Source organism: Nicotiana tabacum, chromosome 2, assembly GCF_000715075.1.
Source record: "Nicotiana tabacum cultivar K326 chromosome 2, ASM71507v2, whole genome shotgun sequence".
Taxonomy (NCBI): Eukaryota; Viridiplantae; Streptophyta; class Magnoliopsida; order Solanales; family Solanaceae; genus Nicotiana; species Nicotiana tabacum.
This window is the reverse complement of record NC_134081.1, coordinates 58438715-58510803: the sequence shown is the minus strand read 5'-3', so window position 1 is coordinate 58510803 and position 72089 is coordinate 58438715. Positions and strand designations below refer to the sequence as shown.

General features: G+C 38.9%; 2 protein-coding genes across 3 annotated transcripts; one reads left to right on the top strand and one right to left on the bottom strand.

Moving 5' to 3' along the window:
* The first annotated feature begins 27974 nt into the window (after window positions 1–27974).
* On the top strand, window positions 27975–30009 carry LOC107786443 (protein NODULATION SIGNALING PATHWAY 2-like). The gene has a single exon (XM_016607949.2). The coding sequence runs from the start codon at window positions 28088–28090 to the stop codon at window positions 29618–29620; it is 1533 nt and encodes a 510-aa protein (XP_016463435.1). The 5' UTR covers window positions 27975–28087; the 3' UTR covers window positions 29621–30009.
* Window positions 30010–31481: 1472 nt separating this feature from the next.
* LOC107786522 (ubiquitin-activating enzyme E1 1-like) lies at window positions 31482–37857 on the bottom strand. Of its 2 annotated transcripts, XM_016608039.2 has the most exons (7): window positions 37671–37857; window positions 37194–37537; window positions 36251–36468; window positions 34448–35242; window positions 33158–34026; window positions 32636–33068; window positions 31482–32343 (listed from the first exon to the last, which is right to left on the bottom strand). In XM_016608039.2, exons 2-7 carry the CDS (start codon window positions 37522–37524, stop codon window positions 31747–31749), a joined length of 3243 nt encoding a protein of 1080 aa, XP_016463525.2. In that variant the 5' UTR covers window positions 37525–37537; window positions 37671–37857; the 3' UTR covers window positions 31482–31746.
* Window positions 37858–72089: the final 34232 nt, after the last annotated feature.

The following is a 72089-nucleotide window of genomic DNA, read 5'->3' as shown; positions in this document are numbered from 1 at the left end:
GAATTTTGGACAGAATGGTCAATTTCAGATAATTAGATGAATGTTATAACTGCTCGGTAATCCCAGAGAAGGATGCGCATTTCAAAAGGCGCATTGTGTTTTGACTTACGGATGTTTATTGGTATTGCAGTACTCACCTGGTTGATAGACTGCTGATATTCAAATTATTGCTATATGGCACGGAAGAATTATGAAAGTATTCCTTATGGGAAGATCATGAATGGAAGATGTGCTAGTCATTTTAGTGCTGGAGTTGGGATCAGTTACGGTGATTCATGTGTTTGATGAATTTGGAGACTAAGAGTTCTCAGAAGTATATTGTTTCGGGTTGCAGCCTGTTTGAGGTGAGTATTTTATTTTAACTCAGTGGAGGCACTAGTTGCATTAATTATTTGTGATAGTTGCGCACTATAAGTGTGCATATATGTGAGGTTGGAGCCCATGTGCGGGCATTAGAGCAAGTATTCATACTCGGAAGAATGCTTAGGCTATTATATGCCTAGAGTCGACTGTTAAGCATAAAGTTATAATGTTTCCCGTATTCGTACCTTTGTTGAGAACTATCTGGGCTATACTTGAGGTTACAAAGAAGATGATTCCCTAAATAAACGGGGTAGTTACTAATTCTGCGTAAAATTACCGATTTGAAGTGTGATAGCAGACTTTGCACATGCTTGCACTATGGCGTGCTATTTATACCAATCCAGGAGCATGAGAATTTTATTTCATTATCATATACAAGTGTACTTGTTTAATTTCTCTTGTATAATATGCTGGGACTGGAGGCATGTGACCATGCCGGGCGATTCATATTATTGGCACGTGAGTTGTCCGTGTCGTGTGTGGAAATTTTGTTTCTATGATAATTTATCTGATTCATTAATTTTCTTCCTCTACAATTATGCACATGCGCCTGCGGTTATCCTCTTCATGAAATTTGAGGAGTTGGTTGTAACATTGTGGTTGTGGTGGTGCTTGTTGAACTTGCAATATGGTTCCCTTTCTTGAGACATCTCCTATATTTGGGTACACGGATTGCGTAGTGGTGTCTGGAGTTATATTGATGTGGCGTGTCTGTGGGATAGTCGTATTTAATAATATAAGGTCATTGGACCTAGAATGGGTACTATCAGGTTTGATTACGGTATGTTCAGAATGATAATATTGAAAGTCGGCTCAGAAAACAATTATGGTTCTGGTCGGGGCGAAACAGCTCTGTGACTTGTTGATTTTGTAAGAGGTCATGAAATTTCGCGTGTTTCTTTTATTATCAACGGGGTACGAAATTTTCGGGAGGAGGTTTGGTTCGATATGGGTTGATATTAGTATTTGGTTGGTTTTGGAGTAGTCACTGTGGTCAGAAATGGTGCTACAAGCATGTGAGTTGTGTAATATGTTAGGTGATTATGTCTGTGGTTATGGTTATGGCTTGATACAGCTCGTTCAAACTCATACAGTGTGTAAATGTAAGATTTGTGTCTTGAAAGAAATTCTAAAGGTTGGAAATTAAACTCTAAGGTTTATGGGCTAAGGTTAAATTAATGATTTTCAGTTGTATTGTGTAGTCAAGCCTATGTGGAATAGGGTGATATGGGTTCACCCCCGGGTACGTGGGTGGTAAGATGAAACAGTGATTTGATGGCTTGGTAACAACTCTTGGCACGTTCGAGAACGAACGTATGTTTAAGTGGGGGGAATGTAACGACCCGACCGGTCGTTTTGAGTATTACACCATGTTTCCTCATTTACTACTCAAATTGTATTTTACAGTTGTTGCTTGAATTGCCGAGGTAATTGGTTCGGGTCCAGTGAGGTTTTGGAATGAATTGGAACACTTAGCTCCAAGGTATAAAGCTTAAGTTAAAATAGTGACCGGATGTCGACTTATGTATAAACGGCCTCGGAATGGAGTTTTGATAATTCCAATAGCTCCGTATGGTAATTTTGGACTTAGGAGCCTGTCCGAAAAATTATTTGGAGGTACGTAGTGGAATTTGGCTTGAAATGCCAAAAGTTAAATTTTTGGGAAGTTTGACCGGGGGTTGACTTTTTGATATCAGGTTCGGAATCCGATTTTGGAAATTTGAATAGGTCCGTAATGTGAAATGTGACTTGTGTGCAAAATTTAAAGTCATTCCGGATTGATTTGATGTGTTTCGGCACAAGATATAAAATTTGAAGTTTCAAAGTTCAATGAATTTGAATTGAGGTGTGATTCGTCGTTTCGATGTTATGTGTGTTTTGAGGCCTCGAATAGGTCTGTGTTATGTTATGGAACGTGTTGGTATATTTGGTTGAGGTCCCGAGGGGTTTGGGTGTATTTTTGGATCATTGGTTGAGAGATTTATAAAGTTAAGAAATTTGGGAGTTTGGCCATGGTCAATATCAGGTCAAGACGACCTCTTTTCAGTGTTTTGAGTGCGCGAGCGGGTCTGTAGCGTGTTTTATGATTGAAATTCATATATGGTTTGTGTCCAGGAGGTTCCGGATGAGTTTCGGGGTGAGTTTTGAGCGAGACCGGGCATTTCAGCACTCTAATATTGTTTTGGCACTTTCGGGGACGCGGACCGTGCATTTTTGGATGCTGGGGCGAAGGAGGAACGCGGCCGCGCTTGGAATTTCGTGGACCGCGGCAAATTTTCGAGGACTGCGGCAAAATTTCGCGGACCGCGGTTGGAAGTTCTGCAGATCCACTGGTCCGACTTCATAAGCCTATATCTTTTGATCTACAAGGAATTTTGAGATGATTCAAAAATAAAAATTGTAGCTCTTTGTGTCTAGTTTCCAGAAAAATAAAGAACTCATTGTTTAGACATCCGTAGAGAAGATTATGGCCAAAATACTAAAGCCTGGCAGTACATCCCCAAGATTTTCGCGGACCGCACCAATTTTTCGCGTCCGCGGGACCTGGGGTGCGGGCGCGCTTGGAATTTTGCTGACCGCGAAATTGGAGATCAGCAATGTACTATATATCTGAGGTTTAGGGTATTATTTCATATTTTGGACCTAGGGAGCTCTGTTTGTGGCGATTCTTCGTGGGTTTTTCAACATATTCATCGGGGTAAGTGATTCTAACTCGAATTTGTTAATATACATGAATATATCAATGATTTCATCATCTAATTAGTACTTTGAAGTGGAAATTTGGTGAAGATTGTAGAAACTTCATAAAATGAATTTTCGAGATTTGAGCACCGATTCGGAGTCGGATTTGAGTGAAATTAGTATGGTTGAACTCATAATTGGATGGGTTGTCGGATTTTGTAAGTTTCGTTGGATTCCGAGACGTGGGCCCCACAGGTGATTTTTGGGGCGTAATTTCGAATTTTGTGAAAATATTAGTATTTTGATATGGAATTAATTCCTATAAATTTTGTGGGCTGAAACAAATTAATTATGACTAGATTCTAGCCATTTGGAAGTTGATACACGCAGAGTGGAATTTGCCAGAGCATTGCTTAGCTTGCTCGACATTGGATTTGGCTTGTTCGAGGTAAGTAACTCTTCTAATCTTGGAGTTGAGGGTATGAACCCTGAATATATGTATTTCATGAATTGTTGGGAGGTGACGCACATGCTAGGTGACGGGCGTGTGGGCGTGCACTATAGAAATTATGACATAATTGTTTCTGTGAAATTTTGTACTTAAATGATCTTGGCATTTTCCATGCAGTTTTATGAGTTAAAGAAATTGAGCTGAAAAGCATATTAAAAATTATGTTGAGGCTATGTGCCAGTATTATTGGGACCCACAGAGGTCATATTACTGTGAATTATTTGTTTTAAATTGAAACTTCATACTTAGTCATATTCATTTCATTGCATATCATATCTCAGTCTCTGTTGTTATTTATTGATACATCATATCATCATTTTGGGCAGATGTTCATGACATTGTGAGCCCGAGATACAGGAGATATTGATGACTGAGTGAGGCCGAGGGCCTGATTGTGAGGATAATTTTGGAATCGGGTTGCACGCCGCAGCAGGCCATGTTGGCTTTATATATTTTATTACTATTATATGGATCGGGGCTGCCCGCCTGCAGTAGGCCTTATTGGCTTATTATGGCACGTGAGTTATCCGTGCAGATTAAAGCGCTTGGGCTGAAGGAGCCCCTCCGGAGTCTGTACACACACCCAGTGAGCGCAGGTAACTACCGAGTGCCGAGTACCGAGTGTTGAGTGACTGGAAGGTATGAGTGATTGTGAGATATGCCCGAGTGGCAAGAGTGATTGTGAAGTATGCCCGAGTGGCACGACTGACTGTGAGGTTTGCCCGAGGGGCTGTATATGAGTGATGTTCTGCCCGAGGGGCTGTTTATGATTTTATCACTGAGTTGCATCGCATTGGCATGCACATATGACATACATGCATAGAGATGTATTTTCCTCATGTTGTACAACATCACATCATTCATAATTTCTCACACATTTTGACATATGGGCATAGTGATGCATTTGTTTTTACACTGGTTATCCGGAAGGAAAATGAAACATCTTATTTATTATTGAAAAGATTTTGGGAGAAATTTATTGTTTTCAAACTATTCATATTTTTGGCAACTTCGGCAAACGATTTGGGTTTTCACTGATGTATTTGAAAGGAAGAACTATTATTTTTGAAATCATGATTTGGCTAAGCATTTTATCTCTGAGTTACTTCTGGTATTATTTGCTTTATGTTGTTATGAACTATTGTGGACTAATGGTTTTGGACCCGGCCTTCGTTGAAGCTTGTCACTACTTTCAACCTAAGGCTAGGTTTGTTACTTACTTAGTACATGGGGTCGGTTGTACCGATACTACACTTCTGCACATTGTGTGCAGATGTTGGTTGTTGTTGTTATTGTGCTCGATGGTTGCGGGATTTGAAGATGTACCTGCGTTCCTGTTGTAGCTGCCTCTTCTTCAAGGTAGCCTTAGATTTATAAAAACTCTGTTTATGTATTATTCAAACAGACTATGTATTTATTTCATTTTCGCTTTGTATACTATATTCTTAGAAGCTCATAATTTGTACTACCAGTTCTTGGGGAAATGTATTCATTTTCGATATTTCTTTTAATTAATTTCATTGGAATTGGATAGTTGGTAATTGGCTTACCTAACGGGTTGGGTTAGGTGCCATCACGACAAGTTGGATTTTTGGTCGTGCCAGAATTGTTCTCCCAATTTAATCCTGAATCGTCCGAAAACAAGACTCAACCACACACGCAAGTCATAATACGTATTACGAGGTTGCTCGAGATCTTAAGTCGTTGAACGGGACGCTAATTCTCTTAATGACAAGTCGGGTCGTTACATCCTCCACCTCTTAAACAAATGTTCGTCCTCGAACGTGCTAAGAATTATTCTGAGGTTATCAAATTGCTGATTTTACTCTTACACCGGGTGATACCACGTCACCACAACCGACATAGGTTTGACAACACAATCTCAATTGAGATTAATTTTCCTATCCACACTTATAAACCTTAAAACCAATTTTCTTACACTTCAATCATTTTCAAAAGGGTTCGATTTTCATATCAATACACGGTATTAGTCTCAACCGGCTGGAACAACGCGTGCCTACGCTCGCACGGCACAACCGCATAATGTATCGCAATATGCATATGCCCATAACCACATCTCTGGTCCTAATAGTTATTCATAACCAATTACAACATCGTCGCTTAACTTCATGTTAACAAAAATCGCGTTTCAAACCTTCACTGACAACGAGGCATGAAGGCCTCATAATTATTTACTTGAATTAATGAGTCACATTTAACGTCACCTGGGCACTCACCTCGTAGGCTAAAATTCAATAATTACGACACGTACATGGCTAATTATGCACAGAGGAACACATATAAGAATTATCTAATAAACCTAATAGGAATGACTCTCTATCAGTACTATATTACAAATTTAATTTCACAAAGGAGAATTTAAACACATAAATTTTCATCACAAGGATCTCATCCTGATATAAATTCCACTGTGGCACGTAGCCCGGTTTAAACATATCAAATCATATTAAAATGCGAGGATTTCGTCCTCAGCTCTGAATCACAAGTAATATGCACATCGTGCCAATCGAAATCTTTCATTTTCTTCTTTAAAATAATTTATGTTAAACACAATCACGACACATAACGAACTCCCATACCGGTAGGGCATATAATTCATAAAATTGTAATCAATTATCCCAAAACTACATCAAAACCCACTGTAGTGAGTAACAGAAAGTCACTTTTGGACTCATAGCCCTCAATAGTGTACAAAACATAATGATAGACACGGGCTAACACCATCAAATCTCCAAATAGGGATAATCACGGGAGTAGATTACAAATTCACAAACTCACCATATAAGGAGCATGAAAGGAGATCTCACCTCGATAATCGGAATCGAATCAAAATAAGAATAGTGCTCCTTTATTATGAATTAAATCATACCAGTAACGACACCATCTGGTGTAATGGCCTCAGCCAATTCATAGCAATTATATCAACAGGTCGGGCCTCCACCTCTAGGATGCCCTCTAACTGCTTGTCCTTCACCCCTAACTAAATATGTAGGTAGAGTAGCAACTGAAATGGAGAATGTGGCTTGAGGGATCTAATGTAATATGTCTCTCTCAAGTCTGGGACAATCTCTCATGATGTTCCTAGTATCATCATACTCATAACAACTCCTCTGCGGGTTCTGCTGCTCATACTGAGTATGTGCCGGATAACTGGAATAACCATTATAGGAATCTCGTGTTGGTGGTGCAGTAAAAAACCTTACTGGTGCACCCCGATTAATTTGATGCGCGAACTGAGCTGACCGACTGTTCAAGTCTCTGCCATATTGAGTTAGAGCTGCAGAGTAGCATCCACTGAATTCTTCAGACCTCGAGACCTCTTGGTCTCCCTAGTTTCCTTTTCCTCACCTCAAACACGTTCTAACATCTTGGCAATTTCCACCACTTGCTGAAATGAAGTATCATCTTGTATCCCCCGTGTCATACAGAATCTAAGATCATAACTGAGTCCTTTAATGAATCTGTGGACTCGCTCTCTAGATATAGGAACCAAAGTAAAAGTATGACGGGCTAACTCTTTGAACCTGATGGCATATTCTGACACCGTCATAGTGTCCTAATGTAGCCATTCAAACTCTGTGTGCCACGCATTCCGTAGAGTTTGGAGAACAAACTCCCTCAAAAACATCTTTGAAACCTGAGCCCAAGTAGGTGGTGTTGCTTTGGCTGGTCTGCCCTCTTCATAGACTTGCCATAAACTGGAGAATAATCTCTCAAAAGGCCAATTTCTTCCTTTGCTATGCTGACCCAGCACCGCCGAGCTGACCATTTCTTCACATATCCCTCGATTCTTCCTTGAGGTAATATTCCCCCTATTTGTACATGACGATCCTAAAAGTAAAGATCCGTACAGAAAAATCTTGGCATGAACCACATAGCCCATAAGCTCATCAACCACCGTACTTCCTCTGAAGCACCCCATACTGCCGCAACCGAGACGTCCAGGTTGAATAGACCTTATGTAAATTTGAAGTTATTTCTCTAACTTCTTTGATACTGAAATATAGAATTATTAAGGACGCAGTCATACCGCAAGTCCCAACATTATCACCTGCAAAATCTCAAGCCTTAAATATTTGCAAAATTTGGGAAACCTTTCAATACCACATATGTACATCTCATGCCAGAATAGATATAACACATGACCCTGTAATATGTTCGTCTATAGTGGACTCCCCCACTTGGCGTGAAGCCATAGGACACAACGTTCGATGATCCACAATACTAACCTTCACAGCTCGTACACAACAACTATATACCAGAATCCGATTCACCCCCACGTAAATCACTGAGTGACCCTTCAATACATCTGCATCTTCAGTCGTAACCACATGTTGAGATGATGTTTGAGCATCCCTGGCTCCCTCGTAGTCTATCTGCGACATCACGAACCGTCGGCGCATAGCTCATACCGAGTGCGCAATGTCATACATGAGTGGATGTGAATGAATATAAGATATGTGCTTCAAGCTGAATCAATATCGCACAATAAGCAAAAAAGTGTAATTTCCTAATAGTTTTTGTAGCCTCTCGAAGATAAGTACAAACGTCTCCGTACCGATCCCCAAGACTCTACTAAACCTTCTTATGACTTGTAGTACCCATGAACCTAGAGGTTTGATACCAACTTGTCATGACCCAAATTTCCCTCCGTAGGAGGTCGTGATGGAACCTAATTTTAGGGATTAGGTAAGCCTAACACTTACTGAATTAGAGGTGACTCAACCAACAAGTATTAATTATGAAATAGAAATTTCCTACAATCCCAAAACCAGTAGTACAAGTCATAAGCTCTACATAGTTTGTTAGAAAATCTGTAAGTACAGTAGTTCCAGAATATAATCAAACAGTGCAAAGAAAATATTAGAAGGTGACTCTGAGGCCTGCGAAAGTTACAGCAGGTGTACCTTGAGTCTCCAAAGAGATGCAAGGTCAGATAACAGGAATATCAACAACTCTGAGGTACCTAGATTTGCATAAAAATATGCAGAAGAGTAGCATGAGTACACCACAGCGGTACCCAGTAAGTATCAAGCCTAACCTCGATATAGTAGTGACGAGGTCAGGTCAAGACACCTACCGGACATATAAACCTGTACAAAATATTACATAAAGCTAACAAGGAAAGAATATCAATGTAAGGCCAATAACAGAAGAATTTCCAATTCAAATCAATAATGAGAACAATGAGAACGCGGATGGCAACGAGAAAACAATCAAGAAATTAAGCAACAACATAGTCAGAGTACAAATGACATATGAATGGGTTCAAGTAAGGAATCATATGACAAATCGATTAATTAAATTATTTATAATGCATGTATTTCGATATAAATTACCCGAGGTATCACTCCTCGAAATCTCAATTCATGATTCACAACTTCCAATTCTTACACATGTGGCATCTTGTGCCCACATCTTCCGAATCACTTTTGCACGGCAAAATCCTCGTGCTACCATGTGTATAATTTCTGTATCAATATCAACCAAGATGACCAATGAATAATTTAAACACAATCCAAATGGGTCATTAAGCCAATTTAGGATTTAAATAAGGTAAAATAGTGGAGGGGTTGTACAAATAGAATATCAGTTGAGTTTAGTTTAGAAGTATATGAGATCCGATAAAATATTGTATTTATACAAAAAAAGACATTCAATCAAGTTTTAACGAGATAAATATGGGATTTATTAAAAGAAAATAAAATAATAATATTTCACGCAAATTACACTACAATAAGATAATGAGAAGGTTAAGATATCAATTAGAGTAAAAATATAATCACCATTTAAATTAGGAAATCTCCGAATAAGATATGAGTTTTATTTTTGAAACATACAAGGGGAACAGATTGAAAATTCTTTCATTTACCTCTGCTAAATTCTCAGCAACTTAACATATCACATAGGATGCATGACTCACGCAAGAAGTCCATATTGTTCCATTTTTAATATATTGACGGTTAATTAATTATGATCAAAATAAAATGAAGTGATTTAAGAAACCACAGTAACCGTCCTAGCATGAAATGCATTATGAGAATCACAATCGGAATTAACCTTAATATCACAATAATTTCATATTTGTATATTTGTTGCGGCGTGCAACCCGATCCCACACAACATTAATCATATCTGTTGCGACTGCAATCCGATCCCACACAATAATAATCATATATATTACGGCGTGCAACCCATTCCCATACAATATTAATCATATCTATTGTGGCATGTAACCCGATCCCACATAATAATAATCATATTTGTTGCAGCGTGCAATCAGATCCCATACAATATTAATCATATTTGTTGCGGCTTGCAACCCGACCCCACACAATAATAATCATATCTGTTGTGACGTGCAACCCGATCCCTCATAATAATAAATCATATCTGTTGCGGCATGCAACCCGATCCCTCACAATAATAAATTATATTTGTTGCGGCGTGCAACCTGATCCCTCACAATAATAAATCATATATGTTGCGGTGTGCAACCCGATCCCTCACAATAATAAATCATATGTGTTGCGGCATGCAACCCGATCCCTCACAATAATAAATCATATATGTTGCGGCGTGCAATCCGATCCCTCACAATAATAAATCATATCTATTGCGGCGTGCAACCCGATCCCTCAAGCAACACAAATTAAGCAACCAATTTACAACCAACTACAGTATACCACAAAATAAAAAGGAATAACTAGGCTACACAAAGAAGTCACAACTAATGAAAAAGGTTACACGATAGCTCACGAAATCAAATAGCAAGGAAATGACAATCCATAAGCCAAGGCACAATTTATGAGCATCAATTGATAATTAAGGCATGTAGCAGGTAAAGCATGTATTCAACGAGTGGTTACAATCAACAATTGGCATATAAGATGATCTTAACAATAAAGATGGAACATGTGCTAACAATTTCAAGTAAAGCACGAACAAACAATTCTAACATAAAAGATGTAGTCATGAAACGATAGTTACAATTAGTTACATTAAGGGAGCCTAACAGTCTGAAACGGTCAAATACCACATATAGGTCGTGTACCCACTCATCACCTCGCGTACACGACCTTCACATAACACGAATGACACAATCATCTAAAATCTTAAGGGATGGTTTCCCCTACACAAAGTTAGGCAAGACACTTACCTCGACGAAACTAAACAAATAATTTAAATGATCTTCGCGAGTGAAGCCACCTCCGGACGGCTCAAATCCCGATGATTTCCTTGAAAATCCCTCGAAAATAAGATCGCCACAAATTGAGCTTCCTTAATTCAGCTCTTTAGTGATATTAAAGCCTCCCACTACTCTTACAACTTCAATCTACATCAACATAATCCAATCGGACCAATATTAGTAAATAAATTTCTAGATTTTTGGTCATTTAGGCATTTTATCAAATACCTAGTGTATATAGCACTTTACTACCTCTAGTAATGGTGTTTCTTCATCCAAAAATCCCTCCTTCCCACCAACAAGAAATACTAAACCATCCTTCTTCTACAAAAAGCCTTTTTTATCACCATTAAAATCATCAATGAACTCACATCCACCCAATTGTTACTAATTAATTCAGTATAAAATCTCTACAACACCCAATAATCTAGTTTAAGTATTTATGGCTTTCAAGCACCATCCAATATGTGCTAATACTTATTTCTTGCTTACATACTCATAATAAATCCATGCATATATGTCTAAGGGTGTAGGATTACCTTTTGGATGAAATCTTGCCAAAATCCTCTTTTGAATTCTTGAAGAAATTTCTTGAAGATCTAAGGATTTCATGGTGGATTGAGTTTGTTCTAGAGTAAAAATGATAGAATGAAACACCAAATTAATAGCGATTACTCACCTTGGAGATCGGGGGAGTTGGAGGTCTTGAGAGAGTAAAGGAAACCCCCAAATTTCGGCCAAGAGGAATGGGGAACAACGAACCCCGAAGTGAGCAAATAAATATTTCGAGTGCCACAGGTGGCGTGGAGCACAACACATGGCCCTGTTTCCATAACCTTAAAAATCCCAGCGCCAGGGCTAGCGCCCCATGCTACCCTGGGCGCTGGTGACGGGAAATCTTTTCTATTTCGCCCGGGTCAAGGTTATTTCGGCAACCACCAATTTCACAAAAGATATATCCAAGAATTTTTCCGAGGTACCAAACCTCAAAATCACAAATCATGCATCAATTCAAGCCTAAGAAACTTATGAACTTCCGAATTCCAAATTCTACATTCGATGCTGAAACCTATCAAATCAAGTCCGATTGACCTCAAATTTTGCACACAAGTCATAAATGACACCACTGACTTATTCCAATTTCAAAAATCGAAATCTGACCCCGTTATCATCAAATCAACCTTCGGCCAAACTTACAAATATTTAAAACTTCAACTTTTCTAATTTTTGCCAAAATGCGTTGAATTGTCCTACGGACTTCCAAATTCAAATTCGGGCATACGCCGAAGTTCGAAATCACCATAAGAAGAAATTGGAATCATAAAAATTCCATTCCGGAGTTGTTTCTCAAAAGTTGATTCTCCGGTCAACTCTTTTCTTTTAAGCTTCTTAAATTAGAATTGTTCTCCGAATTTGATCCCGAATCGTCCGAAAACCAAACTCAACCACACACGCAAGTCATATACATATTACGAGATTTCTCAAGATCTTAAGCTGCTGAATGGGACACTAATTCTCAAAATAACAAGTCAGGTCGTTATACGGGAATGGTTAATTCGGGTTTGGAAGGGTTTGGATTGAAATCAGAACACTTAGTTTCTTATTATTGGCTTAAAAGGGATAAGTTTCACTTTGGTCAACATTTGTAGTAACAATATCAGAATCGGGATTTGATGGTCCCAATAGGTTTGTATGATGATTTTGGACTTGGACGTATGTTCGGATCGGGTTTTGGATGAACCGGGAACGTTTTGGCGCTTAATATTGAAAGTTGGCACATTGAAGGTTTTTCAAGTTCTTTAAATTTGGTTTGAAGTTTATTTTGGTGTTATCAAGTTCTGTTTGGGATTTCGAGCCTGGTAATAGTTCTATATGGTGATTTAAGTCTTGCACGCAAAGTTTGGTGTCATTCCGAGTAGTTTAAGTATGATTCGGCGCGTTCGGAGCAAGTTGAAAAAACTTAAAATCATAAGTCGATTCGATTTGGTTTGGAGTGTGATTCTTAGTTTTGGTGTTTTTTCCGTGTTTCGAGAGGTTGAGCATGTCCGTTTTGTAATTACGAACTTGTTGGTATGTTTGGACGAGGCCTCGGGAGCCTCGGATGCCATTCGAACGATGCGCAGAACTTTTTTGGACTTAGAAGAAGTTGCTAAAGCATCAGGCTTCTGGTGCGTTCGCACTTGCGTAGGATTGGCCGCAGGTACAGCACCACAGAAGCGGTTGTTTAGCCACAGGTGCAAAATTGGGCTACGTGGGATGAGTCCACAGGTGCGTACATGGGGGCGCAGATGCGTGACCACAGAAGCGGTCAGTGTTCCGCAGGAACGACCTTGATCTGGAGGGGCAGGGGCGCAGGGGCGAAGGCTCAACCATATCTGCGAGCCCGCAGATGCGAAGAGGGCGCCGCAGAAGCGGAAGGAGGCCATCTGGAGAGGGCCGGATCTATGATGCATTTTCCATAGATGCGGAGCCGCAGAAGCGACCAATTCTCCGCAGAAGCGGAACCACTGGGAGGCACTGAGGTTCATTTAATACGGGACTTAGGCCATTTAGGTTCATTTATTTCACTTCTTGGGCGATATTTGGAGCTTCTTAGAGAGGGGTTTCCACCTAGCTATTGAAGGTAAGTAATTCCTACCTAATGTAAGTTTAATACATAGATTATGGGTAGATTTTAACATGTAAAATTGTGAATATTATGGGTTTAGTTGAAAAAACTAGGTTTTAATAAAAATGAGATTTAACCACGATAATGATTATGGAATTGGGTGAAAATAATATATTTGAGGTCGTGAGGTTATGCGTAATAATTATCTTCGAAAATTTCTAGAATCCGGGCATGTGGGCCCGGGGGTGTATCTTAGGAATCTTTCAATTAGGGGTGGGTAATTACCCTGATAGTTAAATTATGAACCTTTGAGTATATATTGACTTATTTATATAATATTTGGCTAGTTCGGGTTGTTTGGCACCAAGTTGAGGATTTAGAGTGTATTTGTGGACTGGAAGTGAGCTTGAGAACGAGGTAAGTCTCTTGCCTAACCTTGCAAGAGGGAACTCCTCCCCTTAAGTGTATTTTTGTTGTGAATTACTTTTGTGGAGAGCTATGTACGCATTAGGTGGAGAGAGTCCGTGCGTAGCTATATTCCATGAAATGTCTGGGTAGTCTTAGGTTTACACCATGCTTTAATTACACTGTCATGTTTGTTATGCACATTAATTATCCTTAATAGAGCTGGGACTAGAGATTTTAAAGTTGAAAACTTCCAAGTTAGATTTCTTATATTGGAGAAAGAATTGAAGAATATTTAATAACTCTGAGAAATCCATGTCCTCTCGCGTCGCAAGTACTTCCGCGAGCGAGGTAAACTTCTCTATTCTTATGAGATCGGGTCGTTCGCCTCGATAGTTTAATAGATGCATCTATGGCTCGTGTCGTTCGACCCTCAGCAGTGCACACAGTATATTTTTGGATCGGGTCGTACGACCTCGGCATAAATCGTGCGTGATAATACTCGGAGCCTGATTACACTTGATATTAGTTTATGGCTTGAGATGTTATAATTTATTTAATGACAGAAATTGATTTGGGATTAGTAGAGATTTTGGAATTTTTTATGAGTTAAGGAACCATTATTCGCTGCTTGTTATTGTGTTATTATTATTATTTCCATGTTCCATACATGTTTAGAATTTCTGCATTTTATTATTCGCCTATAGTAAGTGTCGATGTCGACCCCTCATCACTACTTCTTTGAGGTTAAACTGGATACTTACTGGGTACATGTTATTTATGTACTCATACTACACTTCTGCACTAATCGTGCAGGATATGAGGGGGGTGCATCTGGTAGTCATCCTGGTGCGTACACCTGATACTCCGAGACTTAGTGGTGAGCTGCTTTCCGAGTCCGTTCTGCAGCACCCGAAATCTCTCTTTTGTATTTACTTTCTGTCTACTCCATTTCAGACAGTAGTTTAGTGTTTTGTATATTCTACTAGTAGCTCATACACTTGTGACACCATGTCTTGGAATCTAAGTAGACATGTGATGGCTTTTGAGAATTTATTTCACCACACATATTCCTATATTTGTTTACACTTTATTTTATTAAATTTTTCACCTCTTACTTACGTAATAAATAAAAATCAACTATTTTAAAATTGTTAAAAAGAATAAATACATGGCCAGTTCACGATTGGCTTGCCTAGTGGCGACATTGGGTGCCATCACGGCCTATATGGGAAATTGGGTTGTGACAACATGGTATCAGAGCACTAGGTTCATGTAGGTCTCACAAGTTATGAGCAAGCCTAATAGAGTCTTGCGGAGACATCCGTATTTATCTTCGAGAGGCTATAGGGTGTTAGGAAACTACTCTTTCTTCATCTCCTATCGAGCAGTTGATGTTTTGCTAAGTATCTTTCTCTTATTCTCTCACAAATGGTGAGAACGCGTGCGGCGGATGTACCCGACCATGGAGGAGCTTCTCCCCCTGTTGCTAGAGGCTGAGGCATAGACCGAGGAAAAGCTCCGGCTCATGGTAGGGGATGAGGGCGTCCTAGAGTTGCTCCAGTTGTGCCACTAGTGGGTCCTATGGAGGATCCTACTATTGAGGAGTAGGGCGAGGTGCCTGCAGCTGAGTCAGCCCCAGCGGATTTCATTCCCGCACTAGGATTCCAGGAGGTCATGGGTCGTATGTTGCGGTTCATGGATTCTATGACTTAGGCTGGTTTATTTCCAGCAGACCCAGCCACATCTCAGGCGGGAAGGGGAGCACAGACCCCTACCGCTCAGGCTCCTAGGCATGCAGTTGTCGTATATCATACCCCGGACGCACTACCCATGGGCGGAGCCCAGCCAGTTACAGCAGCTATACCTGAGCCCAGATCAGCTGCTATCAGCAAGCCGCAAAAGCTATTGGACAGATGGACTAGGCTACACCCTCTTGTCTTTGGAGGTGAGCGACATGAGTACCCCCAGGACTTTATTGATCGTTGCAGGGACAGACTTCATAACATGAGGATATTGGAGTCCCACGGGGTGGACTTTACCACCTTTCAGCTAGAGGGCAGGGCCCGAAGATGGTGGCAGTCATATCTTCTCGGTAGACCAGCAGGTTCTCCTCCCTTTACTTGGGTCCAGTTCACACGTATCTTTATGGATAGGTATATTCCACCCTCTAAGAGGGAAAAGTTGTTGTTTCAGTTCGAGCAGCTCTAGAAGGGTCAGATGTCAGTGACCGACTATGAGGCGATATTCTCTGAGTTGTCTTGCCATGCACTTATGATACTTCCCACCGATGCAGAGAGAGTGCGGAGGTTTGTTGCGGGGTTGCACTATGGTATCCAGGCCACTATGGCCTGAGAGGTTGAGATGGAGACTTCTTACGAGCTAGTCCTGGAGATAGCTCGGAGGATCAAGGTGTTCGTCAGTAGAGCCGAGAGCAGGTGCCGAGGGACAAGTGGTTTCGTTATTCCGGAGGGTTCAGTGGTGCTACGTCTTGGGCCAGAGGTCAGTTTGGGAGAGGTAAGTCTAGCAGGCCCGCATATCTAGCACCGCCGCCTTCTCGAGGTGCTCCAGTGCGGCCCTATTTAAGCGCCATGCCAGAGAGTTTCTACCGCCCACCAGCTATTCAGGGTTCCACCAGTGGGTATTCAGGCCATTAGGGTCAGACTTCAGGTCAGCAGTCTACCATTTATAGGGGTTGTTATGAGTGCGGGGATCTTGTCCACATGAAGAGGTTTTGTCCCAGACTTCGGGGCAAGTCAGTACAGTAGGGTCATCAGCCTATGATTATAGCACCAGTTGTCGTACCAGCCGTCTAACCGCCCAGAGGCGGAGGGCAGGTGGGTAGGGGTCGTCCTAGAGGTGGAGGTCAGGCAGGTGGAGGCCAGGCAGGTGGCACTCCAACTAGGTTCCATGCTTTTCCAGCCAGACCAGATGCAGTGGCCTCAGATGTCGTGGTCACAGGTATTATTTCTGTTTTTGGTAGGGATGCTTCAGTACTATTTGATCCAGGGTCTACCTATTCATATGTTTGATCTTTGTTTGCTCATTTCCTAGGTGTTCCTCGTGAGTCCTTGGGTACTCCTGTATATGTGTCCACGCCAGTGGGCAATTCTGTTGTGGTGGATCGGATATATTGATCATGTATCGTGACTTTCTATAGTTATGAGACTAGGACGGATCTTCTATTGCTTGATATGACCGACTTTGAGGTCATCCTGAGCATGCATTGGTTGTCTCTATATCATACCATCCTTGATTGCCATGCCAAGACGGTTACACTGGCGATGCCAGATCTTCCTAGATTATAGTGGAAAGGTTCGTCTGTCAGTGCATCTAGTCAGGTTATCTCTTTTTTGAAGGATCGACACATGGTCGAGAAGGGTTGTTTGTCTTATCAAGCTTATGTTCAGGATACTACTACGGAGACCCCGATGATTGATTCAGTGCCCGTGGTTCGAAAGTTCTCCGATGTGTTTCCTTCTGATCTTCCATGCATACCACCACATTGTGATATCGATTTCTGTCTTGATTTGGCTCCAAGTACCTAGCCTATCTCTATTCCACCATACTACATGGCTCCAAAAGAGTTGAAGGAGTTGAAAGAATAGCTTGAGGAGTTGCTAGCAAAGGGGCTCATCAGACCGAGTGTGTCGCCTTGGGGTGCACCGGTGTTATTCGTGAAGAAGAAAGATGGTACTATGCAGATGTACATTGATTACCGCTAGTTGAACAAAGTTACCATTAAGAACAAGTACTCGTTGTCACATATTGATGATTTATTTGACCAGTTACAGGGTGCCAAGGTGTTCTCTAAGATTGACTTGATATCAGGGTACCATCAGTTGAAGATTCGTGATTCAGATGTTCCGAAGATGGCTTTCCGGACTAGATATAGACACTATAAGTTTCTAGTGATGTCCTTTGGTTTGACTAACGCCCCTGCGGCGTTTATGGATTTTATGAACTGGGTGTTCAGGCCGTATATTGACTCGTTTGTCATTGTCTTCATTGATGACATTTTGATCTACTCGCGTAGCATGGAGGAGCACGAGCAGCATTTGAGAGTAGTGCTTTAGACCTTGCGGGAACAGAAGCTATATGCTAAGTTCTCCAAGTGTGAGTTTTGGTTAGATTCTATGACATTCTTGGGGCATGTTGTATCAGGCCGGGGTATTAAGGTTGATCCCAAGAAGATCGAGGCAGTTCATAGTTGGCCTCGTCCTACCACAGTGATCCAGATCAGGAGCTTCTTGGGGTTAGCAGATTATTATCGTCGGTTGGTGGAGGGTTTCTCATCTATTGCAGCACCTTTGACTAGATTGACCCAGAAGGGTGCTCCATTCCGATGGTCCGACGATTGCGATGCAATCTTCCAGAAGCTCAAGATCACCTTGACTTCAGCACTGGTGTTAGTGTTGCCTTCCGGTTCAAGAATATATATTGTGTATTGCAACGCTTCACGCGTTAGCCTGGGTTGTTTATTGATGTAGGAAGGGTGATTTATTGCATATGCTTCATGTCAGCTGAAACCCCACGAGAAGAATTACCCCGTGTGCAATTTGTAGTTAACTGCGATAGTTCATGCTCTTAAGATCTGGAGGCATTATCTTTATGGGGTGTCCTGTGAGGTTTACACCGATCAATGTAGCTTGCAGCATTTGTTCAAGCAGAGGGATCTCAATTTGAGGCAGCACAGGTGGCTTAAGTTACTAAAAGATTATGATATTACCATCCTTTATCATTCGGGCAAGGCGAATGTGGTTGCGTATGCCTTGAGTAGAAAGGCGGAGAGTATGGGTAGTTTGGCATTCATTTCAGCAGAGGAGAGGCCATTAGCTTTGGACATTCAGTCCTTAGCTAACAGACTTGTGAGGTTGGATATTTCAGAGCCCAGCCGAGTTCTTACATGCATCATCGCCCAGTCTTCACTATTCGAGCAGATCAAGGCTCGCCAATACGATTATCCACACTTATTGGTCCTTAGGGAGACGGTACTACAGGGTGGTGCCAAAGAGGTCACTATCGGTGAGGATGGTGTTCTGCGACTCTAGGGTCGCCTATGTGTTCCTAATATTGATGGCTTGAGGGAGAAAATCTTAGAGGAGGCACACAGTTCTCGGTATTCCATTCATCCAGGTGCGACCAAGATGTATCGCGACCTAAGGCAGCATTATTGGTGGCAGCAGATGAAGAAGGATGTAGTTGAGTATATAGCAAGATGCCTAAATTGCCAGCAGGTTGAGTATGAGCATCAGAGGCCAGGTGACCTACTCCAGCAGATGACTATACCTGAGTGGAAATGGGAGCACATTACTATGGACTTCGTAGTTGGGTTGTTGCGGACCTTGCGGAAGTTTGATGCAGTTTGGGTCATTATCGACAGGTTGACCAAGTCGGCACACTTCATTCCGGTCGTGACCACGTATTCTTCAGAGAGATTAACCCAGATTTACATTCAGGATATTGTTCGGTTGCACGGTGTTCCTGTTTCCATTATATCAGATAGAGGCCCCCAGTTTACTTCGCATTTCTGGAGGGCAGTACAGAGTGAGTTGGGGACCCAGGTAGAGCTCAGCACAGCCTTTCATCCGTAGACCGATGGGCAGTCAAAGCGGACGGTTCAAATCTTGGAGGATATGCTCATAGCATGTGTGATTGACTTCGGATGGTAGTGGGATTGATTCTTGCCTTTGGACGAGTTTACATACAACAACTCTTATCAGTCCAACATCGAGATGGCTCCATTGAGGCTTTATATGGTCGGCGATATCGTACGCCCATCGGATGGTTTGAGCCCGGCGAGGCTAAGTTATATAGCACTGATTTGGTGAAGGATGCCTTGGAAAAGGTAAAGTTGATTCAGGAGCGACTTCGCACAGCACAGTCAAGACATAAGAGTTATGCGGATCAAAAGGCGCGTGATTTATCATTTATTGTAGGCAAGAAGGTTCTCTTGAAGGTCTCGCCAATGAAGGGAATCATGAGGTTCGGGAAGAAGGGCAAGTTGAGCCCAAGGTTTATAGGTCCATTTGAGGTGTTGAGACGAGTTGGAGAGGTTGCTTATGAGCTTGCTTTGCCTCCCAGTCTATCAAGAGTTCATCCAGTATTTTATGTGTCTATGCTCCGGAGGTATCATTCCGACAGGTCGCATGTGATAGACTACAACACGGTTCAGCTAGATGAGAGTCTGGGCTATGAGAAGGAGCTAGTTGCCATTGTTGACATGCAGGTTCGCCAGTTGACTTCCAAGAAGATTTTTGCGATAAAAGCTCAGTGGAGGGGTCAACCAGTCAAGGAGGCGACTTGGGAGACCGAGGAGGATATGTGGAGCAGATATCCACACTTATTCGATGCTCCAGGTATGATTCTAGACCCCTTCGAGGACGAATATTTGTTTAAGAGGTGGAGAATGTAATTACCAGACTGGTCGTTTTTCTTTCTAGAACCCTGTTCTCCTAAATAAGACTCCCCTTATATTCTTTTACTATTTTATGACTTGCGGGGATGGTTAGTTCGGGTTTGGAATGGTTCGGATTGAAATCGGAACACTTAGTTCCTTATTATTAGCTTAAAAGGGGTAAGTTTGACTTGGGTCAACATTTGTAGTAAACAACCTCGGAACCGGGATTTGATGGTCTCAACATGTTTGTATGATAATTTTGGACTTGGCCGTATGTTCGGATCGGGTTTTGGATGACCCGGGAGCATTTCGGCGCTTAATACTGAAAATTGGCACATTGAAGGTTTTTCAAGTTCTTTAAATTTGTTTTGAAATTGGTTTTGGTGTTATCGAGGTACGTTTGGCATTCCGATCCTAGGAATAGTTCTGTATGGTGATTTAAGACTTGCACGCAAAATTTGGTGTCATTCCGAGTAGTTTAAGTATGATTCGGCGCGTTCAGAGCAAGTTGGAAGAACTTGAAGTTCATAAGTCGATTCGATTTGGTTTTGGAGTGTGATTCCTAGTTTTGGTATTTTTTTCCGTGTTTCGAGAGGTCAAGCAGGTCCGTTTTATGATTTCGAACTTGTAGGTATGTTTGGACGAGCCTCGGGGGCCTCGGATGCCATTCGGATGATGCGCGAAACTCGTTTGGACTTGGAAGAAGTTGTTGAAGCAACAGGGCTTCTGATGCATTCTCACCTGCGAAGGATTGGCCGCAGGTGCGAAATTAGGCTGCGTGGGCTGAGTCCACAGGTGTGGACATGGGGGCGCAGATGCGCGACCGCAGAAGCGGTCAGTGGTCAGCAGAAGCGGCCTTGAGCTGGAGGGGCAGGGGCGAAAGCTCGACTGCATCTACGAGGCCGCAGATGCGAAAAGGGCGCCGCAGAAGTGGAAGGAGTCCAGCTGGGGAGGCCGCATCTGCGATGCATTTTTCGCAGATGCGGAGCCGCAGAAGCGGCCAATTCTCCGCAAAAGCGGAACCATTGGGAGGCAGTGAGGTTCATTTAACACAGGACTTAGGCCATTTTGGTTCATTTATTTCACTTCTTGGGCGATTTTAGGAGCTTCTTAGAGAGAGGTTTCCACCTAGCTGTTGAATGTATGTAATTCCAACCCAATGTAAGTTTAATACATAGATTATGGGTAGATTTTAATATGTAAAATTATAAAAAATATGGGATTAGTTAAAAAAAAATAGGTTTTGATTTTAAAAAAAAAAGGGATTTAACCACGAAAATGATTATGGAATTGGGTGAAAATGATATATTTGAGTTTGTAAGGTTATAGGTAATAATTATCTTCGAAATTTTCCAGAAATCGGGCACGTGGGCCCGGGGTGAATTTTAGGAATCTTCTAATTAGGGGTGGGTAATTACCCTGATAGTTAAATTATGAAGTTTTGAGTATATATTGACTTATTTATATAATATTTGGCTAGTTCGGGTTATTTGGCACCAAGTTGAGGATTTAGAGCGTATTTGTGGACCGGAAGTGAGCTTGAGAACGAGGTAAGTCTCTTGCCTAACCTTGCAAGAGAGAACTCCTCCCCTTAAGTGTATTTTTGTTATGAATTACTTTTGTGGAGAGCTATGTACGCACTAGGTGGAGAGAGTCTGTGCGTAGCTATATTCCATGAGATGTCTGGGTAGTCTTAGGTTTACACCATGCTTTAATTGCATTGTCATGTTTGTTATGCACATTAATTATCCTTAATAGAGTTGGGACTAGAGATTTTAAAGTTGAAAACTTCAAAGTTAGATTTCTTATATTGGAGAAAGAATTGAAGAATATTTAATAACTCTGAGAAATCCATGTCCTCTCGCGTCGCAAGTACTTCCGCGAGCGAGGTAAACTTCTCTATTCTTATGAGATCGGGTCGTTCGCCTCGATGGTTTAATAGATGCATCTATGGCTCGTGTCGTTCGACCCTCGGCAGTGCACACAATATATTTTTGGATCGGGTCGTACGACCTCGGCATAAATCGTGCGTGATAATACTCGGAGCCTGATTACACTTGATATTAGTTTCTGGCTTGAGATGTTATAATTTATTTAATGACAGAAATTGATTTGGGATTAGTAGTGTCTGCTAGGGATTTTGGAATTTATTATCAGTTAAGGAACCATTTATTCACTGCTTGTTATTGTGTTATTATTATTATTTCCATATTCCATACATGTTTAGAATTTCTGTATTTTATTATTGGCCCACACTAAGTGTCGATGTCGACCCATCGTCACCACTTCTTCGAGGTTAGACTGGATACTTACTGGGTACATGTTGTTTATATACTCACGCTACGCTTATGCACTAATCGTGCAGGATCTAAGGCAGGTGCATCTGGCAGTCATCCCGGCGCGCACCCCTGATATTCTGAGACTTAGTGGTGAGCTGCTTTCCGAGTCCTTTCTGCAGCACTCGAAGTCTCTCTTTTGTATTTACTTTCTGTCTACTCCATTTCAGAAAGTAGTTTAGTGTTCTGTATATTCTACTAGTAGCTCAGACACTTGTGACACCAGGTCTTGGAATTATGCTAAGTAGACATTTGATGGCTTTTTGAGAATTTATTTCACAACACATGTTCCAATATTTGTTTACACTTTATTTTATTAAATTTTTCACCTCTTACTTACTTAATAAAAAAAATCAACTATTTCAAAATTGTTAAAAAGAATAAATGCATAGTTAGTTCATTGTTGCCTTGCCTAACGGAGACATTAGGCGCCATCACGGCCTATAGAGAAAATTGGGTCGTGATACATTGTGCCACGACGTTAAATAAAGCGCTTCTTGGGAAATACCCCAAGTTTCTAACCTTTCTAATGGTTGTTAATTTTTCTAGGAAAAAAAATTAGGAACCATAGTTTTAGTTTTAGCTTATATATATGAAGAAAAAAAAAGTTAAGAAAAAGTACTATTTTTTTATGATTTATAATATTAGTAGTGAAAGTTACAGGAGCAGCAGAGTTAGAGCGCTCGTTGACCTCGCGACGCAGGGTTTCACCCCTACTGTAATTTCTCACTCCTAATCGCATGTCCCTCGTTATTCTATGCTAAGATGTGATCGATGCTACCACTTTTGTTGCTACTGCTTCTCTTGGAAACATTGCTACTGGCTCGAGGCTAGAGGATGTAGCCACTACTGATGTGACAGTTTAGGAAAGTTTTCTACACCCTACTTGTTTTATTTATGTGCATTGGGGACAATGCAAGATCATAAGTGTGGGGTGGGAGTCTGTTATATTTGTGAAATATTTATTTTTATTTTAATTTATTATTTTTCTTGGATTTTCTTTGTCATGGTTCTTTTCCAAGAAGCCTTTTTTTTAACCGGGCATTTTTAATTTAAAAAAACAAGAAAAAGAGTTTTGAAAGAAAGTTCAGAGACTTGATGCAGCCTTTTCTGAGAGTCACCGGGTATGCTTGAATTTTCTTTTTGAGTTCATGCTTTCGTATTGAAGGTTGAAATTGAGTGAACTATGAATTCCATGTACATAGAGTGGTGAGTTCTAATTGAGCATTTTTCATGTTCACATTTCAGTCTAGAACTTTCACGATTTGTTGTTTAAGGCGAAATCTGAGGATGTTCTCAAGTTAGGAAATGATTGTAGGCCATCTTTGTCTAGCCACACGAGCCTAAATTGACCTACCTATAATTATAAACTATCCCTAGATAACCCCTTTGTGCCTAATGACATGTTCACCTTCTTTTTTTGATAGCCTAATGATGCCCCTTAGCCCGTGAAGTTAATTGCATAAATTCTTACTCTATTACCTAATGGCACACGTCATTTGAATATTGTGAAAGTACTTAATACGTGAAGAAAGTAGTGTAAGAAACAAAAGAAAAGGGTTGTCAATCGTTCTTTTTAGTGCAAAATAGAAGCAGTGTTAATAACAGATCTTTCGTTGTTGATGTGTAACTAAAGTGTGAATTTTATGAACATGCCTAGAAAATTATTGAAGATATGCACATCCTTAAGAGATATGTATGCAAGGTAAGGGGTGCATCAAGGAGGCATTGTTAGTTTTGAAGTTATTATACAAAGATGGTTATATTTGGACTACTATTATCAATAGCTTGACAATATATGGTGATGTTGGGAGGTTCTTGGCTTTGGTGTATAATTTAGAAAGGGAGAATGATATACAAAAAACAAAACGAAGAAGAAGAGGAAATGTACTTAAGTATCATGTGATGGTAGTGCCATAGGTAGTTGAGTCATTGTTGCCCATATTATCCTACATGTCCTTGAGCCTACATCACAACCATAGAAAAGTCCTACTTAATTTTTACTTGAGATGCGTACATTAGTGGATAGCGACAAAATGGGCAAGCTTATGGTACTGTTTCATGTGCATGTGAAACTTATTGCTGAGTGTGAGAGCTGTTGATTGCTAATTGCCCCATTATTATGTGATTAATTACATGGTGTATGAGTTTTTGGGCACTTCTTTGCTTGTGAGGTACAATGAAATTTATGTGATCACGAGGTTTTGATTTTCAATGTGTGAGTATGAGTAAAAGAAAGGATCTCTAAATTTCATGGTTGATCTCATCGGAATCCGCTTGTTGAGAAGTTTTGAATTGGTTTTGATTGCTTATGTGTTATGATTGAACCATTTCTCTTCTTTGCTTAGAGGACGAGCAAAAACGTAAGTGTGGGGTAGTGATATTTGGCATAATTCTCTATATTTTGATAGTAGTTTAACCTCATTCTCAAGTGTTCTTGAATAGTTTAGTGGTTAAAACTCACCAAAAATGTGCCTAATTGATGCTCTTTGGTTGATAGGGAGTTGAAAGAAGAATTGAAGGAATTTTGAATTTTTTGGACGAAAATATGCTCAAATTGGAGAAAATGACAAAGTGCAAAAACATCGCATTTTTCCTCTAATATGCGCTCAGTGTGTGCTCATCTGGATAAGGTTAAATGTCGAGCGGAAATTATAAGGATATTTTGGTCTTTAGAGCAAATTTTACACGATATAAAAGCTTTTTTCGCCTCCCCAACCACTATCTCGACCTAGAAAGAAGAGAACATTACTTTCGAAGCAAGTAGGCTTGGAAAAGTCCAAAAACCATCCTAATCGAAGATTTGAAGAGTTTCTCTCAACTTTTCTTATTTTTCGTTTCTTATGGAGATTGTTTTGAGAATAGTCATTATATTTTTTTAGTATAAACATGAGTAGCTAAATTCTCTATCTAGGGTATTGATGAACCCGTTGTTGGGTGGTTTTGAATAAATATTCCAGAATCGTTGATACTTATTCTATTTGTTTGTCTGCGGTTTTAATGAATTCAATTGTTTGAGCTCGCAATTGTTGATGACCTATATTTTGTTATTCTTGGGAAAGGTTGACAAGGTTGGGTCAGTCAATCAACAGTACTTCGGGCTGAATTAAGAAATTACTTAACCCGATTTAGAATTGTTATGGGGACATCATGATTCGACTGTGACCTAGAATTGGACGAGTTTATTATCTTAATTATTTTGGGAAAAATATTTCAAGAATGGTATCGTTGGTAGTTGGGAAACTCTAGCGAACAACTTTAGGTCCAAGGTTGATAGAATAATGCCAAATAAAGTTTCAGGATTTCACTCAATATTAGCCCGGCAATTGGGGGATTCTCTACCTTAGGCTTTTTATCATCTACAAATTTCTTAAGTTATTCTCGACTTCTAGTTTAGTTTGTTGTTAGTTAGTCGAATCTAATTCATTAGTTAATATCCACAAAATTCAAGTATATTTGTCCTTTTTGTTCAACTTAGATTATTTAGTGATTGAGTCGACTAGAACGCTTCATAGCTCCCTGTGGGATTCGACCCCGACTCATAATTGGGTAAATTATATTGCATACGACCGTAGCATATTTCTTATCGAATTGTGTTTTGGACGTCATCACATGGTCATGAAAAAACTTTGTGTTCCTATCACCATCCTTGAACCAGGACATGTTAGCCTTTTATCTCTAGAACTCTTCCTCAATAGCTAAATGTCTAGTCAGGTCAGCTTGCACCGTATGTAACTTTTCTGTATTCAGTTGAAAAGGATTGAGCTCAAACTGAATCTCATGAACTTTTATAATCTCCTCTAGGGTTGCAATCTCCTGGAATATATCTCCAAAGGTTGCCTTGTTCCAGCTTCTTAAAGCATGTTTCACTGCCTTCAATTTGTGCTGAAATTTGATGAAAGAGCTCACGTGGACCTCTATCTGCCAATGCTGCTTTGCCAAGTTCAAGAAAGTTTCATGTTTTGTCCAGAAATTCAAGAATTTGAAAGGCCTTTTAATTTGTCTGATTCATACTACAAGTCTATATTGTATTATATTGTTATTTGTGCATTAAAACTTACAACATGTCCAAAAAGTGTGCAGCATCTTTTACAATCCAATTTGAGAACATCATTTCCCAAGAGACTTCATGAACCAAAGAAATTGAAAATTCAGCTAAGTTATGAGAAAAAGTAAAAATCCTAGAAATTTGTACAAAATCAACATGATCTAAAGTAGAAAACATGCACCATATATTTTCATACGTAACATCCACTTCTCACGGGCTTAACACCCCCTCAATCAAGAAACTTATTTTAATTCATTCAGTAAGTTTTAAAGCATAATTGAACCCAAGGGACAACGCCAGATGCCAATGATAAGTGTGCGTAAGACATATCAAGACCAAAAAAAAAAAAAAAAAAAAAAAAAAGGAAAAATAGAAAAAAAGGAAGCATTATTGTTGTTTAGAAAAATACCAGACCTTTGAAAAATATTTAATGTGGTGAATGATTTGTCCTGCACTAGTGATGCTGAATGCAAGAGAGAGTGAAATCAAGACTGTCACTAATCTGGATTTATTCTTGACAATAATATTATCAATAGTGACATTATGTCAACTTTCAGTAATGATTTAACAATTTTGTAAATAAAATAAATCAGCTTGTGAATGAAGCAAAAGCTGCTGTTCTGTATTTGTAGTAAATAGTCAGAATAACAATATGAGTCCTAATCCTTAATCAATCCATTTGTTGTTCTTTCAATCTGAAGAAGACTTGTGGTCTATTATACAAATTGTTATTTAATACATTCAGGACAAAATTGTGGCAATATGAAAAGCATTGATAATTGTTATTAGTGATTACTGATATGACATGCAATTAAAATAACTTGGAATATAAAAATAACCTAGAACACTCCAAGAAATGAAGATGACTCAACATGGAACTTTAATGGAAGAAACTCTGTACAAACAGTTTATTAGTCTTTTGTCTGTATTTTTTTGGTTTTTTAAGAAAATGAGAATTCTTTAAAGGGAAAAAGGTATAATTTGGGGTACCCCTTGACGAACCATCTTAATTTTACCTTCCGTGTTGAGATTATTATATCTTTGTAGTTAGTAAATCATCTCGTATTTGGTCTTGATCCTAGCAGATCTCCAACCTCAAATATAAAAATTTTAATATTAAACCATAGTCAAAAGTATAGCTTTAAATTTGCACCTTTTTACCAAGTATTGTGTCTAATGGAATACGCTCAAACTATGCTAGAGCTCCATTAAAGTTAATGGTAAACACGAGACGATTTGTTAATGACAAGGGTATAAATGGCCCAAAAAAACGCACAAATTAAGCTACTTCATAATAAAATGGCAAATCCTGACTTTTTCCCTTCTTTATTATGTAAAGCTCATATTTTTTAGATTTCTTGTCTCCAATTTGGAATTTCAAATGTTTGGACTTCTCATTTGAGAATTATTCTTAAAAGAAATTACTTAAAAATTTCCTCCAGGCTATTATATATACCTACACCAATCATTCAGAACAAACAGTGAAACACTAACCTAAAAAAGAAACTTTCTTTCATCAAGAAGATGATGCAATCAGAGCTTCTTCACAACTCATGGTCTTCCACTTTCCCTCAAACTGAATTTTGTGCTATCCAAATTGATCCCTATGAAAGTCATAAGTATGGTGTTTCTGATTCTTCAATCAACTCCAAGGATCAAGACTCCTCTGGGATTACCTTCTCAGACTTCACATCCCTTTTTCCTGATGATGTTTTTACTGATCTTTCGATGGATGATTTGGAGTTTGATGATGTTTGCATATGGTTAAATGATAGTGAAAGTGAAGGAAATGAAAATATGAATATCTCAATCTCTTGTGAGATGCAAAAGGATGGAGATTTATGGAGTCCTGCTATTTCAGGAGTATCCAGTGAGCCCTCAATTGCAATACCATTGACAAATAGTGCCATTTCACTTGTAATTCCAGGAAATAGTAAAGAAATGGATACTCAAATGAGCCTTCATCATTTATTAGCAGCTTATGGAGAGGCCATGGAAAATGGTCACAAGGAACTATCAGAAGTGATCATAAGAAGCATAAAAGGAAAAATAAATCCTTTAGGCGAATCGTTGGAACGCGTTGCATCCAATTTGTTCTCGCGGATAGCAGATCAAGAAGATTACTTAAAACAAGAATCAAGCAAGAATCTTGAAGTAGCATTTAAGGCTTTCTACCAGATTTTCCCAATAGGGAAATTTGCTCATTTTGCTGCTAACTCAGCAATAATGGAATCCATTCCAGATGATGCAGAAACTATTCACATAGTGGATTTTGACATGGGAGAAGGGATTCAATGGCCTCCAATTATTGAAGCCATGTGTCAAAGAAGAAAGGCTTTGAAATTAACATCCATAAAGAAAACAGAGGAAGAATCAACCAGTGATCAGTGGAGATTTGAGGAGATTAAAAGAAGACTTCTTGATTATGCAAAGCCTTTTGGCCTAAGATTACAAATTGAGGAGATGACAGTTGAAGAGTTGGCAGGTGAAATGAGAAGAATGAAAAAAAGGAATGAATGGTTGGTTTTCAATTGTATGTTTAGACTCCCACACATGGGAAAAACAAAGTGCAGAATCCATGCCTTGGAATTTCTAAAACTAGCTAAGGAATTGTTACTAGCCAATTCTTCAACTCACAGAGGACTTGTCACTTTTGGTGATGGAGAAGCAATGGACAATAGTCACAATACTAATACTTTCTCTGGATTCTTCAACAAGAATTTGATATATTACCAGTTGATTTTCGAGTCGTTGGAGTTGTATTTTCCAGCTTATCTTGCAGAAGCAAGACTTGCCATGGAATCCCTTTTTCTAGCACCTCAAGTCTGCTCATTTTCTTGGTTTCACAACTGGGAAGAGATGACAAGTACTTCTGATTCTTGTGGAGAAACTGGATTGCAAGGCAAGAAAATAAGCAAAGAGAACTTGTTACAAGCCAAGGTATTGGTCAATGAAAGAGAAACTCCATTAAATGTGAGGATTGAAGAACAAAGGCAACATGAAATGGTCTTGGAATGGAAAGGGACACCATTGGTGAGAGTTTCAACTTGGATGTAGATTCAGGGATTCAGAATTTAAGTATATGGTGTTGGATTCTAGAAAAGGTAGTTTAGTGGGTTCTAGATAAATTATTTACACATATTTAGTGGATTTCATAAAACAAATACAGGATTTAGGCCAAAACAACTGAATTCTAAAATTCTACTGAACCAGTAACTAAAATTCTAGCTTGGCGCAGAAGAAAACAATAGCAGCAAACGACATAGAGACACTACAACTCTTTCTCTGCGTCGTTTTCTTTACCATTATTTTTATTGTGTTCTCTGAAGTGAGTGTACAGAGCCATACTAATATTAGTCTGTCTAGTGTCTAGTGTATTTACGTTGTATATATTATTACAGACGAGAGTTGTAAATGACAATTATATATTACTCCCTCCGTTTCAATTTATATGAACCCATTTGATTGGGCGCGGAGTTTAAGAAAAGAGAGAAGACTTTTGAACTTGTGGTGTAAAATGAGGCACATATATTTTGTGTGGCTATAAATCATTGCATAAAGGTAAATTGTTTCCAAATAGGAAAAGGGGTCATTCTTTTTGGCACGGACTGAAAAGAAAATAGGTTCACATAAATTGAAACGGAGGGAACTTTTTTTTTGTTTTCCAACCGATATCTAAGGCCCGACTAAATCGAACTAGCGCTGGAAAATCTCACTTTGGGGTAAAGGTTGTTCAAAACTAAACATATTCACACTATTGTGAGAAACATTGAAGCAAACGCCAAATAGTATAGGTAATCTGCTCCGAACAAAAAGAACGGTATTGGTATCAACAATTAACAATAAACGCTAATCAACAAAAAGATTGAAACGGGCTGCCAGGTCTTACATACAAAACACAAGTGATGTAAAGATTTAAATGGATATCTATTTTTCCTTCTTTTTTTCTTTTTTTCTTTTTTTTCTTTCTTTCTTTCTTTCTTTCCTTCTTTTTACTTCTCCTTTTTTTCCTTTTTTATTCTTTTTTTTTTTTCTGATAAGACGACTTAAGTTGAGATTTATAAAGTAATTATAATGAACTAGTTGTTTTTTGACTTTCACACGCAGTCAGTAGTATTATCTTGAAGTGGTCAAAGCCGATTTGAAGTGATTTTCTTCCAAAATTAAAATGCCAACCCAAAGAGGGGGAAATGCCAGAAAGAATGGGATTATCAACGATCGATTATCAACATATGAATATTGGGTCCAGCATTAGTGTCCAACATATGAATATTGGGTCCAGCATTAGTGTAATACGCGCCCATTAAAGGGAAAACACCTCGTGATGGATAGGGCTCTTTACAACTATGCCTTAGTTAGTCCCAAACAAGTTGGGATCAACTATATGAATTCCTACCAGGATGGTTTTTTATTTTCATATATCTAACTTGATACCTCTGATTTAAGGTAATAAATAGAGGCTCTCTACAGAAATATTTTAGAAATATTTTATCCATCCCACCACGAACCCTTGGGATTGAATACATGCATCAGTTAACCTTCAAATTCTTTAACACATGAAACCCTTGTGGTTGTTACCCTTTCTCGAGGTCAACATGCTACGCAGTTTCAATCAAACAATTAAGATTACCGCTCTACAAACTCTAAGACGTATTATATAATTAATTTGCAAAATAAATCAGCACCATTAGTTTTATGTTTTGTTTTCACATCTTGCCATGGTTTTGTACTCTTTTTTCCTTTTCTTTTTAGTTTTTAATTTTTAATCATATCACATCAGATCAGCAACTCAGGCTCAAACCACCAAAAAGTTCACTTAACCGAGTTTGCAATGCAGATATCACAGCAGCAATTTAGATATTCCTGAAACGAAGCTCATGGATGTCATAACTTCGAATCCACCATCCAACATCAACAATTTTTCTTCAAAGATCAAATACTTTTCTTCAAATAGTTGAGCAAGAAAATGGGGACATGTCACAAATCAGATACTAAAAGTCATAATAGTCATCATTTTTTTACGACTCAACCAATGTAGGTTCCGACTTTGTAAGCAAGCTAGTACAGAAAAGAAAATATCTAGCTCTGCAACAAGAAAGACCAAAGGCAGCATGAAGAAAATAAACTGTAACCTAAGATTTTTAGGCTATTCTTGTGAGTGGTTACAAGATAGAACAAACAATCTACCTGAAGTAAATGGACATTTGAGGGATATCAACATCGTTATCTTCCTCATCCTCACAAGCCACTACCACATCAAAATGTTTCCTGTATGGAGGCAAATCTGCCTTGGCCACTTCCCTGGCCAGATCTACCAACTTCCGATCCATCCGCTCTTTATGCTTAGGGAACATGCTGTTATAAAGTAAGCAGCTCCCATAAGAGATGCTATAAGCGTTCAGACCTTTGTTTTGAAGCCACTGAAGAAGCTCCCTCAAAGTTGGATTATCTTTCAAAATCCACCTGTCCCACACAGTCCAGTTCATGTCTTGATGTTTGACCACCTTTGGTGGAACTGGTTCAGCCATGGAAAATAAAGGAAGAGCCAAGTTGGCGAAAGTGTTGCGATAATCCTCCACCTTATGACCTCCATCCAAAACCTTATAAAGCTCTAGACAAACAAGACCTGTGGCCATAGCAGTGGAAGTAGCAATAGCTGGAATGATTCTCCCTGCTATGAATTTGGCCTTCAGTTTATCCACTTCAGGGATGCTATAGTTTCTAGCCCTCATGTTTGCAAGTCCAGCGATAAGGTCCATATGATAGTTGGTGTCATCGTCCTGTACATTCAAAGAGCTTAGTTGGAAGAGCAGATGGAAGAAATAAATAGACACATGATTATAAATTGAACATCTATCACCAAATAGAGGTGAGAATTTCAATATCTTCCTCGTACAATGTCTGTTAAAACATCATGTGGTTCTTTAAGAGTTTAAGTTAGGCACAAGGCTGTATATACACCTCAGATCCTTTTCCTTGTTTCCTCCCCGAAAACATATTTACGGTATCAAATGATCGCATTCCCAAGATGCCTCTAACATATGCAACATGCAAGAGAGAGAGTGTGTGTACCTTCTCAAATTGAATGGGGTTCATCTTGTAACCTGAAGGCAATTCCTGACGACACGTTTCCAGCTTCATCACCAACTCATTAATGACTGCAGCATCATCAATGGATGAAGCCGCCATGCTGGTTGCTTTCTCATCTGTCACAATCTTCACATCTTTCTTTGGCTGGAAATCGGGGACAATCACTTTATCAACAGCTTCAGCTAACTTTTGAGGAGACTTAACCCAATCTGGAATGAGTATGCCAAATGTTTCTGCTCGTAATATTGAGGCTGCCAGTAGAAACTGAAGGTGACTGGCATCGTCAACAGAAAATTGCAATGGCCGAGGGAAACGCTTTGGTGCAGACCAAAATGGGGCACCACTACTAGTAGTAGCCTCCTCAGGAAAAGTAAATGTCAACTGCTTCACACGGTCTGCAAAGTAATCTTCAAACCTGGTTCCAGGAAAAGCAAGTGGTTAAAAGCATATATCAAAAAGCTGCTCAAAAGGGTAAAAGTTTAGTTGGTTTTTAGATGGTCATACCTCAGGCGAGCCCAAGTTATGCAGTCTTGAAATGTATCACATCTCTCCTTGTCGAGGCATTCAAGAACACGATCCAAAGTGTCCCTGGCCTGTGCATCACCAGCCTTTTGCATAGCAGATATGTAGTCACTAGGATTGATCAGATAAGCATTAACCTCAGTTGGCGTCTTCTCAAGCAAACCCTCAAATTCTGACCGTGCCCATGTTAAGCAATGGTCGATGTTGTGTGGGAAAGAGTGAACTGTACACATAGGTGCCTGTTTTTCTGGTGGATCCCTCGACGCACCATAATTCTCTGTAAGGTGAGGAATTACCATCTGAGTGTTGCACTTGGCACCCAGGGTTCCAGACTCCAATAATGGTTTTTGAAAATACAAACATCTCTGATCAATGTAAAGCCTGGCATTCACATTATCGAGTGCATTGATCACAACACTCAAATTCTCCCAGAATGTATCATCGAATACACTTTCTGTTTCAGGGCTTGCACGGTTTTGCAGTGCTTCAATGTGAATGCGAGGATTGATCAAAGAAGCAGCTGCAGCAGCAACAGTAGACTTGGCTTGCCCAATGTTCCAGTCACGGAAGAGAAATTGTCTACTAAGATTGCTCTTCTCAATGACATCATCATCTGTAATTGTTAGCTTCCCTTTATCACCACAACAAACCCCCATGAGAGCTAAATTCTTCAAGAACTCACACCCAAGCGCACCAGACCCAACAACAAAAGCTTTTGCCTCTTCCAGCTTCTTCTGTAGCTTGTTTCCAAAGACTGAGATTTGAGCATCATAACGACTATTCAAGGGCTTCAAATCATTTGGATCCAAGGGTGCGGTTGGAAGAGATTCAACAGAGTCAAAGTAGAAAAACTGACGCAACAAATGAAAAGGAAATGGTTTAGTGACAGAACATTCCAAGTCTATCAAAGAGCAAACATAAATAACAATATAAGGCTATATGCAGCATCACAAACTAATTTAATCCAAATATTTGGAGCTCAAGGAACAGTTATCACAGTGCCAAAGATACACGGGATACCAAGATTGACAATCGAGAAGACAAAATCATTTCATATCCACAAGATCAGGCTTCAGAGGCAACAAAATGTTGAGATAGAGTTCCATTGCACTCCAATCTAATTGTGTTACAAATCTATAATCTACTATGAACTTATTCAAGCAAGGCAGCTACAATTTAAAATAGATCATCCCGACCAAAAACTGCAAGAGATTTAAAGGTCCTTTTGTCACACTAGATTTGCAGATCGATTATAACAATTCATTTACTGACCTGGTAAAGTGGATGGAACTTCCCAGAGCAAGCCTTCACAACTTCTTGCCCAACAATACCACCAAACATAGCAGCCATTGGGTTTAGCACAGCCCTTGCACCGAATGCAAAATTCCGAAGAAGTTTCTGGTCAATCTCCTCTAGTTTTCCATCAGAGAGACTATTGTTCAGGTCAGTCACAAATGATATTAGCCTCTGAGCATCTTCCTCAGATCCAGCAAGAGGGAAACGTCCTGATTCAGACACAAACCTATCTAGTGCCTGGAAGGCCAAGTGTAAAATAGGTGGGCGGTCAAACTTAGAGAAGTCACTCAGAAGAAAGTCACCAGGATCCTTAATTGCTTCTCGCAGTGGCTTGAATTTTAACACTTTAGGTTCCTTGACCTGAGTGACAATACCCCCTCTTTCATATGCTGCATAATTTGAAGTGTCCTCTTCAATAGTAAATGAATATGGCCTCGCATTTTTTATTTTTCTAGGCTTCCCATCATTCAGTTCTGTCATGCCCCGCACTTCAGAAAATATAACCAAGTCCCCGTCCTGAAACTCGAGCCTCTCATCATCAATACACCCCACAAGAGCAGGGTTGTCATTGCTAATAGACGCAATTATTCCGGTGTGGGGATCCTCACCATCAACATCAGCAATTGTAAATTCAGGGCCAAAGTCACAAAACACGCTACCAAAAAGGCCTCGAACTTCAGCTTTGATGAAAGCAATTGGAGGCTGGTGCTTATGACAGTAATCATCAAATTCAACTGCCTTCTCTAAGCTGATATCTGTAAATACAACAGCCTGCCAAGGATATAGCAATAAGGATGTCATTTCCCCCACAACCATGCCACAGTATTAGTTAAATAATTATCGCATCTAAAAAAATTAACTCTGTTATGTTCATATCACTGACAATAAGAAACATAACTAATAACACCAATTGCTAACATTGTACAAAATACTTCACCGCCCAAACAGTAGGAGACATCCTCAAATAAATTGCCATTGACATAGTTAAGATAATTCGTCCCTGAAAAATCTTAATGACTGTCGCTTTCCACAATAAATGCGAACACAGGTCACTTGTATTTTATGTAATCTTAACCATTATCACTGTAACAGTGTACGTGGAAAGCAATTCTATCTAGTTTAACTATTATGATATTTAAATCAGATCTCTGTTTGGTTGTAAATGGCTATATCGTTTTTGCAACTAAACTAACTATTTAAAAAAAATCACTAATAGCTTTTTTTTATAGGTAAAATTCACAAGAGTTTTTAGCCTTGAAAAAGTGACTAGAAGACAAATAAACTGGAGATATTTTCTTTACACAATTAATCAGGTCCTAGGTCATTTCTGTCTTGGCAAAATTCAAAAAATTGTCACTTTTCCAATGGAAAATCTAACGATTGGCACTTCCAAATTAACCAAAACACCGGTCATTTCTGTTCTATAAGATCTTAACCATTATCACTATTACATGGAAATCAACCACAACTTGGTTTAACTATAATTATATTAAAATTAGATCTCTGTTTGGTTAGAGACTCGTATGCCAATGCAAGGATAAGTGTGAGATTTAGAGCTCCTATTTTTTCCTAAAAGATAATTATTGAGTAGTGGAATAAGATGGGCCATAATAAAGCACAATGGATGTAGACAATTTATATTTGCGACCCCAAATAGAGTTTGGGAATGTTTTGAAACTACTATATCAACATTACAATACCTGTACAGTCAGTAAGGCATTCAGAAATGAAAAATCTGCGTAATAGTACGAATCAATAACATCAGACACATGTACTTGCCTGAAAATTGGAGAGTTGTTCTTTAGTCAAAGCATCCGTCAAAGTAGAGATAATGACAGCATTGTTTAGCTCTTGCAACTTCTGGATAGAAGCAAGTGCCCTATTCTTCCCAACATCCTCCTCTGTAAAAATAAAATTGCTAGATAGATCCCACAATTCCACATTTCCTTCGTCGTGCAAAGTAACGGATTTCACACCCGCAAGAATAAGGTTCTTTGCTGCAACACGAAACACAGTTACATTATATGAAAAACTTAAACAGAAAGTGTTCAGAATAGTTGTCATATTCAGCACACTGAGAACTCGTAATCAAGTATTCCTCTTATTATCAATATCTCAAAAATGTAAAAAGTAGGTCATTAAAAGAGCGCATACAAAACATATATTAATAATCAAAAAGGCATCATAATCCATCCTACTGTTTTTTTATTGTACATCATCCACTCCTCTATCCAGGCCTATTTCATTCCAATACTAAATTATTTGTATAAAAACTACTCATGTTTATGTGACACTATTTCCTTATTAGTACGTTCCAAAAAGAATGACATCCTTCTATACTTCGAAAGAGTTAACTTTATACCTCCCATTTTACACTTAATAAGAAGCTTTTATAGCCACACAAATGTTGTGGTAGTTTTTTTATATCACACAAATGCTGGCAATGCATAAGAACACTGGTTTCAAAAAACATTTCCCTGCCGTTTCAACACGAAACACGGAGGGAGTAATAAAATAAACAAAAATGAAATATGGAAAAAAGAATGATCACTAATAATCTCTCTGGAACATTATATTTAAAAAAGATTATCAAGAGTGCGCACAAATTTCAAGCGTGAAAAATTGGAAATGAAAACTTTACAAAGAAGAAAAGGAAATAGCAATTCTAGCACAGTAAATAGCAAAAGAAAGAAAAAGAATAAATACAGGAAAAAAATTATACCGATTTCAGCGCCAAGGCCTTGCAAGCCAGAGACGAGTACATTAGATGCAAAAAGTCGACGCATAGTTTCACGGCCATAAACGGCGAGTTGACGGCTGTGAAGATCCTCATCGATATCAGGAGAGTTACGCGCATCGATCGGAGATTTGCCGTTAGTCGCGTTGCCGTTAGTGTTAACATCACCAGTAGTAGCAGAACCAGTACCTCCCATAGTCACCGTCGATGAATCACCAGAAGCGGCGGCGGTGGCCTTGTGCTTCTTCGTCAAAGGATCCACTGAAACGTCGTCGTTTTCTCCTCCGACTTCAACTGTCCTCTTCACAGGAAGCATAAAGTGCTGTGAACTGCTCGATTCAACCATTTCACAAATCAAATTAATCAACAGATAATTCACAAGAAATTAAAGAAATTATAAAATCATACGAAAATTGAAGAACTTGTAAGAGATAAGGAAGATAAGTGTATTAGAGAAGGTACCAGAATCTGGAGAATATGAAGGGAGTTAAGGGAAGCGAGAGATGCGTGTGATGATTAGGGTTTGTGTGAGGGTTGTGGGGGGACGGGGGGTGATTTGAGCTTAGAGAGTGGAGGGGTGTGAGTGGGTTCGTTTCGACGATAACGAAAAATGGGAGAAAGATTGTGTTGGGTGGGCCGAAAAAGGATGTTGTTCGTTTGGGCTTTTGGATTTCTATATAAAAGAAAAAGGGTAAATTATGCTATATACCCATAGAAGACAAAACAATTACCCATATCTACCCATGTTCATTTCTTTTACATTTTATACCTATGCGGCACAATTATTTTACCCGCTCTACCCATTCTTACTTTCCCATTGTTTAGCATGAAACCTCATTATCCCATAGATTCTTTCATGCACCTTTTTATATCTTTTAAGTGCATCACATTTTTTAAATATTTTTCATCATTTATCATAATAATACTAATTAAAAAATAATATAATATAATATTTATTAAATAATATAGAATATTATAAAAATATATGAGTTTGGAGAAAATAAAAGGATATTATTATTTATTTATTTTTAAAAAAAAAAAAGATATCCATCAATGTTTATGCTCACACATTTAATAGCATATGTAGAAAGTAAATTAGCTAATACTGAGTTTTATTTCAACGTATGCCAAGAAACTTTTTTTTAAGAAATTTTATTTTCCTCGACTCTTCTTTTCTTTAATTTTTTTTTTTGTCCTTTGACATAATTTATCTTTTCCCTTTTTGTCTTTTTCTTTTTCTTGAAAAAGTCAAATCTACCATAGATGGACTTGAAGCTTGAAACTCATATATTGAGTTTGTTGAGTTTGTAGTTATTTTGATCTCATTTTTCCTAGGTTTGTTTGAAATGTTAATTGAAGGCTCTAGCTAAACATTGAGTGAATTTGGTGGAGATTTTGCAGTAAATTTTTAAATTGGGTTAAAGTTGAGTTGAACTGGTGAAGAAGAATTTGTACTGTATACCAAAATGATATACTATATACTGTTGTGGTATACAGTTTATTACAACGGTATACTATATAATGTAACAGTATACTATTACAATTTGGTCCTTTTTGATTTTTTTAAAATTTTTATTGAGTTCTTTTTCAACTTTTCAACGGAGTTCTCATGTTTTTTAAATTTTTTCTTTAAAATATTTGATATGAGGTTGTGGCTGCAGTTTGAGTTAATTTAGTAGAAATTTGGAGTAGATTTTTAAAATTTAGATTGAAATTGAGTTGAACTAGCAAAGAAAACTAATTTTTACTATATACCAAAATAACATATTAATTTATTGTGTTAAACTGGTGAAGAAGAATTTATATTGTATACCAAAATGATATGCTAAAAATTTTAACAAAGTAAGATTGATATATTATTCATGTAACAAAAAAAGCCAAAAAATCCGACAAAATCGAACCAATCCAAATCGATATAAACGGCTTGGTTTGGTTTTAGTAAAAAACGAACCAACCTAGTCCATGTACACCCATACTCCCAGTTATGCATACCATAATTTCAAAAAGATTGTCCTAATTTTTATCCAATTGTTGTCTACATTTTCAAATATGAAACATTTTCATTCAGATTTCAATGTATTCTTAGACTACACATAGCAGCTTACTATGTGTAGCAAAGAAGACAGATTTGTGCTATATATCAAAATAGTATATTGTATACTGTATTGGTATATAATAATTAATTCAAGAGTATATAATTAACTACAATAATATACTACTAATTTTTTTGAAGGAATGAACCAATCCTCTATATACCAAAATAACATATTATATACCATTTTGGTTAATTCAATAGTGTATAATTTATTGCGTTGAACTGGGTATACCAAAATGATATACTATATACCATTTTGGTATACAGTTCATTCCAATGATATACTATTATAGTATACTATATAATGTAATGGTATACTCTTACAATTAGGTCCTTTTAGAATTTTTTGAAATTTTTATTGACAATTTATATTATTTCAGTTTAATAATTGAATTTAAAAAATCTTTTTTAAACTCTCTGCGTACAATTGTATACCCTGTTGGTATAGCTATATACTATACTAGTATCATATGCAAGTTGGAACATTTTTTGGTTGTATTAGCTATATTTAATTGGTACACTATTTGATTTTTCTTTAGTAATAGTAGAATAGTACAGTATCTTGAATTTTTTAAATTTTTCTTTATGCATGTATATTATGTAATCATTTTGATTTTTTCTTTATGTGTTTATTTATATAATAGTATTATAGTATAATATCTTGAAATACATTATTATATTAATATGGGTACACTAATTTTTTAATTTTTCTCTTTATGCATATGTATTATGTAATAGTAGTATAGTCATATGTTGCCTGAAATTAATTAGTAGAACTGTATACCCTATTGGTATAATTATATGTCATATTGGTATCATATAGTAGTTGAAATATTTTTTTTGGTTGTTTTAGGTGCATTTTTAAGTGAATTCTATTATGAAATAATTTATATGATCATGTTTTGTTGTGTTGGACTTTCTTGTACCTATGGACATAGATTTTGTATATTATGTAATAATTTTTATATTTATATGCAGTTGTTGGAATGACCCGTACAACTATATATCCTATTAGTATAGCTATATACAATATTGGTATCATATGCTAGTTGAATCATTTTTTGATTGTATTAGTTGTATTTAATTGGTACACTATTTGATTTTTTTTTTAATAATAGTAATATAGTACAATATCTTAAAATACTTTACTCCATTATATTAATATGCGGTACACTATTTTTTTATTTTCTCTTTATGCATGCGTGTTATGTAATAGTAGTATAGTCATATAGTTGCCAGGAATTAACCAATAAAACTGTATACCATGTTGGTATAGTTATATGCCATATTGGTATCATATGGTAGTTTGAATATTTTTTTGGTTGTTTTAGCTGCATTTTTAAGTGAATTCTATTCTGAAATTATTTATATGAACATGATTTGCAGTGCTGAAATTATTTTTTACCGATGGACATAGATTATGTGTATTATGTAATAGTTTTTATAGTTATAGGCAATTGTTGGAATGACCCCATACAACTATATACCCTATTAGTATACGGAATGAGCAAGTTGCTTTGCGAATATTTAGCTTGCAATGCGAGCATGTAATTTTCTCATACTTTTATTACATCCTTTAATGTTTTGGTACAGTAGTATAGTCACAGATAGTTGTAGCAATATTCTAGAGTAATCATATACTCTGTTGATATACATGTATATCATATTGGTATCATATGGTACTAAAAGTCTTTTTTGCTACTTATATTTTTATTGCATTTCCAATATTTTATTATCATATCTATTCTAACTAGTATATATGGATCGTATATTATATTTTCTTTCTCCATAACTAGTTGTGTTACTGCTAATGGTAGAGTGTATACTGATATTTGTAGGGAAGGAGATCAAGGTTTGCATGGCAATCACGTAAAATTAGAAAAGGAACAAGAAATAAAGAAAAAAAATAAAAAGAAAAAAAATAAAAAAGAAGTCAAATTTGAGTGTGAAATAAGTTATGGTAAAAATAACAATAATACGATTTGGGCAAAAATAAATGAATAAAAGAGAAAGAAGAAAAAAAAAAGAAGAAGAAAACAAGAAAAAAAGAAAAGGAGAAAAGAAAGAAAAAAAAGGAAAAAAGAAAAGAAGCATATAAATAAAAAAGAATTGGAGAAAAAAGAGAAAATTTCCCACAAAAACTACCATGGGTAGGAAATATAATTAGTTTGATGGGTAGAAAAATAAATGGGTAGGTAAGGGTAAATAGTTTTGTTTTTGTGAGTAACTGTGTCACTCACCCAAAGAAAAATGGGCAAAATATAAAGAGATTTTTATCCTATCTATACTATATTATAAACTTATTTATCCATCATAGAGGGGTTATTACTTAATTACATTAGCATATATAATTTATTATTTATATACAAAATAATATATTAGACTCCAATCTTACCCATTTTAGGCTTCATTCTTCTCTATTTTTCTTCTCCGTATAGATATTTCTCTCTTCGTTCCTCTTCGATTCGGCTTTTGCAGATGAACATGCTCTGAGCTTTGAAGAATGGTGAAGAAAAATGATTCAACTAGTTAAAAGCCATAGATACATACATGAAGCACCAATATAAATGAGTTACCGGAACTTTTTTTAGATGAATAAATAAGAAATTGTCAACAAGAGTGGCGTTACTAAATTGAAACTAATTGACGGTGTAATTGAAACTACACTAAAGTGGGTCATGTATACATGATCTTTAACTCCATTGATAGCCATTAGAAAGCTTAGAAGCTTTGATTTCAAGAATCAAAATTTGCAAAATTATTTTGTTTGGATTGAGTGTTATTGAAAACTATTGGGAATATCCTTTGAAGTTTATATCTCAATTTTTGATATTTTAGATTGAAACTCGAAAAAAAAGATATAAATAAATTATATATATTTTGTATGTCGAGTGTAGAAACGGTATACAAAATATCAACAATTTACATAATTGCATACAAGTTATATATAAATTATAGTTTTTGACTGGATTCTGTACAAAAAGATTGTATTTAAGTTGTAGAAAAAATGTAGATTTTGACTGAATTTGTATATATTTTGTAAAAAAACTTTAGTTACTTTATGTAAATATGAAAACTTAGACAAATTGGGTAAATATACGAAAATGTCATGACCCAAATTTGTCTAGTCGTGATGGCACCTAACCCAACCCGCTAGATCCAAATAACGTTCAACAAAACTCAAATGAGAAAAATAGGAGTCAATGAGTAAAAATAACTAAATTTCATACAAATTTTCAAGGATTGGTAGTACAAGTCATGAGCTGCTAAGGCTTTAGATTTGCAAAGCTAGTGAAAAACATAATTACAATGTCTGTTTGAAATATACATAAACAGACTCAAATCTAAAACTACCAAGAACAAGTGGTAGTTATATCCAAAAGACAAGTACATCTTCAATACCAGCTACCGCCATACACAGCAACATCAACTCCAATATCTGCACGCAAGGTGCAGAAGTGTAGTATGAGCACAACCGACCCCGTGTACTCAATAAGTATCAAACCTAACCTCCAGTTGAAAGCAGTGACGAACTCGAAAGAAGGTCAGAGCCCAACACAAATAGCCAAATAACAACTCATGATAATGTAGACAGTAAAAGTGAATAACTTAAAAGGCATTATGCTCAGCTCGTTCACAACCACGGGAAAGTAGGCATACTTTTCAAGTACAACAGTCAAAGGCCAAATCTTACAACTGAAATCAATTAAACATGTGTTTATAAAAAAGAATTGTATTTTTCCAATTCACAACAACAGATAAGACTTTTCATTTACCAAATAGCATGAGAAAAGTACATCTTTATGCCTACATGTCAATATACATATCAAGTCATCAAATGTTATATTACAATATATATATATATATATATATATATATATATATATATATATATATATATATATATATATATATATAGAGAGAGAGAGAGAGAGAGAGAGAGAGAGAGAGAGAGAGAGAGAGAGAGAGAGAGAGAAAGAGAAAACTGCATCTTTATGCCAATATATCAAATATACATGTCAACTAAATAATTTCACAATGATATCATCAAATACCCTCACTCTCATCACACTTAAGGTGCTTGGCACAATGCCCCCACTCCATCACACACACAATCAATCAGCAATGTACGGGTACTTGGCTCAAAAGCCCCTCAGCAAAACACGTGTAAATATCACTGTACATGCGCTCACTGTTGATATATCAAGCTCCGGAGGGGCGGATCCTACCTAAGCGCTAATCAAAAGCCAATAAGGCCTGCTGTGACGTGAAGCCCGGTTCAAATAATAATAAATCCAATAAGGCCTGCTGCAGCGTGCAGCCCGATCCAAATAATAATAAAATTAATAAGGCATGTTGTGGCATGTAACCCGATCCAAATAATACTCTCTAACATGGCTCTAAGGCCCACCTCAGTCATCAACCTCTCAAGTCACAAGGGCTCACAATCTCGCATCACTCAGCCCAAACAATACCATATATGGAAAAATAGTAGCAACGTATGATGTAACAATGAATAATGAACAAAGACTGAGATATGATATGCAAATAAAAATCATGACTGAGTGTATAACTTACAGTTAAATCAGATAGCTCAAAATATAAATAATAGCCTCATTAGGTCTCAACCAAATAATCACATAGTCTAAACATGATTTCCGACATGAATCACAACTCATATAATCAAACAAATAGGAAAAATACGGATATAACAAGGTGAGATAGCAAAACAAGTTCGGTAATAGCTAAAAAGTCAACTTGGATCATGATTACTCTAGTGCATGCTCACACGCCCGTCACTTAGCATATGTGTCACCCCAATATACCTCATATAACATAGTTTCTAGGAATAAATACCCTCAAATCCAAGTTTAGATATGTTACTTACCTTGAACAAGGCAAATCAAATACTGAGCAAGCCAAACAGTACTCTAGAAATGCCATCTCGTGTGAATCAACCTCCAAACAACTCGAAACTAGCTAAAAGTAACTCAAAAATATCAAATAATGCCAGAGGGAACAAACCCAGACGATAAAGGTCGAATATTTAATCAAACACTCAAAGCCACCAAAAAGTCAACACATGCCCACACCTCGGAACCCGACAAAATTCACAAATTCTGACAACCCATTCGATTACAAATTCAACCATACTAATTTTATTCAAATCCGACTCTGAATCGATGTTCAAAACCTAATTATTCACTTTAGGAAAGTTTAGACAAAACCCCCCAATTTTTCTTTTGAAATTATTAATTAAATGTCAAAATCGAAGATGGAATCATAGAATATAATCAAAACCGAGTCAAAAATACTTATCCCAATCCATATGGTAAAAATTTTCTCCAAAATCGCCAAAATCCGAGCCCTGTAACTCAAAATATAATAAAATAACTCAAATGTCCGAAATAGAGCACTTATATATCTACTCCAGATATACACTTTATGATCGTGATGCACAAAATTACTCAGCCTCGAAGAACCGCTATGCGGATGCGGCCCCAGGCTCGCTACTGCGTAACACATGTGCATAGACCTATATGAACGCGGACGCTCCTGCGCGAATGCAAAGAAGAAACCATGAAGACTTGCCCAGCCTAGCTCTATACTACACGAACGCAAAGCCCCTTGCGCGAACGCGAACTATAACCAATCCAAACCACTGCGAACGCGTTCTATCTGTCACGTCCGCGATGAACATACCACAAGTGGGCCAAAACACACTTTGCGATCGTGGATGTACTTTCGCATGCGAAGAACACTAGAGGCATCAGATAACAACAGAAAACCAGCAATGCATGAAACTCTGAAATGGTCCGCAATCAATCCGAAACACACCCGAGACCCTCGGAACCCCGTCTAAACCTTCCAACAAGTCCCAAAATATAACACGGACCTACGCGGGGCCTCAAACCACACATAACAATATCAAAATCACGAATCACACATCAAATCAAACTTAATAAACTTTTGAACATTCAACTTTCAAAACTCGTGCCACACCATGTCAAACCAACTCGGAATGACCTCAAATTTTGCACAAAAGTTCCAAATGACATAACAAACCTATTCTAACTCCCAGAACCACAATACCAACCCGATATCATCCAAGTCAACTCTCGGTCAAACTTATGAACATTCCAAACCTTCAAGTTGCCATCTTTCACCAATTATAGCCAAAACCTTCTAGAAGCCTTCAAATGCAAATCCGGTCATATACTCAAGTCCAAAATAACCATTCGGACCTAATGGAACCATCAAAATTCCGATCTGAAGTCAAATACACAAAAGTCAAACTTGGTCAACTCTTCTAACTTAAAGCTTCTAAAATAAATATCATTTGTCCAAACCAATTCTGAATTACCCAAAAACCAAAATCGGCGATACACATAAGTCATAATACATCATACGAAGCTACTCATGACCTCGAACCACCGAACTGGATTCAAATATTCAAAATGACCGGCCGGATAGTTAGATTCACCCCCACTTAAACATACGTTCGTCCTTGAACAAGCCAAGAGTCATTCCAAAACCGTCGAACCATAAACTAACCACACACATACCCATGAGTGATCCCACATCACCTCAATCTATATAAGCCTGACATCACAACCTAACTAAAGATCCTTACTTTAACCTTAGTCCATAAATTTTAGAACCCAATTTCCAACATCCGAAATCCATTACAAGACCCGATTCTCACATCTACACATTGTATAAGTCTGAACAAGCTGCATCAAGCCATAATCATAACCCAAGATGTAGTCACATGACCTACCACATAACGCAGATACTCATAGCAATAGCTTCCGACCATAATAGCTGCCCGATAATAAACTCGGTACCAGTAACAAACCTCATATCAAATAAAACCTTATTTTAACCCTTCATACACTACCAATGATGAAAGAAACACGCAGAAACTCATAACCACTCATCAGGTCAACGAGTCATGGAGCTATCTCGTCTAAGAAGAACCATAGCTAAATTCTAAGCTGATTAATGACATTATTCTTTCAAACATACCGTAATAAAATTTGATAGCACACATTCTAGATCCAATGACCTCATCTCAATCAAATACAAGTTGCCCTATTGACATGATACACCAATACAACCTAAATCCACAAACCGTGCAATCCGTGCATCAATAAGTAACAACTCGGATGTACCCAAAAATGGAAAATGACTCAACTGAGAGAACCTTCATGCAATCTCAACAGGTACCACCACGAGCGCAATACCATAGACCCATCACATAAAGGAAAACCAAGACACATGAAATCTACCCAAAGGATCATGTCCCAACATAACCCTGCTACGATGCGTGACCCCATCCAAATACCGGTCCACATGAAATACCTCAAGCCATAATGCTCAAAATCAACAACCATACGCAAATCACAACAAACACGCGAAGTGCATGACCATAACCATGGAGAAATAAGTAGCATAATATACCATAAAATGGAAAAGTCATAACCAAGGCGCAATCAACCATTCAACATCCAATAACCATCTCGCTCGAATTATTAGACTAACCTTTGAGGTTAGGTTTAGGTAAAACCACCTTGGATGACTTGGAACCTTAGAGAATTGTTAGAGAGGTGTTGAGAGATTTGGGAACTATCCTTGGTCGAAAATGACCAAGATGAGCCTTATAACCACTTTAAAATGTTCAAGTGTCGTCCATCGCCTAAGTGGTCCCACTGGGAGCTACTTGCGTGGTCTTGGGAAAACACAGCTATCTCTCTACTATGATGTCGTATTGACGAACGGTTTAATGCGTTAGAAACTACACTCGTATATATTCAATTTGATAGGTGGATCATCTCGTAATTCCGAGTATAATGGGAGAAAAGCTCAACTACATTTGACCTAATGTTCAGCATATTATGTTTGTAACTTGTGATGACCTTTGCCAACTTTTGTTCCACAACTCGCTTGACTTTAAAACATAACACACGACTATCATACGGCTAAAGTAACTCACAACATAACCTCCTTATCATGTTAAGCACCCTAGTCTCACCCCAAAAGTATATGTTATAACATTCCCAACTTGTCGACTTTTGACGAAACTTATTTTTTTCAATTCGTTTAGTTTCTAAGCCTTCCAATCCTCTTGGTACTTGTTATTCATGATCTTAAATATTCGTAATCTCCAAGGTAACATGATCAATTTACTTTATGTACTTTCAAAGATGATCTCATTTTTGAGCATACATTAATTGACTTGCAACGTACTCTTACATACGAAAACATGAGGTGTAACATGGATTTGCACAAAGAATGTGCAGAAGCGTAGTATGAGTACACTACAGTCGGTACCCAGTAAGTATGAAGACTAACCTCGGTGGAGTAGTGACGAGGTTCAAGTCAAGATACTCACTAGTTAAATAACTTGTGCAGGATATCAACATAAAACTAACAATGAAAAACTAACACAACAGAACAATTATCAACAACCTCAAAGGATTTGTAACAACAACTCAATGAAAAATAGTTTGTTTTTTCCGATGAAATATCAATGGGAGCGGGGCATATGATAACACATTAAATTCTACCAACAACTATAAAACCCAAGGCGGAAACATTTAAGAAAAACATGTTTATGATCGAAGCATCAACCCTCGGTTCCAAATCATGAACAATAACAAAGAATCACCCTGATATATCTCAAAACATACGCGACACGTCACCCTTATGTCGCCGCATGCACATAAACAATGGAATAGCCCCCTTATGTCGCTGCATGCACATAAATAGCCACCCTTATCTCGTCGTATGCACATCACAATGAAATGCCTCCCTTATGTCACCGCATGCACATCTTATTAACACAACCACAATCAACCTGCACAACACGTACACATGTGTCACAATATCACCAAAAGAACATTACCAAAAACACATCAAGATATAGCTCACGGCTCTGTTGACCACCAATTTTGACCTCCCCTTTAAAATTAAATTATTTACGCTTATTAATTAGCAATAAATGTAGTAAAATATTTTTCAAATCAATAACACCTGCTTTCTTAAAATATAAATAATGCAATATATATAAATAATTAACATTATTAAATTAATAGCAATTTGGTTTTAAACATTCATAAATTATATTACTCTTATTGTTTTAAACTATTAAAATACCTTTTATATCTTAATAAACAAGATTTATAATTAATTTAATAATTAGTCTTTGATCAATAATTATATTGTCTTTATTATTTTATTTAGCTAAAATTAGTTTCATAATGCAATAAATGAAATATTATAATTAATAACTAACTAATTTCAGTAATTAGCAATACATTTGATGATTATATTTTATTGTATTTAATTAAGATTAATTAAGTCTAATTAAGCTAACTTTTAAAAGGGGGTTAAAAGCTCAAAAGGCTACAATTATAATTGGTTAATTAAACTCAATGTAGCCACTTCTTAAATCAAATGCTAACAGATTTGGCCAAAATAATAAGCCCAATACACCTTTGACCCGGTCCAGGCCCACCCCTTCATCCAAGCTGGCGATCCATACCTATCCCCCTAAAGTAATGGCATCACACCACGTCACCCCTCCTTTTACACTCACAAAAGAAGCACAAAGGGATCTGGACCGTGGTCCATCTCATCAATGGTCCAAATTTGATCTCTGTTTTTTTTTTCTTTAAAATTCTCGCCAGACCTCATCTCAGCCGTTGAATTACAAAGATCCAATGACCATCATGTTTTTATAATAAACCATTTTATGTTCCAAAAAATCAGAGTCGTTGATCGAGAAATCAAACGGCTCACATTCTACCCTTCACATTAAACTAACCAAACCCCTTTCAACCCTAATCATTCATCCTCTTGACCTACTGTCACCCTTTCCTCTTTCTCTCCCTATTCTCTCAATCTTGCAGTTCAATCAATCCGAAAATCCTTGCACAAATTAGTGCAAAGTCACCCCAATCAAATCTGAATTATCTCCCCTGTCCCTGCTAGCCGTGAATCCCACTTGAACTCTCCCCTTTCATTACTTTTGATTCCAAATCCCCAAATCAGAACATAGACCTAAACCATGTAACTCGAGAATCCTTCAATCCTTCCCATGTTTGGTCGAATCAGAGTATATATGGCGATTATCACTGATTTCATCATTGTTATTCGTTATCCAGAGGTCAAACGCAGTAACCTCTGGACATTAAGGTTTGACCAGCGGTCTAAGGGCTTCAACAGTCGACCTCTCATCTCCTCGTGCCCAGGTAAATCTTATGTTGTTTTCCCTTTATCTTTCTCTGATTTCACCGTGTTGCTTTCATTATCTACCCATCGTCACCATCCACTAACTATTTGAATCTATCGGAACTCTATGTGTCTTGAATTCCACTATAAATAAGGCGTTCAATGCCTTCACCTAAGAGACATCAACAAACACCGAATACCACGAGAAACACAAAAAAGAAGAGAAATTCATTAAAATTAAAGGTTTCTTATTAGGTCCAGAGATTCCTCTCTAATTTTGTTTTCTTTCCTTCAGTTCCCGATTCGAGTTAAATTGTTGCGCTTTAGTCTTGAGTTGGGATCTCTAAAATGGCTATTGAATACTACCTTACATGGTTTGCTACCCTACAGAAGGTTAGTGTACACTGACCCCTCTCTATTTCGAATTAGCTGTTTGTGATATTTTTCCTGCTAGTCTTATGTTGTTTTTGATGTATATTAACATTGTAAAATTATACTTGTTATGCCTTATTTATCAATGCAATTTTTTTGATGAGTTGATCGTTTTTATGATGTTGCCATGTAATCTATGGTGTTGATGAGTTTCATTCCCCAAAGCTTAATTTAGATAAAATATACTGTTGGTAGTCTTATGAACCAATCCCGTGGAATTCTTGTGACTAGTTGGATTCATCCATGTTAATACCATGTGTGTTCTATCTCTGTTAGTTAAGTGATGGCTACACTACCATGTTTAGTTACTCGATTGGATTATGCTCTAAAGTTCTTCCTGATATCCTGTTAAGGCCCCATATCTGTTGTGCTAGTTGATCCTCATGTTTGTGATGTTATGCTAAATATTTTCAGTTCATCAATTGTTTATACCATCATATTGAATCTGCTTGACTCTAGATTACAACTTATTCATGCCACTGTTATGACATGATCCCTGTATTCATCATGATAAATAAACCATGTAATGAACCCTGCTAGTATGTTAGGAACACTGTTCTCAGAGCTGAATATAACTTGTTTAGATTGTTCCCTGTAGTGAGTGCTGGCATTTTCCCTCTCATGACTATTTGAGCTATGTGAAATTCTTGTTGTTATGTTAATGAGCTCTATACCTGAGTCCATATCTCTCATGTTAATTCTACTATTTTCATAGACTATCATGTGACTTTAGTTTTATGACGACCCGACCGGTCGTCTCGAGAGTTATAGACCCATTTCCCTATTTTCTGCTTCTATTGTGTTTTACAGCTGTTATATGACTTACCAAATTGGTTGGTTCGGGTTCGGAGTGATGCCAGAGTTAATTGAGACACTTAGTCTCTTAATTGGAAGCTTAAGTTGGAAAAGTCGGTCGGATGTCAACATATGTGTAAACGGCCTCGAATTTGAATTTTGACAGTTTTGTTAGATCCGTTAGGTAATTTTGGACTTATGAGTGCGTTCGGAATATGATTTGGAGGTCCATAGTAGAATTAGGCTTGAAATGGCGAAAGTTGAAATTTTTGGCTAATTTGACCGAGAGTGGAAATTTTGATATCGGGGTATGGATTGTTGTCTCCATGTCATGCTATTCTAGATTGTCATGCTAAGACCATGACGTTGGTGGTGCCTAGGTTGACGAGGGTTGAGTGGAACGGCTCTATAGTCTATGTTCCCCGTAGAGTGATTTCATATTTGAAGGCTCAACGGATGGTTGAGAAGGGCTGTCTATCTTATTTGGCCTTTGTGAGGGATGTTAGTGCAGAGACCCCTGCTATTGATTCTGTTCCTGTGGTGCGAGATTTTCCGGATGTGTTTCCTACAGACCTGTCGGGCATGCCACCTGACAGGGATATTGACTTCGGTATTGATTTGGTGCCGGACACTCAGCCCACTTCTATTCCACTGTATTGTATGGCACCGGCAAAATTAAAGGAATTGAAGGAACAACTTTAGGAACTCCTTGATAAGGGGTTTATCTGGCCTAGCATCTTACATTGGGGTGCACCAATTCTATTTGTAAAGAAGAAGGATAGTACTATAAGAATGTACATTCATTAGAGGCAGTTGAACAAGGTCACAATCAAGAACAAGTATCCTTTGCCACGTATTGATAATCTGTTTGACCAGCTTCAGGGAGCGAGGGTGTTCTCCAAGATTGATTTGAGGTCAGGGAACCAGCTGAAGATTCGGGACTCAGATATTCCTAAGACATCTTTCAAGACCTGATATGGCCATTATGAGTTCCTGGTAATGTCTTTTGGGCTGACCACGCCCCAGCATCGTTCATGCATCTAATGAACAATGTGTTTCAGCTTTATCTTGACCCGTTCATTATTGTATTCACTGATGACATCCTGGTGTACTCTCGTAGCCAGGAGGATCCTACCCAACATCTGAGGATTGTGTTATAGCGGTCGGGTACTTGTTGAATTAGCTGCTACTTGTTGTCTTGTACTTAGCCACAGTTTTACTTACGTGTCATATCTCTGTTTCATCTTGTTTTCTTTTTGATACTTGTTATCATCTCTTTTGGGCTCATTGGTATGATTTCTGAGAGCCCAATAGGCTGGAAAGGTTAGTGACTGAGTTAGGGCCTGAGTGCCGAGCTGTGAGCTATGTGAGTGTATATGGATCAGGTTGCACGCTGCAACGAGCCTTATGGCTATTTATGGACTGTAGATCGAGTTGCATGCCGTAACGAGCCTTATTGCTACTTATATGATTGGATCGAGCTACACGCCGCAACGATATAGTGCTTGGGTTGAAGGAGCCCCTCCGGAGTGTGTACACCCCCAGTGAGCGCAAGTACCTATTGAGTGTGATTATTGAGGGATGAGAGCCGAGTGTTTGAGCTATCGAGAGCTTGTGTGATTGTTACCCTAAGAGGTTGCATTTGTTTCCTTTGTTGGTGCACTTAGCTGAATTATGTCATTGTTCTGAACTTCTGGAAAATATTATATTCGGTTTATCTGAACTTAGTAAATGTACAACTGACTTAACTTATATTGCCAGAATTGAATCATGTCTACTTTTATTGCTGAAATTACTGAAGTGAACGGTAATTGTATAGATCGCCACTACTTCTCAGCTCCTTATTTATTTCTGTTACTTACTGAGTTGGTTGTACTCATGCTTTACCCTGCACTTCATGTGCAGATCCAGTTATATCCGGTCACGGAGGACGTTGATCTTGTGCGTGGTTGAGTATCGGAGATTCATGAGGTAGCTGCCGGCTTTCATAGTCCTTGTCTCTCCTTTCTTGTTATCTTTCTTTTCTGTATTGGTATTTAGACATAGACTCTTGTAGACACTGTTTCTTAGACTGGTTGTTTAGATGCTCATGACCTGGTGACACCCTGATGTTTGGGGCTATTTTTCCGCGTTTTATTTTGAGTTTAACTCCTGTTTTTATGAAAACTCTGTCATATCAAGCTTTTCGTTTATTTTGTGAAATATTTGAAGTATTTTGAAAAATTGGCTTGCCTAGTACCATCGATAGGCGCCATCACGATAGGTTAGGGTTTTGGGTCGTGACAAGTTGGTATCAGAGCCTAGGTTACATAGGTCTCACGAGTCATGAGCAGGTTAGTAGAGTTTTGCGGATCGGTATGGAGACGTCAGTACTTATCTTCGAGAGGCTGCCGAAACCTTAAGAAATTTCACATTCTTGAATTCTTGTCGTGCGAATCGTTTGATTCTGGTAATGGAATTTCTATTGTTCTATTCTCTCAGAGATGGTGAGGACGCGTGCTACGGGGTAGGATGGACAACCACTAGTACCACCAGTCATGGCCGCGAGAGGACGAGGTCGTGGTAGAGGCCACGGTAGGGGCAGAGGTGCAGCTCGCACCGCAGCTAGGGCAACACCTGCAGATCCACCAATTGTCCCAGTTCAGGAGCAAGCTCCAGTTGTGGATGAGCCTGTGGGACCAACTAAGGCACCACCTGTGCCCATTGTGATTCCAGGCCTTCAGGAAGCCTTAGCTCAGATTCTGACCATGTGCACCAATCTTGCTCAAGCAGTCTCTGTTCTGGCCGCAGCAGCCACTTCATAGGCCGAAGGAGGTGCTCAGACTCCTGCCGCCCGCACACCAGAGCAGGTGGTATAGGGACTCCAGACACTGGGGGAACTACCAGCCCAGCCGTTTGTAGCTGCTAAGGACTATGTGGTTCCTGTCATGCCCGATGATGAGCAGCGTCGATTGGAGAGGTTCGGGAGGCTCTAGCCTCCATCTTTTAGTGGTACCAAGGGAGAGGATACATAGGGCTTCTTGGACAGGTGTCAGAGGATACTCCGTACAATAGGTATTCTAGAGACCAGTGGGGTCTCGTTCACTACTTTTCAGTTTTCTAGGGCTGCCTTCAGTTGGTGGGAGGCTTACGAGAGGCGTAGGATGGTCGACGCAGCACCCCTTACCTGGCAGCAGTTTTTCGGTGTATTCCTGGAGAAGTTTGTGCCTCAGTCCCGTAGAGAGGAGCTGCGCAAGCAGTTCAAGCATCTTCATCAGGGTGATATGTCCGTGATGCAGTATGAGATGATATTTTCTGAGTTGGCCCGTCATGCTATCTGGTTGGTTCCCATAGACAGGGAGAGGATCAGGAGGTTCATAGATGGCCTCACTTTTCAGCTGCAATTGCTTATGACTAGAGAGAGAGTATCTGGTACTACTTTTGATGAGGTGGTCGACATTGCTCGTTAGATTGAGATGGTTCGTAGCCAGGAGCGGGTTGAGAGGGAGGCCATGAGGCCTCGTAGACAGGGTGGATTTAGCAGTGTTCCTTGTAGGGGTCAGTTTCACCACGGTAGGGGTCGTCCTTTCAGACATACTCAGATGGCTCGCCCAGTTCACCGTGGTGCATCATTTGGCCATGGTTCACACAGTTATCAGCAGGGCCATTCATCTTTCAGTGCTCTCCCAGCTCAGAGTTCGTCCTGTGCTCCATCGGGTCAGGGCTCGTCTATACCAGGTCCTTCTACCAGTTATCCCGGTGCTCGAGGCTCCCTTCAGTCCCCATCACCAGCACCGGGGAGTTGCTATGAGTGTAGAGAGTTTGGTTACATGAGGAGGCTGTGTCCCTGCCTAGTAGGAGTTCCAGCTCAGCAGAGGAGCCAGTATATGACATCATCACTAGTTCTCCACCACCCGCTCAGCTGCCCGAGAGGGGGAGGCCGATCAGGGGTCGGCCAAGCCCGTTTCTATGATCTCCCCGCCACACCAGATGTCATTGCTTCGGATACTGTGATTACATGTATTGTCTCAGTTTTCCATAGAGATGCCTCTGTATTATTTGACCCTGGTTCCACTTATTCATATGTATCCTCGTATTTCTCTCATTATCTGGATATGCCCCGTGACTCTCTAGTTTCATCTGTTCATGTATCCACTCCAGTGGGCGATACTATTATTGTGGACTGTGTATATCGGTTATGTGTGGTGACTATTAGGAGTCTGGAGACTAGAGTAGATCTCTTGTTGCTTAGTATGGTTGATTATGATATGATTTTGGATACAGACTTGGTTCAGGATGCTCTGGAGAAGTTTAGAGTGATTCAGGATAGATACGCACAACCCAGTCCAGACAGAAGAGTTATGCAGATCGGAAGGTTCGCGATGTTGCATTCATGGTTGAAGAGTGGGTCTTGCTCCGGGTTTCGCCTATGAAGGGTGTTATGAGGTTCGGGAAGAAGGGCAAGCTGAGCCCAAGGTTCATTGGTCCCTTTGAGGTGTTGCAGCGAGTTGGGGAGGTTGCTTATGAGCTTGCTTTACCTCCCAGTCTAGCAGGAGTTCACCCAGTATTCCATGTTTCTATGCTCCGAAAGTATCACGATGATCAGTCTTACGTGTTGGATTTCAGCTCAGTCCAGTTGGACAGGGATCTATCTTATGTTGAGAAGCCAGTGTCTATTTTGGACAGGCAGGTTCGGAAGCTGAGATCAAAGAACATTGCTTCTGTGAAGGTTCAGTGGAGGGGTTAGCCAGTCGAGGAGGCAACTTGGGAGACCGAGCATGATATGCGTAACAATTATCCTCATTTTCACCACTTTAGGTATGTCTCTATACTCGTTTGAGGACGAACGTTTGTTTAAGAGGGGGAGGATGTGACGACCCGGCCAGTCGTCTAGAGAGTTGTAGCCCCGTTTCCACATTTTCTGCTTTTATTATGTTCTACAATTGTTATATGACTTACCGAATTGGTTGGTTCGGGTCCGGAGTGATGTCAGAGTGAATTGAGACATTTAATCTCTTAATTAGAAGCTTAAGTTGGAAAAGTTGATCGGATGTCGACATATGTATAAATGGCCTCAGATTTGAATTTTGATGTTTCCTTTAGCTCCATTAGGTAATTTTGGACTTTAGGAGCGCGTCCAGAATGTGATTTGGAGGTCCGTAGTAGAATTAGGCTTGAATTGGCGAAAGTTAGAATTTTTGGCAAATTTGACTGAGAGTGGAAATTTTATATCGGGGTCGGATTGGATTTTCGGGAATTAGAGTAGGTTTATGGTGTCATTTATGACTTGTGTGCAAAATTTTGAGGTCAATCAGACGTGGTTTGATAGGTTTCAGCATCGGTTGTATAATTTGGAAGTTTAGAAGTCCATTAGGCTTGAATCCGGGTGTGGAATTTGGTTGAGCTCCCGAGGGCCTCGGGTGTATTTCGGATGCTTAATGGGTTAAAATTGGGACTTAGGCAATTGCTGAGTTTTCTGGTGTTATGGTGTTTCGCACTTGCGGTGGGGAGACCGGTGCAGACCCACAAAATCAAAGAGGAGGACGCAGATGCGGGCAAGGCCAGAGGGCGCAGGTACGAGAAAGGATGTGCATCTGCGAGTCCGCATATGCGAGGATGGCCGGCAGATGCGAAAAGGGAAAGTTTGGGCATTTCCGTAGAAGCGGACGAAGGGCCGCAGAAGCGGTTCCGCAGGTGCAGAAATAAGGCCGCGGGTGCGAAAGTCCTGGGCAGAACATATAAATACGGTACTTCGAGATTTTTCACCATTTTTATTATTTTGAACTCTGATTTTGGAGGATTGTGAGAAGGATTTTGAAGTGATTACTGAGGTAAGCTCCTTGTGTCCATTTATCTTCAATAATGATGTTTCCCCACTGATGTTTCATCTAATTGGCGAGTTTTTGAGGTGAAATTTTTGGGGTTTAGAGCTAGGGAAATTAGAGAGTGAATTTTGGGGATTTGGATGACCAAATGGTGTCAGACTTTGATAAATTTGGTATGGTTAGACTCGTGAGTGAATGGGCTTTCAGGTTTTGTGACTTTCGTCGGATTTCGAGATGTGGGCCTAGGGGCCGGGGTAGCCTATTTCGGATTTTGGCTTATAATTTCGTATTTTTCTTGTGGAATTAATTCCTTTAGCCTATATTAATTAAACCGTACTGCTTGTGGCTAGATTCGGGGCATTTGGGAGACTGATTCGAGGGGAAAAGGCATTTCGAAGTGGGATTTTGCGCGGTTTGAGGTAAGTAACAGTCTTAAATCTGGTCCTGAGGATATAAAACTCCGGATTTTGGTATGATGTGATTATTTTGGACGTGGCACACATGCTAGGTGACGGGCATGTAGGCGTACACCGTAGGGGATTGTGACTTGGTCCGTCCCATGACACTGTAAAGTCGAATAGCTTATTGTTAATTACATGTTCCCTCTGTCTTCTAGAAATTTTACTATCATTCATGTTAGAAACCATGCTTAGGCCATATGATATTACTATTGGGACCCGCAGCGGTCGGGTACTTGTTGAATTAGCTGCTATTTGTTGTCTTGTACTCAGTCACAGTTTTACTTGCGTGTCATATCTCTGTTTCCTCTTGTTTTTTTGTTGATACTTTTATATTATCTTTGTTTGGGCTGATTTTTATGATTTCTGAGAGCCCGAGAGACTGGAGAGGTTGGTGACTGAGTTAGGGCATGAGTGCCGAGTTGTGAGCTATATGTAAGGGTATATGAATCGGGTTGCACGCCGCAACGAGCCTTATGGATATTTATGGACTGTGGATCGGGTTGCACGCCGCAACGAGCCTTATGGCTACTTATATGATTGGGTCGGGCTGCATGCCGCAACGATATAGCACTTGGGGTGGAAGGAGCCCCTCCAGAGTCTGTACACCCCCAGTGAGCGCAGGTACCTATTGAGTGTGAGTACTAAGGGCTGAGAGCCGAGTGATTGAGCTATTATGACGAGTTGAGTGTTGTTACCCTAAGAGGTTGCATTTATTTCCTTTGTTGCTGCACTTAGCTGAATTATGTCATTGTTATGAACTTCTGGAAAAATATTATATCCGATTTATCTGAACTTAGTAAATGTACAACTGACTTAACTTATATTTCCGGAATTGAAACATGTCTACTTTCATTGCTGAAATTACTGAAGTGAACGGTAATTGTATAGCTCGTCACTACTTCTCAGGTCCTTATTTATTTCTGTTACTTACTGATTTAGTTGTACTCACGCTATACCCTGCACTTCATCTGCAGATCTAGGTGTATCCGGTCATGGAGGACATTGATCTCGTGCGTGGTTGAGTATTGGAGATTCACGAGATAGCTGCCAGCGTTCATAGTCCTTGTCTCTCCTTTCTTGTTATCTTTCTTTTCTGTATTGGTATTTAGACACAGACTCTTGTAGACACTGTTTGTTAGACTGGTTGTTTAGATCCTTATGACCTGGTGACACCCCGATGTTTGGGGCTATTTTTGTGTGCTGTATTTTGAGTTTAACTCCTGTTTTTATTAAAACTCTGTCATATCAAGCTTTTGGTTTACTTTGTGAAATATTTGAAGTATTTTGAAAAATCGGCTTGCCTAGTACCATCGATAGGCGCCATCACGACAGGTTAGGGTTTTAGGCCGTGACAAGTTTGAGGGATTGTATGCTTACACCTATGTGCTAACTCTCTATCTGCTATGATTCTGACCTTGTTATGGTGATGTACTAGTTTGAATTTGTGAATATTTCACATTAAGAGACTTGTTCCTAATGCTTATGATGACCTGTTCTTATGACTCTAACTGTTAGACTTAACTATGACTTTACACTATTGTCTTGTGCCTGTTATTATCACTACCTATAGAGGACTTAGCCTAAAGCTGATGGAGTCTGATAACTGGGAAGTCTGACGACTTATGTATTGCTTCAACTAGATATTCTATCATTAGAATTAAACAAGACCAAGACTAAATCTTCCATTTAAATTGATTTTCTTGATAACCTAACTAGTTGGCATACCTCTTTAGGAGTCCTAAACAGAGTAATCAGTCTAAGTATTAAAATAATAAGATCTTAATAGGATGTACGCCTGCTCTTAACTATGCTGAAGCTTTTAGAAGTAAATGCGAACTATATTTATGACCTGAACCTACCTAGGGAACTCTGAAGCATTAAAATTTTAGTGGAACTAATACAACAAACACTTGTGCTTATCTCTATATGATATTGATTGCCTATTAACACTTTCGAGCCTAAAGATATAAGTGATGAGGCATGTCTATGCGTAATTAGTTGCATGTGCTCTACAATCTTGTCTGATTAGATCCCAACAAGTGATTCCATGCCTACTATAATGTCCTGTCCTTGTATCCTATACGCTGATTTGAATTCTCCTAAGTCAATGTTGTGCCCAGAATTGATTTTGTGTTCTGACAATGAATTACATCATCCTAATTTGCTTAAAATTGTTGAATTTTTGTGTGCCTAGACCTTTGAGAGGTTTACCATGACTCTTTGCACCTATTGATTGTGAAATTACTGAGTTGATCTTTTATTTGTATTTAAACATTTGAGGAAGATTAGAAGTGGGCGACTAATAGTATTTGGGTGTGAAACCTAGTTCCCGGATAAGGTAATCCTCCTTGACACAAGTACTGCTCGAAGTGCATGAGACCCTCGTGAACTCTGAAATATTAGGGGTCCACAAGGGGATCTTATCCATAAACAAGGATTTACTCTAAGCCTTTAGTCACTAACTTTTGTTAATCCTCATAGGATTGATACAAATTAAATCGGTCTCACCATATTCCTTATCTCTTTATTATTATTTACCATAATTTTTATCTTCTTTCGTTCTATACTTGATATGTTGTCACGATCCAAAATTCAGTTAGTCATGATGGCACTTAACCCGATCCACTAGGTAAGCCAAATGATAGATAACACACCTCAAATAAGATAACATAAATCAATAAATAGAATAACTGAGCCTTCTATACAAATCTTAAGGATTGATAGTACAAGTCATGAGCTTCTAAGACTAAGAATTTACAAAGCTGATACGAAATAAATACATCATATGTTCGAAGTATACATAAACAGATTTATAAATCTAAAGCTACCAAGAACAAACAACAATTATAACTAGAACGCATGTATATCTTGATTGTCAGCTCCTGCCGTACACAACAATATCAGCTCCAAAATCTGCATCCAAGTCTAAATCTTACTGACGAAATCATTTAAACATAAGTTTATTAAGAGATTTATGTTTTCCAATTTACAACATCATATAAGACTTTTCTTTTATCAATTAGCATGAGGAAAGTACATCTCTATGCCTATATGTTAATATGCATGCCAAGTCATCAATTAGTATATACCACCTAGCATGAGAAATATACATCTCTATGCTTACATGTCAAATATACATGTCAAATCATAAATGTCACATTACCGTCTAGCATGAGGAAAATGCTTCTATGCCTACATTCCAAATATGCATGACATATGAATGATTTTATGGTGATATTCCCAAGTACTCTCACCCTCAACATACTCAAGCTGTCTATCTCAATTTCCCACTTCATCACGCACACACAAAATCACTTAGCACTGTACGGGTGCTTGGCTCATAAGCCCCTCACCAAAGCACATGTATATAAATCACCGTGCCTGCGCTCACTCTTGGTATGTCAGACTCCGGAGGGGCAGATCCTGCCCAAGAACTAATCAAAATCCTATAAGGCCTGCTGCGGCGTGCAGCCTGATCCACAATAATAGATAAGCCAATAAGGCCTGCTGCGGCATGCAGTCCAATCCGCCATAATAAGAATAGTCACAAAGCCAATATGGCCTGTTGCGGCGTGCAACCCGATCCACAATATCACTCACTACACAACTCTCAAGCCGACCTCAATCATCAATCTCTCAAGTCTCAAGGGATCACAATCTCATACCACTCAGCCCAAACAATGATAACATATGATATATTAGTGAATGATAAATAGAGACTGAGATATGATATGCAAATGATGAACCATGACTGAGTATATAATTGCAGTTAAATACGATAACTCAAAACAACATAAATAACCTCAATAGGTCTCAACCGAATAAGCACAAAGCCTAAACATCGCTACTCAATTACTCAAACAAGTAGGAATTTCATAGATAAAACAAGACTGGATAGCAACTCAGTACAAAAATAAAACCAATTCATGTATACCACGGTGCAAGCCCACACGCCCATCACCTAGCATGTACGACACACCAACACAATACATTTCACAGGAATAAATCCCCTCAATTCCAAGTTTAGAAGTGTTACTTACCACAAAAAAGCCAAATCCAATACCGAGCATGCCAAACAATACTCTAGATATGCCATCCCACGCGTATCAACCACCGAACGGCTCGAAACTAGCCAAAAGCAACTCAAATACATTAAATAGTGCCTAAGGAAACAGTTCCAAATGATAAATGTCGAATCTTTACATATTTACTAAAATTCAACCAAAAAGTCAAACCCTGGCCCGTACCTCGGAACCCGGCAAAACTTACACAATCCGACAACCCATTCAATTACGAGTCCTACCATACTAATTTCCATCAAATTTGATTCTGAATCGATGTTCAAAACTCAAAAATTCACTTTAGAAAAGTTTAGACAAAACCCCCAATTTCTCTTTAAAATTCATAATCCAAATACCAAAATCGAAGATAGATTCATGAAATATAATTAAAACCGAGTAGAAAACACTTACCGCAATCCATATGGTGAAGATAACCTCCAAAATCGCCTAAATTCGAGCTCCCCAACTCAAAATGTGAATAAAATAGCCAAGCCTTCGATATAGATAGCTTCTGCCCAGGAATTACCGCATATGTAGTCACACTATCTCACCTGCGACCACCACTTCTACGGTATCAATTACACTTTTGCGAGAAAACCACTAATCCCATATAGTACCGCATCTGCGAAAAACACTTCGCATCTGCACGTCCGCAAATGCGGCACAACCATCGCACATGCGCACTCGCCCAGGCTCCACTGAAATGTAGATGCGAATTCCCTAGTCCGTAACTACGCATTTGCAGACTCTGCTCCCAGGCCACAACTTCCACTTCTGCGACTCCTTTTCCGCTTCTGCGGCTCCGCACCTGCGCCCATAGCTCCGCAAGTGCAGCACACCAGAACCCCTACTAAACCAGCTTAGCCAAAATGATCCAAAATGATCTGAACCTCGTCCGAAACTCATCCGAGCCCCTCGGGACCCCTTTCGAATATACCCACAAGTTCCAAAACACAATATAGACCTACTCGAGGCCTCACATCACACATAACAACATAAAAATGATGAATCACACCTCAAATCAAACTTGAAGAACTTTTGAACTTTCAACTTCCAAAACTCGTGCTGAACCTCATCAAATAAACTCGGAATGACTTCAAATTTCACACACAAGTCTCAAATGACATAACGAATATATTCCATAGGAACCACAATCCAAACCTGATATCATCAAGGTCAACTTTCGGTCAAACTTATGAACATTCAAAACTTTCAAATTGCCAACATTTGCCAATTAATGCCAAAACCTTCAAAAAATATCCAAATGCAAATCTGGGCATACGCCCAAGTCCAAAATCACTATCCGGACCTAACAGAACTATCAAAACTACTATCCGAGGTTAAATACACAAAAGTTAAACTTGGTCAACTCTTCCAACTTAAAGCTTCCTAGTTGAGAATCATTACTTCAAATCAATCCCGAATCACTTGAAAACAAAAACCGATGATTCACACAAGTCATAATACATCATATGAAGCTACTCAAGGCTTCAAACAGCTGAACGGAATGCAAATGCTCAAAACGGCTGGATTGGTCATTACATTATCCCCCACTTAAACATACGTTCGTCCTCGAACGTGCCTAGAGTCATTCCAAAGCCATCAATTTAATGTGTAAACCCACCTTGCATATACCCTGGGGTGATCCCATGTAACCCCAATCCATATAAGCCTGACAATATAGCATAACTGAAGATCCTTACTTTAACTTTAGTCTGTAAACCTTATAACCCAATTTCCAACATCTGGTATTCATTACAAGACCCGAATCTCGCATCTACACATTGTATAAGTCCGAACATGTTGTATCAAGCCATAACCATATCCAAGATGTAATCACATGATATACCAAATAACTCGCATATTCGCAGCAATAATTTCCTATCACAGTAGCTGCTCAAAAACAAACTCGGTATCTGTAATAAACCTCATATCAAATAAAGCTTCATTCAAAACCTTCGTACATTGCCGATGATGAAAAAAACACGCATAAACGCATAACCACTCATCAGATCAACAAGTCATGGAGATCTCTCTCTTCTGACAAGAACCAAAGCCAAATTCTAAGCCGACTTCTGATATTATTCTCCTAAATATACCGTAATCAAATACGATAGCACCCATTCTAGATCGCATGACCTCATCTCATCAAACACAACTATTCTATTGACATGCCATACCAATACAACCTAAATCCACAAACCGTGCAATCCGCGCACCAATAAGAAATAATTTAAATATACTCAAACACGAAAAATGCAATGATATGAACCCATCACACATAGTAGAACCAAGATACATGAATCTATCACAAAGGGTCATCTTAACATAACTCTGCTGCAATGCGTGACCCCATCCAAACACCGGTCCATATGAAATACCTCGAGCCAAAATGCACAAAATCAACAACCATACGTAAGTAAAAAACAACCACACGAAGTGCATGACCATAACCATTGAGAAATGGATAGCACAATATACCACCAACATGAAAGACCATAACCAAGGCGCAATCAGCCATTCAATACCATAATAACCATCTCGCTCAAATTTCGCCTTAAGGCCCAAACAGAAACGCATCTAGTGTGCAAATATCCAACAGATCACAACCCATTATGTCATAGAAGAGTAACACATAGAATATATCGGAACACGAACAAGCTCAACTCCAACCGAATGATGCATCCTTCAATAATAGCGGTGCTGAGTCAACTAATCCGACCCCGTGTAGACTACACATCCTCATTGGGCCACCAATGTCCCCCAAATCAACTCCGACCATCCACTTAAAGATAAATAACCCTCAAAAAGTCTACAATGACCTAACCATAACACATACTATTAGCTGTTTAACTTTGGCCATACCTTCACAGTCCATAACTAAGGAACAATTTGCCTATGAGAACTCCAAGTCTCCAAATCCCTAAAATACTAGAATCACCATATCCGATCCCAACTCGACCACTCAAGTGACTGACACATCCTTCATACACAATCATTCCACGAGGAAGACTTCCATAATTCTTTCATGCCATAAAGCAAAATCTGAACATGAGCAGTCGATCAACCATGCGAGTACCGCAATCCCGATGAAGCATTCGTAAGTCAAAAACACAATGCACTTTCTGAAATGCGCGCCCTTCTTAAGTAGTACTAGCATTCATCTAAATATTTGGAATCGTCCATGCTGTCTAAGAATTCGTGACCTTCCTTTCAAAACTGAACCACGACCTTGTACATGCAAATATCAATCCCACACGACGTACCGCATCTATCATGCCATCATATGAAAATACGAAAACCACATTATCAACCATGAGTCACAAGCAGTTTATATATTCAATTAGCTATAAACCTTCTACCTGATCCTATTCAAGAGAAAATCATAACGCACAACAAACTCCCCATGCCTGTAGAAAATATCCATCCCAAGTTGATGTAGAAATCACTTAGAACTCTACGAAGTCCATTTGAACATAACCAAGCTATTAGAACTGAATCTCTCTAACTCAAATAAGTCACGTAGGTCGCCAAATTCAAGAGTATTACCACAAAACACTTGTAGAGACTCACCATATCATAAGAACCCAAAGAATCGATTATACCCATTACCATGCTAATCCGATTTGCTACCAAGCTGTCCTACTTGTCCGAGTCCCTTCTGAATTGCCTTGAAGTTAATACTTCTCTTTTCCCACACACTACGACTCTTAACCCAACGCTTACCACGAGAGATCCTAGCATAAAACCATACAACCCTAAGGCCCATAAGCCACTATATTCCCTCTTAAGCACCCCCAAAAGTATGACAACCGAGACACCCACTCTGAAGAGATATTCTGTAAATTTAATGTTGTTCCTTTTACCCTTCTGATACTGAAATGTTGAATCTATAGAGATATAGAAATACCGCGAGTCTCGACTTGATCCAATGCAAATCTCAGATTTTAGCCATATACAAATCTAGAAAATTCTCAGTTGCCATATATAAATCTTGAATCTATTAAAACCTTCTCGAGAGTCATCCACTCTGCTCAAATCTCAATTAACGGGTCGAACGACATGTACCCCATTAGCACAAAAACACCCAAGGAGGTAACCCCCGCTTTAACACAACTGAGTAAATTCCTACATTATGTGCACTACATCTGTCATGAATAAAAACTCAAAACATTCTATGATTTCCATATTCCCATAAAGTATAATATAACCCGTATCCAGAAATTTCCTTACTCGAGTCATCCTCGATCTCAACTTCTGCAAGTCATAACTCATTCACAAGTATGCCTCAAACCGACTCCAGTACAACACATAATCATGCAGTCAAATCGTCGATTGCAGACTCCCCCAGTTGGCTCAATGCCATACAACAAAACATTCAATAACTCACAATACCCATACTCTATTAATGCCATAATCCCGCACTGAAATTCAACTAAATCCTTCATAAGCTCATGCAACACAAACCATAAAATACCTCAAATTATCTGCTAAGCTCGCATTCATCCTCGTGACAATCAGGTCAACTTTCTCAACCGATCCAAACTCAAATCGCAACACATATAACCCAATGGTAGAAAGAAACTCTCCACACAACACCATAAGGATCACACATCTGTAGACTAACCCGCAGGAGATAACCCACCTTCTTAGCCTCAAATTGACATTTCACCACGCCCTACCATGGCCACAACCACCATGCAATCACTTAATTTTCTCAAGTCTAACTCGTCAACAAGATATAAGAATCTACTTTATCCCATAACTAGACAACTTGAAAGATCCCTCAACATAATCATAAACTCGAGACTGTACAATGCCTCAAAACAGAAATCAAGCATCTAATAGTCCGTTTCACATCCTAAGCAACCATTCTCGTCACATCAAAGCCATATGAACACATCTCGTAGTCACCTAATTTTTATCATATAGCTATCCAACCACTCACCAAGCTATAATCCCGCTCCAAGGGATACTACCAGACATATAAGCCCAAAAGCACATGTTTACACAACTGAAACCACCGAGACCAAGCTATGGTCCAACCCTAGCCTCAAGTCCTCCAGACTGTCCCATCACCAAAGTACAGAAAACACATCTCGTACCTCATCCATGGAATCGCAAGTTGTCGATGCATAGTTGATACGAGTGCTCATCATATACGGGTGAGTTGAAGGAATTCAAAGAAATACGCTTCAAGCTGAATCAATGCCTCACGATAATGAAAGAAAGATGGGAAGTTTATCCTAAATGCCCTTTAGCCTCTCGAAGATAGGTGTGGACGTCATTATACCAATCCGCAAGACTCTACTAGACATTTGCTCATGACTATCAGAACCTATGAATCTAGAGCTCTGATACCAACTTGTCACGACCGCAAATCCAACTAGTTGTGATGGAACCTATAACCCAACCCGCTAGGTAAGCCAAATGATAGACAACACAACTCAAATAGGATAACAAGAATTAATAAATAGAATAATTGAGCCTTATATACAAATCCTAATGATTGGTAGTATAAATCATGAGCTTCTAGTACTGAGAATTTACAAAGATAGTATAACTCGAACGCAAGTATATCTTCAATGTCAGCTCCTGCCGTACACAACATTAGCTCCAAAATCTGCACGCAAGGTGCAGAAGTGTAGTATGAGTACAACCGACCCCATGTACTCAATAAGTAACAACCTAACCTTAGGTTGAAAGTAGTGACGAGCTCGGAGAAGGTCAATATTCAACACTAATAGCCAATAACAATTCATGACAGTATAGTGAAGACAGTAAAAGCTATATAACTCAAGAAATGAAATGGTCAGCTCATTCATAGATATGGAAAAGTAGATATGCCTTTCAAGTATAACAATCCAAGTCTAAATCTTGCCAACGAAATCATTTAAACATGAGTTCATCAAGAGAATTGTGTTTTCCAATTTACAACATCAAATAAGACTTTTCTCTAATCAATTAGCATGAGCAAAAGTACATCTCTATGCCTATATGTTAATCTGCATGCCAAATCATCAATTATCCTATACCGCCTAGCATGAGGAATATACATCTTTATGCTTACATATCAAATATACATGTCAAATCATAAATGTCATATTACCGTCTAGCATGAGGAAAATGCTTCTCTATGCCTACATGCCAAATATGCATGACATATGAACGATTTCATGGTGATATTCCCAGGTACTCTCTCCCTTAACATACTCAAGTTGTCTGTCTCAATTTCTAACTTCATCACACACACCACACAAAATCACTCGGCATTGTACGAGTGCCCGACTTGTAAGCCCCTCACCAAAGCACATGTATATATATCACTGTGCATGCGCTCACTGCTGGTATGTCAGACTCCGGAGGGGCGGATCCTGCCCAAGCACTGACAAGTTCCGCCTCGGGGTTTTTACTGTTACAACCCAAATTTGCATACCATAGATCACGTCGTAAGTTAGTCGATGTAAATCCAAGAAGAGATTATCTTTGAGATGATAAGAAGTTAATCCTATTGGTCTTAAACGATACAAGGGTGTATAAGAGTGGTTAACAAATATTAGAAGTTAAACGAATCAAGGATGTTGTAACCCGTATTTTCGGGTAACACTAGAGGTGATTAACTGTCCCAAGAGGTCTTGTTTTAATGTATTTGAATCATATAATATCCGCATCATAAGTCTTGAAGTCAAGCGAGTTATGAAACAAAAGTTGATAAAAGTTGTCGCAACTTAGGTTTATAATTTTACTTAAACTTTAGGTCAAATGTTATTGCATTTTTCTCCCAATGTGCTTGGAATTATGGGGTGATCTACCTATCAAATTGAATATCTATGAGTCTAGTTTCCAACGCATTAAACCGTTCATCGATACGATCTCGGAATAGAGAGATATTCGCGTTTTCGCGAGAGTGCGCCAAGCTGCTCTCTATGGGGCCCACAAAGGCGGTTTAAGATATTTGGACATATATAAGATAACTCAACCCCGTTTTAAGTCATTATTTTTCAGTATATTCAGACCTTATAACCCTAAAAACATTCTCTCAAGGTTCTCTCATAATCCAAGACCCAAACAAAGGGCAAACAACACAAATCAAATGTCGGGAATCCCGTGGCGCTAGTAAGTTTCTTGTTCTTCTTGTTGTTGCTGATTTTTGTGTTGTTCCAGCTCGTGTGGGAGGTTGTTTTAAGTGTTTTATGTCCTGTAAATACACCTTCAAGTTTTTAATATCAACCCTAGGTGATTTCAAGTCTTCTAAAGTAATTCTAGTGCCGAAAAAACCCGAATTAATTGCTAGTTTCGCTTCCTTGTTCTTGTGGCAGAATTGAAGGGATATTTCGTGGAAAATTAAGGTCAAATTGGAGTTGTTCTTTCTGTTTAAAGGTAAGGAACCTCTTACTCTATATATATTTAAGATTATCCAAGTTGCAGCTAAGTCGTTGAAGCTAGAACTTGTGAAATATATATCGAAAAGCTTGGTAGTAATGTTGTTGGTTGGTGGACTGTTTTGGAGGCTCAATATAATTATTAATGATGTTGTTTGGGCTGTTTGGTGATTGTTATTGACTTGTGGGAAGTCATATAAATAGGGGAGGTGCTGTCCGTTTTATCGTAAAATAGGTTGTGGTCGATACATAATAGTTACGACGCTTAAACGATAATGATAGTGTCATTTGTCTTATTGTAGACTAAGGAGTCGTGATATTTGCATAGCTTGAGGTTGGGCAGTATATACAAGGTATGTGAGGCTATCCCCTTCATTCTTTTGCACGACTCCAATTGTACATAATGTAATGAACGAGCTCCCAAAGATACTCTACTCTTAGAAGCTAGCAGTACTTACATTGCTGCCCTTCTTATGAAACGATTGGTATTGATGTTACTTCTCTTATTCTTATATTATCAATGTTGTTGGTAGTTCCTGATTCTTATAAGTTTCTTGATGAAGAGTTAATCCTAATAACGTGTACGAAGGATACCGACCTTACGTCACTCCGAAAGGTTCAAAATGTGATTCCAATGAGTCCAGCATGCATCATATATATGTATCTATTTTACTCTACCGAGCCGCGCTATAGTTGGCCGGGTATGGCACCTATTGTGCAACCACTGATCAGTTGGGTTTTACCGAGCTCCACGTGGCCGGGTATGATTCTACCGAGCCCTATGATGGCCGGGTACGTTTTACCGAGCCTATTATGGCCGGGTACGATATGATGATGATGATGCCCACAAAGGCATATGTTTTAAACGTTTATGTATATATATATATGTATGTATCATGTATTTCATGTCAGTAGCCCTCAGAGGTACCCAGATGTCACAGGTTGTATATTCCCTATCACTGTTTACATTATTGTTCTTACTTATGCTATTCTGCTTTACATACTCAGTACTTTATTCGTACTGACGTCCTTTTTATTTGTGGACGATGCATGTCGTGTTGCAGGTCCTGATAGACGGGTAGACGCAGCTCCCCCATCACAGTAGGCTATCCAGTTCAGCGTTATTGGCAAGATCCTTTCTCCGGACTTGCCGTGGTCTTGGTATGCATTTTTGTTATAGACATTATGGGTATGTCGGGGCCCTGTTCCGGCAATGTTGTAGCACTTATGTTCTTTTAGAGGCTCATAGACAGGTGTCGACTCATGTATGGTTTGGAATGCCTTGTCGGCTGATTTTTGTTGTATAGTCTTTCATGGCACCATGGTAGCTTGTACCTTATATATAGTTTCTTGACAGTCTTGTCGTCCCATGTTATGTATGTTCATGACATTATCTTTCATTGTTGGATGTTCATGATCCATGTATACTATTTATATTGATCTTGTCGGCCCTTAAAGATAATAAGGAAGGTTAGATAAAATGTACGTTGGTGCTCGGCAAGTATGGCCCGGGTGCTAGTCATGACCCTCCAGTTGGGTCGTGACAAACTTGGTATCAGAGCAAGTCTGTCCTAGGGGTTGTCTATGAGCCGTGTCTAGTAGAGTTTTGATTATGGATGTGTAGCGTGCCACATTTATAATCAGGAGGCTACGTGACATCTAGGGTTGTTACCTTCTTCCTGAATCTAGATCGTGCGTAGAGTTGAGTCGTATGTGTTCATATCTAATATTCACCTTGTTTTCTTTTAGCGATGCCTTCGACTAGGAAGCAAGCGATTATTAAACGGCTTGATACAGCTGTGGGAGAGGGTAACATTCAGGTGCCTCCAGCTATAGCAGGCCAAAGTGAGCCTCAGAGTGAGATGCCGTCTCATACCTCTCTGTCTCCTCCAGAGGATATTAGGAGGCACCCAGTACATCCAGTTCCTCCGTCTCGCACTACAGACCACGATATATGCAGTGCGGTGCAGTTGTTGACTAGCTTGGTAGCTGCTCAGGCTCAGAGGAAGAATACCAGTGATGCTGATAAACCGGTTAGTGCGAGAGTTCGTGATTTTATTAATCTAGACCCTCCAGTGTTTACCGGATCAGACCCCAAGGAGGACCCGCAAACATTTATTGATCAGGTTCATTGTACATTGCGGGTTATGCATGCTAGTGATACGGAGGCAGTAGAGTTGGCTTCTTATCGATTACAGGATTTAGCGATTTTATGGTATGATAGTTGGGAGAGATCTAGGGGTCTGAATGCTCCTCCAGCCGTGTGGAAGGAATTTTCTGAGGCCTTTCTTCGTCACTACTTGCCAGCTGAGATACGACGAGCTAGAGCTGATAAGTTCTTGAACCTTCGACAGGGTAATATGAATGTACGAGAGTATAGTATACAGTTTGATTCTTTAGCAAGGTATACTCCCCATATGGTGGCCGAGATGAGTGATAGGGTGCACCTGTTCGTGAACGGGTTGGGACCACATCTGATAAATGAGTGTACAACAGCCTCCTTGGTAGAGGGCATGGATATTTCCCGTATTCAGGCTTATGCCCAGACCCTTCAGGATCATAAGTTATATGCTAAGCTCTCTAAATGTGAATTCTTGCTGAACTCAGTAGCATTCCTTGGCCATGTGATATCTGATGAGGGTATTAGTGTCAACACTCAGAAGATCGATGCAGTGAAGAATTGGCCGAGACCTACAACACCGTCAGAAGTTCGCAGCTTCCTGGGGCTAACAGGATATTATAGGCGGTTTGTAGAAGGGTTTTCCTCTATATCAGCACCATTGACTAAGTTAACATAGAAAACTACCAAGTTCCAGTGGTCTGATTCTTGTGAACATAGTTTTCAGGAGCTAAAGAATCGATTGACATCTGCGCCAGTGCTCACTCTCCCAGAAGGAACAGAAGGTTATGTGGTATATTGTGATGCCTCAGGTATAGGTTTGGGGTGCGTATTGATGCAACGTGGGAAGGTGATTGCTTATGCATCACGACAATTGAAGAAGCATGAAAAGAATTACCCGACTCATGATTTGGAATTGGCTGCAGTAATATATGCTTTGAAGATATGGCGGCACTACTTATACGGCGTCCATGTTGACATCTACACAGATCACAAAAGTTTACAATACATCTTCAAGCAGAAGGAGTTGAATTTGAGGCAGCGTAGGTGGCTTGAATTACTGAAAGACTATGACGTCGAGATATTGTACCATCCTGGTAAAGCCAATGTTGTGGCAGACGCTCTCAGCCGTAAGTCAATGGGAAGCTTAATACATATTGAGGCAGGTAGATAAGGGTTGACCAAAGAGCTTCACCAGCTGGCCAATATGAGAATCAGATTGTTGGACTCTGATGACGGAGGTGTTACTGTACAGAATACAGCAGAATCATATTTGGTAGCCGAGGTAAAAGCACGGCAATATGAAGATCCTACCTTAGTAAGATTGAGAGAGGGAATTCAGCAGTGTAAGATTACAGCTTTCAAGATCGGAGGAGATGGGACACTGAGATACCAGGGCCGATTATGTGTGCCTAGTGTGGCAGGGTTGCGAGAGAAGATTATGATTGAGATTCATCAGTCCCGATATTCTATCCATCCTGGCTCGACAAAGATGT

Excerpts from the sequence above, each read along its gene's own strand:
- LOC107786443 (XM_016607949.2), top strand. The coding sequence starts at position 28,088 with ATGATGCAATCAGAGCTTCTTCACAACTCATGGTCTTCCACTTTCCCT.
- LOC107786522 (XM_016608039.2), bottom strand. The coding sequence starts at position 37,524 with ATGCTTCCTGTGAAGAGGACAGTTGAAGTCGGAGGAGAAAACGACGAC. Across the intron at positions 36,469-37,193 it reads AGGCCTTGGCGCTGAAATCG|CAAAGAACCTTATTCTTGCG; the intron begins GTATAATTTTTT and ends TTCGTGTTGCAG. Across the intron at positions 35,243-36,250 it reads AACAACTCTCCAATTTTCAG|GCTGTTGTATTTACAGATAT; the intron begins GCAAGTACATGT and ends TATCCTTGGCAG.